Source organism: Mus caroli, unplaced genomic scaffold (assembly GCF_978045245.1).
Source record: "Mus caroli unplaced genomic scaffold, Mus_caroli_1 scaffold_12, whole genome shotgun sequence".
NCBI lineage: Eukaryota > Metazoa > Chordata > Mammalia > Rodentia > Muridae > Mus > Mus caroli.
Window position 1 is genome coordinate 982,001 of NW_028227267.1, and position 71,914 is coordinate 1,053,914.

Here is a 71,914-nt window from a genome sequence, read left to right on the forward strand (position 1 = left end):
GTGAAGTCCAGATCAGCCAAAGCTACACAATGAAACCCTGTCACAAAAGAAAAGAAAAGAAAAGAAAAGAAAAGAAAAGAAAAGAAAAGAAAGACAAAGACAAAGACAAAATCCCATATCTTTTTAATAAATTAAAAAAAAAAGACCACCACCAACAAAATGCTGTGCTATTTGAACAGTGGTAGCCGAGGAATATTCTTTCCTATATTATGTTCAGAATGTGAGCTTGATGACCCTTTTATGAAGGAATGATGTCTGTGTCTCTTCTTACCTACGTGGGCTATGGTCTCCTTGAAGTCAGCCAAGAGGTTTATCAAGAGGTTTATTCTGAAAAGGTGATTTGGCTTCTGCTCTGACCCTGGAATACTTGCCCTGGGACCCTGAATGCTCTGAAAGCAGATTGATACTTCAAGCCTGTGATATGTCAAGGAATTCTAGATAGCACAAGTCTGTCAAAGCCATGAAACTACCAGAGGTGAGAGGCAAAGGGACGGGGAAGGGGCAGAAAAGATGCCAGGCTGCTGGAGGAGTTCCAGCTGGGAGGCATGGGTCCTCCATAGGACATAATCCAATGACATTTTTTTCCTCTTTAGTGTTCTGTTTGTTTTTTATCTGTCTGTCCCAGGGATGGAACTTTGGCCTCCTCCTCATAGGTAAGTGCTCTACCACTGGGCTGCATCCCATCCTAAATGCTGCTATTGTAAACCACTAAATTATGAGATAACTTAATGTCCTGAAATGTTTCCTAAAAGGATGAAAAATGATTTAAAGCAGTTGGACTGTTTCCTCAGTTACAAATAAGAAAAATAGACTCAGCAGAACACACATCTTTAATCCTAGCACTTGGAATGCAGAGGCAGTCAGATCTCTGAGCTTGAGGCAAGTCGAATCCTATCTTGAAAAAAAACAAAACCAAGAAGGGGTAGGGGAGGAGGAGGAGGAAGATGAGGAGGAGGAGGAGGAGGGAGAGGAGGAGGAGGAGGAGGGAGAGGAGGACGAGGAGGAGGGGGAGGGGAAGAGGGAGAAATGGATTCAGGGCAACTGAAATAAATATATAAGGCAGACGTCCAAATTAAAAAAGGATGGTTGGGGGCTGGTGAGATGGCTCAGCGAATAGGAGCACTTGACCACTCTTCCGAAGGTCCTGAGTTCAAATCCCAGCAACCACATGGTGGCTCACAACCACCCATAATGAGATCTGATGCCCTCTTCTGGCACATCTGAAGACAGCTGCAGTGTACTTATGTATAATAATAAATAAATCTTAAAAAAAAAAGAAAAACCAAAAAAAAATATTAAAAAAAAAAGGATGGTTGGGAACGGACTTGTGATAGAGGTAATATTTAATCTCTTCCCTCCTTCGCCCATGTCCATATTTACCTGCCAGCTGCTGGGTTTTGCTGTTGTTCACTACAGAGCTAATGGATACTACGGTGGTTATATGCCTGTAATTCCAGGAATTGGAAGGTAGATGCAGGAGGATCTGGAGTGCAAAGTCATTTTCAGTTACATAATGATCTAGAGGCCAGCCTGGGCTACATGAGAATCTGTCTCAGAAAATAAATAAACAAAAGGAAAACAAAAAGGTCTTGTCATGTTTCTCAGGCTAGCATCGAATGCTTAAAGTTTGAGTCTCAGAAGTTGGGAGTTACATATCCACCTGCCATTTGTATCCATCTATCTATCTATCTATCTATCTATCTATCTATCTATCTATCTAATCTATTTCAGGTTTTTCCAGACAGGATTTCTTTGTGTAACAGCACTGGCTGTCTGGCTGTGCTGGAACTCACTTTGTAGATCAGGCTGGCTTTAAACTCACAAAGGTTTGATTGAGTTCTGTGATTAAAGGCATGTGCAACCATGCCTCAGTGCCACACCCACTCCAGTCAAGTCTGCCCGGCAAGCCCAAAAGCTTGGACACAGTCCTGAAGCAAAAACTTCCATGGAAACTTAATTTCCTTAGAGCCTTGGTATCCCATAGCATGAATGTTCCAAATTTGTCTCTGCGGTAGTGTGGAGGGTCTTCCATGCTTTCTTGCAGTATTTTACTGGATAGGAGCTAGAAATCTCAGCACAAGGTTAGCAAAGTAAGTTTAGAATTCTTAATATAGTTATGTATGGCAGACTACATTACTTAATAGAAGAAAGTCCTCCACAAAATCACTTAGAATAACAGTCACTCCCATATGCAAGAATTTACAATGGCCTAGGAAGAAGGAGAGTTGTGGTTTAAGGAGGAACTACAGTATTGCATTATTCATGAAAGAGTCAGAGCAGAAGAGCTCTGCAAGTCAGCAAGAGCAGAAACCCCCTGGTTCAAGCCTTCACAAGGCTCAGCGGAATAGCATAAATTGTTATTAGGGTGTGACATTCTCACCTGGCTCCCTAATGGCTGACTTTAGAAAGGGCTGCCTTTTATCTCAGTTGTAAACATTGCCTGGTTCCTGTCAGTCTTTTTTTTTTTTTTTTTTTTGGTACTTTATTCTTTGTTTTTTGTTTGTTTTTTGTTTTTTGTTTTTGTTTTTCGAGACAGGGTTTCTCTGTGTAGCTCTGGCTGTCCTGGAACTCACTCTGTAGACCAGGCTGGCCTCGAACTCAGAAATCCATCTGCCTCTACCTCCCAAGTGCTGGGATTAAAGGCATGCGCCACCACTGCTCGGGTACTTTATTCTTGTTTATTGGTAAGTCAGTTTGGATAGTGTTTTTCTCCCTGACCCTAGAGTTCTAAGAGAAAACACTGATTCTACTGACCGCAGACAGAGATGGGGACCAAATGGGCGCCAGACACCTTGGTAGTGACAGGGCAGAGGGCTTGATGGGCTGGCCTGAGTTCAGAGAGCTCAGGCTGTAGGTCACCTGGGCCTGAAGGGCACACACCGTACATCTGGCGTCCAGTTTGGCAGGACCCGGTTGCTAGGTGGTGATATCTGCATGGTAGATGTTCAAGCCTCATGCTCTCTCATGGGCTGTACCTGTTCATGGTTGAAAGTGGGAATGGGGTCTGAAGCCCAAGCTTCCCTTTGCCTTCTTTAACCCTTAATGTGTGGGGCACCTGACCTGGTCTAGTTCCAAGGGCTGCAGCTATAGCCTGGTCACCAAGGACTGCATGTGAAATGGAAAGGAAACTATCTGAAAAAGACTTAGAAGAGGGCCCAGGAGGCTACTGTCTAGGAGAAAGGCACTAGTAATGGCTCTGGAACAGCCACCTGTCACATGTCCACTGCCATGGGCAAGGGTCTCCAGCAGAGAACTGAACTGATGCAAACACTCTGCAGGTAAGTGTCAACTATGGAAGGCTGACCAGGAGACACCAGAAGCATAGAACTCCACCTGGGTGGGCCAGTCACCATCTCCATTGCTCTCTCTGTCCTCATCGGAGTCATCATCATCGCCACTGGATGTACCGCAGACAGTGCCGCCTAGGTGGGACAGCTGCTGTGGAGAGCCTCCGATCCCCTCCCTGGCCTCCTCCCTCCGCTTCTGGGAGGCCAGCTCTCGGTAGCACAGGCTGCAGACACGAAGGGGCTTGGGAGAGAGACGTGGCAACAGGAAACGCTCCTTGGAACACTCAGCACAGACCAGAACCCCGCATTTGCGGCATTTGCGGCAGTGGTGACGCTGGGTGAGTGCGGAGAAGCTGTCTGTGTGCAGCGCATGCAGATGTCCGTGGCCTTGTCCAGGGCGTTGCGTGCTCCGTGGTGGGTTGGCGGCCTGTGGCCAGCAGCTGACTCCGCACACACATGTGGCTTATCCATTCCTGGCGCTCCATGGTGGAGGTTGCCGACACCACAAAGGACTTCTTGGCTGTCTTGATCATCCATCGGTTCTTGGCCTGCAGGGTCTCGGGCAGTGATTCCAATGTTACCTCTTCTAGGGGAATAATATGCTGGCTGCGGTACTTGCGGTTGCTAAGCACAATACTGCCGTACACCAGGATGTAATTGAAAAGAAAAAAGATGCGTGGCTTGGCCTTCTTGTGGCACTCCTTGGTCAGCACCCTCCTCGCCTAGGAGCACACGGCACGGCAGGGCCAGCAGTTGCCCCGATGCCCCAAAACAGCTCTCCACTGCTGCAATCCACTGGCTGTTGATCTCCTTGTTTGCCAAGTGGTCCACCATCTTCTCAATAAGCTAAGCTCCCTTGGGAACCTCCGAGTCCGCACGGCCAGTCCCGAACTCCCTGTCAGTCTTTATGTATGCATTTCTCTGTTTTGTGTCAGATAACTTCAATATACCTTGGCTGATGTGTCACCTAACTTCTTTGTTTTCTTCTGTAATATGAGTCTGATGCTCGCTTTGAGAAATTTCATTCAGATACAGCACTCTCTCTGTGTCAGTGTCTGTTTGTCACTTTCCGCTGACTCCTTGCTCACCTGAACACCGAAACCCTGGTTCCCGTGGGTTGAGGGACCCACTGAGTCCAGTCTGAGGCACCTCGGGAGGTAACTTCTGAGGACAGCATCATTCAGCTGAGTTGTGGGTAGAAGAAAGCATGGTGAATGGAGTAAGCACACAGCTGCTGTGAGTAGTCTGAGAATTTAGAGGCTAAGCCACAGACACCACAATGTTAACAGCTGAGGTTCAGTACAAAGACAGCACAGTGGCAAAAGCAATTCCCGTTGCAGCCTGGCACTCTGGGAATAGCCTGGTATGGATGCTGTTTCTGTGGTAAGAAGTGCAATGAGATTCCAGTGGCTAGTAGTGTATAGTAACAGGCCTTGCTTAGAGTTCTCTGTCTCTGATAGTTACTACAGACCTCTGGAGGAAAGAGTCAGGCTTCTTAATTTATTTTTTATAAGTATATGGGTATTGCCCGTGTATATGTGTGTACCACAGCGTTGCAATGCATGCAGAGGCCAGAAGAGGATGGTAGACCCCCTGGAACTGAAGTCACAGATGTTGTAAAGCTACCATGTGGGTATTGGGAATCAATCCCAGGTCTTCTGGAAGAGCTGTTAGTACTGGAAATCTGCAGTCTTAAAAGCCTGGAGGCTGAGGCACAGGCTTTATTTTTTACCAATATTACTATTGATGAGTCAGGCTTATATTCTTGAAAGTATTTTCCATTTTGATTATTTTAAAAATTTAAGCATGTGTGGATATTTATTTATTTATATATTTGTTACGATCAGGGAATAAAGGGCCAGTTAACCAAAATGGCTGGATTATATTGGGAAGGGCAGCTGGGGAAAAGGGAAGCCCAGACTTTGGGCTGGAGACTATGGTAGTGGGTAGGATATGCAAGCCATACCCTGTAACAAGGAGGGACTGAAGGATGCTGGGAGAACCTGGTGACCAGGTCCATTTTCATATGTTAAATAGGCATCTCAGTTTAGAACCATTATAGCCATTTGTTCTGGGTTTGAGACTTAATGTCCTTCCTATCTATCTATCTATCTATCATCTATCTGTTTTCACAGCAAAACTGGATGGGAATTACTAAGAGTTCCTATGTACCTTCTGTTCTCCACAAAGATGTAACTTGTGCCACAGTCAACATTCTGCCCCACAGGGGCACATGGACATGTCATTACCAGCAAAGCCCTAGTTAACTCCTGATGTTAGACATCCCTGTTTTTTGACAGACACATTCACTTGTATTCTGTGCAACAGTGTTTTGCAGAATGAGCTTCCTTGTCCTCTCTGCTCAGTGTTTTCATCTCTTTTCTGATGATGCCTAGCGACTAGTGATTTTCTTCTCCACCTACTTGTAGTTTTGCTATGCCAAATGCCATGTAGTTGATATCATACACTAGACAGCCCTTTAAGAGCATGACCCACTTGTAATTTTTCTTTCTAGAACGTTTGCATTAACCTCATTTTACTTGAGGTAGATGGTAGTTGATACCTCATATGCAAAGGCAAGCTGCAATAGAAGCTGGGAAACTTGCTCTGTTATCATGTGAGGATGATTAAGCCTGGAGGCAAGGAAGTAGAGGACATCTGGGTCAGAGACCTTATGAGACTCGGGCAGAGTTCTTACACAGCTGAGCAGATTAGGGGAAGACCGTGGAGTTTTTTCAGTGTTGAGGCAGAGTCATAGGGTCTACTTACTGTTTTAAAAATAACTGCTGGGGAGAAAAGACTGTTGGGGCCAAGACTCCAGAGTTGTTGCAGCAGCCCAGGCCAGACCGGATCTAGACTCACAGCCATGGCTCCCACCCCCAGATGTGTTTGGGGGGAGAACAGCAGAGGTATTGTGAGGGTAGTCTAGCTCAGTTTGCTAAGGATGAAATAGAGTATAAAAAGCAGTGATTTCTCGCCTGTTAGAAACGTTTAAATTGCTGATTTCAGGCTGATTAGCTAACAGAAAAGATTGCTATTGGCGGGAAGTGGGGGAATGTTCACATGTAAACTTGTCTATCTTATGACATGCTCCAACATTCTATACCTAAATATTTCTGCGCAAACTGGGATGCATTTTGCAACGGTCATACCCAAAGCCTAAAATTTCATATTAACTGTCCTATCGGTGCCAATATCTGTTAGCTCATTTAAAATGTATACCTTAAAGCACATCTTCCTGGATTCACCTCAAGCACGTATCTAATTTGTTTCCATTTTCAGTTTGCTAGAAAATTTACATGCAAGGTGAAATGCACCAATCTGTACTACACGTTTGCTGAGTTCTAAAAATGCACGTACACATCCTAAATGAGAGGTCACGGGACATATCTAACCCGCTGATGGATATGGGAATCCAGAGCTGAGATTTTCGCTGGAAATGTGAATGTGAGGATCACCACAACACAGGTTTATTTAGGTAATGAGCCTGGATAAAACACCTAAGGTGATAGGAAAATGAAGGGTTGACTCCGGAAGCTAGATGTTGAGAGCGTTGGGCAGGAGACGCCAGCCAAGCTCAGAGTCCTGGAAAGCTTGGCGGCAGTAACCATGTGGGACCACGGAGGTGACCAGATTGGCTAGTGCTAGGGAGGTGGGAACAAACAACCTCTAGCAGCGGGAGATCTGCAGGCAAGGGACAAGCGGCTGCAAGACAGGCTGGGAAGGAGGGAGGGGGTGAGGTGAAGTGGGCGGGGCCGGTGCTGGGAGGAAGGCCCGGCCCCGCTTAGCAGAGGAGCGAGGCTTGAACAGTAGCAACGGGAGGGGGCGGGGCCGACGGGCCAAGTCCAGGGAGGGGCGTATCCAAACAGAGGGGGCGGAGCCGGGAGAAGGGAAAGTCCAGAGCCAGGGTGTAAGGAATGGAGGGAAAAGGAGAGGGCGTGTCTAGGGAGGAGCTGGTGGGTCCACGGATTGGAAGGAGAGGTCAGGACCGCTCCTTGGAGGCGGAGCCTGTATAGAGGAAGTGGGCGGAGCCAAGGGTAGGAGCGGGAGAGTCGAGGAGAGGAGGAGCGGGCGGCCTGAGGAGGAGGAGCGGGCGGAGTCACCGCACGGCCAGCGGCGGAGGAGGGGGGTGTGCGCGGATCACATGGTCGAGGAGCCCTCCCGGTCAGCTGCCGTGGCCGCTGCCGAGCCCTGCCACAGGAAACTGCTGCGCCGCGCTTGTGCCGTGCGGCCCGCAGGAGCCGCCCGCACCCGGTGCTCATGATGTGGGCCCGCGAGCGCCACCGCCTGCAGTCCCGGGCGGCGCGGTGAGGGCCGCACCCTGTCCAGCGCCATGGAGCTGAACGCAGGTAAGAGTAGGAGGGAGGCTCGGGGGTCAGGGATGCGTGTCTGTGCGTCCATCTCGCGTGGGGTTGCTGGGATCCCGCACTCGGGCTCCCCGCGCGCCGGACGCCCCCCTCACATGGCCGTGCCGCACTGGCCACGTGCACGGTGTGTTTACGTTCGGCGGCGCGGGCGCTGGTTGGCTCTGCGGGCGAGTGACGCAGCATTACATAATGCGCGCTGGGTGGTGGCGGGCGGAGACACGTGAGGCCGCCGGGCGACCCACATTACCCGGGGCCGGAGGGACACGTGGGGGCGGTGCCGCGGGGGGGGAGCCCATAGTCTGCGCGAGGCCCCGCCCCCGGGGCCTCCGCCGTGACGTGGCCTCGGTCCCCGGTCTCCCGCTGTTGCCCACTGCGGGGCCCGCTGCGCATGCGCACCCGCCGCAAGTTCGGCGCTTGTCCCGCCGCAGTGCGCGCGGCAGCCTGCGCGTCCCCGGGTGACCCCGGCAGGGCTGACCTTGCTAGACAGGGAGTGTGTGGATCGTTCTCGCTCAGAGTCCTGCGGGAGTCGCGCAGCACCCTCCGGATGGACAGCGTGTACATAGCAATTCGCTTCCAGGGAGACTTAGCCCAGAAGTCCTTTCAAACATGGAGGGGAGGGGCTTTTCTGCCCGCAGCTCGCTGTGATCTGAGGACTGGTGATCTAGGATTTCAGAACCTTACGTAAAACTTTTATTTACGTTAAAAACGTTTTAGCTTCGCGCCCAAGAGTTTGAGGCAGATGGCGGCAGAAAGTAGCAAGCATGGGCTACTGTGTGAGATCCTCACTCAAAATGCCCAAAGAACAAAATAACCCCTTTTGTTTTCAGGACTGACTTTGAACCCCCAAAAGACATGGTCATATAATACCACCTTCCTGGCTTCGCTTTAGTCGACCGCAGTGATGACCCTTATATCTGAAGCAAATGAAGTTTTCATCTTGAATTTTTTGAGTTCTTTGCACTTTTAAAAATCATCACAGTTCTAACATATGTTTTATGAATTTTTAGACCAGTGGTCAAATTAGTTTCATGACTATTTTGATTACCTATAGTCCTTCTTAGTCATTGCCGCATATGAAATATTCAGTCACATGGAGGCGAACCTTTTTTTTCATTCGAAATTTAGAGGTTGGTAGATTGAGCCTGTTCCAACCCTGCCCTTCACATGGATTCTTCAAGCTTTGTAACTTCATAGTGTAGTTGGGTCAGCTGGGTTAGGTTTCTCTGATTTGAGCTTTTGGAGGACATGATTATTAATGTTAGTCTTGATTTTTGGAGCTACAAAATGTGAACATTTTCTTGGGTGGCTGTTGACTGCTTCTTTCCCCTGCCCATTTTCAGTTCTTACTTGGGCCTTGCTTTGTGTTTTTCTAATCCTGTTTAACCCCTGTTGCCCTCTGGGATGGCAAAGTGAGTAGACTATTGTGGAAGTGGCTTGGCATTTCCGTGGTTTAGGTTGGTTCTTTGCTTTGGATCCTGTTGCAAATTAATCCATTCCCCCCCCCCCCCCCCGTCCGCTCCCCCTCCCCCCGCTTGCATACACACATACACACACACAACACACTTTCTCTTTGGAATATTGCTCTGTTGACTCATAGTAACCATGGAGGCAGCTAGGAACTTTTTCATGGGAAGTAATTTGAAGTTAGATTTCATCCATCATTCAGAAATTGCCTGATCTGAAACACATAAATTTGCAGTTTAGTCTTGAGTTTCCTCTTGTTCATATGACAATGAATGTCATCTGATATGTTACAGTTTCTGCAACCTACCTTTCAGGTGAAGCTGATAGCATTCCTTTTACCTTCCTTTTGAGTGTTGTAAACATTACCTTACTGCCAAATTAAGTGGTTTCAGTTGACACTTTGAACCAGAGGTCATTCATCATACTGCCTTATGATTCATGGCATGCAGTCTCTCCTTGCTTGTCTCACAGAGGAGAAATTGACTCTGCAATTTTTTTTTTTTGTTTGTTTGTTTTTTGAGAAAGGGTGTGCTGGCTAGTTTTGTGTCAACTTGACACAGGCTGGAGTTATCACAGAGAAAGCAGCTTCAGTTGGGGAAATGCCTCCATGAGATCCAGCTGTAAGGCATTTTTTCAACTAGTGATCAAGAGGGGAGGTCCCCTTGTGGGTGGGACCATCTCTGGGTTGGTAGTCTTGGTTCTATAAGGGAGCAGGCTGAGCAAGCCAGGGGAAGCAAGCCAGTAAAGAACATTCCTCCATGGCCTCTGCATCAGCTCCTGCTTCCTGACCTGCTTGAGTTCCAGTCCTGTCTTCCTCCAGTGATGAACAGCAATGTGGAAGTTTAAGCTGAATAAACCCTTTCCTCCCCAACTGCTTCTTGGTCATGATGTTTGTGCAGGAATAGAAATAAACCCTGACTAAGATACAGGGTTTCTCTGTGTAGCCCTGGGTGTCCTGGAACTCACTTTGTAGACCAGGCTGGCCTGGAACTCATAAATCCGCCTGCCTCTGCCTCCCAAGTCTGGGATTAAAGGCGTGCGCCACCACTGCCTGGCTCTTGACTGCATTTTTATCACATGATTGTGATCGTGTATACTAAATTCTCCAGAGTATTATAAAAGAGAGCTCATTGCAGCCATTTCACAATCACAGTTTTGGCTCACATTTTAAAAATTAGGTACATTTTAAAAATACTGTACAGTGTATTCTTAGGTTTCAGTTTGATGGCAAACAAAACAGAGACTGCTGTTTGTTTTTTTAAAAGATTTATTTATTTATTATATGTAAATTCACTGTAGCTGTCTTCAGACACTCCAGAAGAGGGAGTCAAATCTTGTTACAGATAGTTGTGAGTCATCATGTGGTTGCTGGGATTTGAACTCAGGACCTTGCAGTCAGAGCTCTTAACCGCCAAGCCATCTCTCCAGCTGGAGACTGCTTTCTTGAGATAAGCTGCAGAACAGTGGCACTGGTCGTGGGTGGAGTAGAAAATGTTTGAGCAATTAGTGGGGTGAATGGGCTCAGAAGATAGTTTGGAAATAATATCTGTAGAGAAAAGCCCTGGGCCTGTATTGAAGAAGGACAGCAAAAGGCTTGGAAGAGGAGAGGGGGTAGTGTCCTTTTCAGTACTCTGATAACTTTCTTCTAGCATATAAAGATGACAGAGTAGTGATCACAGTTTCTTGTTAGTAATTTCCCTGTGTCAGGTTATATTTCCTTCATGTTTTTTTTTTTTGTTTTTTTTGTTTTTGTTTTTCGAGACAGGGTTTCTCTGTGTAGCCCTGGCTGTCCTGGCACTCACTTTGTAGACCAGGCTGGCCTCGAACTCAGAAATCCACCTGCCTCTGCCTCCCGAGTGCTGGGATTAAAGGCGTGTGCCACCACGCCCGGCTCTATTTCCTTCATGTTAATTCATGAAAGAAGGTACTGTTGTCATCATCCTAAAAATGAAGGGATATATAAATTGAAGTTAAGTAACTTATGCAGTAAGAAGTTGAATCTACAAAGGCTGCTTCACTGCTTTGTTGTAAGGAATATTAGCAGTTCTCAATCTGTGGGTGTTTTTTGAATGACCCTTTTGCAGGGGTCGTATATCAGATATCCTGCATATTTATGTTACAATTCATAATAGTAGCAAAATTACAGTTACGTAGTAGCAACAAATAATGTTATGGTTGGGATCACCACAACATGAGTAACTCTATTAAAAGGTCACAGCATTGGCACGGTTGTGAACCACTGGCTTAGGGCATCTTGAAAGTATAGGGATCTGTCCTGGTGAGGTTGAAGACAATGTGCAGATCCACTAAGTAAATGAATAGGCTTGTGGCTGAGAAAAGGGTCAGGTGCCCCTGTCAGAGTCTCTGATGTCAGCATTCTGCTGGTTCTCTCTCTCTTAACACTGTTGTTAGTGAAGCTGGCTTACTTTCCAGCCCCAGATTAGTTCTTGACTTCCCTCCTCTAGTGTTTTACATAGAAAACAAAATACTGCTAGTTTAACATATTTAGACCTCCTTTTTGTAATCTTACTTAAAAATATAATCTCTCACAGGATACATCATTTAGCAGTGGATGTGTTCTTTGACCCTCTTGACCTCTGCCCTGTTCACTGCTCATGTATGACCCTCAGCCTTCTGCCTCCTGCTCACAGTTTTCCACTTCTTTAAAGCTTTTTAGGAAGGAGACCAAACTGCTCTGGAGCTCCAGATCCACAGGCACACCTGTAAGGAGGAATAACTAATAAATTAGGCATGAAACTGGAAAGTATAGTTGTGACTTGGTAGTAAGCCTCTTTCCCAGGAGGGTAAAAAATCCCAGAAGAGAAGAAAGCAGACCCCAGCCTGCAGGAGGGCATTGATGGTTTACATGAAATTGAGGCCTGGGTAAGCCCTGACTGGTAACCTGGCCCAGCTCCACTCCCTTTCCAGCTAAAAATAGAGAGGGCTGCTGCCTGAGTTAATTTTAGCTCAAGGCTCTAAGAAGTGCATTCTGCTTGTTTCTGCAAGTGTTGGGATTTGCTGGATCAGGGATTTTACATTTCTTGCTTTGTCATTAGAGACTGTGTACACACACACACAAAAAAATAACTTCTTTTATGTATACTTTTGTTTCAGTCTTGCAGTTACTGGCAGATATTCCTGTTTTATGGGTGATGACTCAGGGTTGGTGAGATGGAAAGAAACTTGCTTGTTCAGGTCTTCTCAGTAAGAGTGATCTTGTGTATTGACTCATTCATTAGATGGCTTGGTGACTTTTGTATCGGGTTCTGCTGCTTACTAGAGTTCTGCCGCCTTACACAGTGTTTTTCAACTCCAGCTTCCTCATTTGCAAATGGGCTAAAGGGAGTTGGAAGGCTGAAATGTGATCTAGAGATTGAGTAATTTTATGGTTGGTACTGCCTGAGGACTTAAGACTTTCACTCTCCTTTCTTCACAAGAGGAGCTGCTGAGTAAGCTTTACCTTCTAGGAAGTTTACTTTTAGCCTTCACTTAGCTAACCATCCCATTAGTAGATAGGTGTCTAGAAGAGAAGAGGACAAGAAAATCAATATTGAAGGTCTTACCAGTAGAAGCAGCTGATTCCGGATGTGTCCCAGTGGCTTCAAGGTGTTGAATACAAGCACTTAAACCTCCTGAAGACTGGAGATAGAGATGAGCTGGAATGGCAATGTTTTATTTTGGAGCTTTTGTAAGGAAGTTTTAAAACTTAGCATAGCCCAAGCAGTGCTTTTGGCGAGTTTTAAATAATCTGGATTAGCTCTATTTCTTACAGACACAGAGCTGTGAGATACTCCACTGGGAAAGTATTTTTCTTGGTATCCTTTTCTGAACAGAGACACTTGTAAACCTAGTAGCAATTTGTTAACCCTGGAATTTATATGAAGTGCACTTCAGATCTCTTAAACTTTCTAAAGACAGCTGATCTAGTGGTTTTTCTCTAGACAGAATAGGCTTCAAGGTTCTCATTGAATGCACATGGCATTTCAGATAATTGGGCAGTTGTGTTTATTCCAATCTTTGTAACTGGCCAGTTAATGCCCCTGCCCCTCCCCCTTCTTGTTTTGTTTTAGTTTTGAGGTAGACTTGTCATGTGTAACTCAGGATCTCTCCTTGCCTTTCCTCTTGAGAATTGGGATTTAGGGACACGCCCTACCATGCTCAACTCTCCAGTTTGTGTTTGAATTTTCTGATTGTATTCATTTTTACATTTCTATATACAAAGAGCCTGTGAAAGTGCCCATTTCTGAGGCTACTTTCTCCTGTTTGGGCATGTGTTACAAAAAGACGACAGGGTAGTTTAGTGATGAAAAGAAACTCAAAGTTGGAAAGCTTTTCTTCTTATGATACATACCTGGGTGCTTAAAAAATGTTTGTTTGTTTATATGTATGGTGTTTTGGCTGCACCATGGGCTGGAGGAAGCCAGAAGAGGGTGTCCAACTCTGTCAGTGCTGGGAATCAATCAAGTCTTAGTCCTCTTAGCAGCCAATGTTCTTAACTGATGTGCCATCTCTCTGGGCCTTCAAAGAAAATGAAGAGCATGCAAGTATGAGTGTCCACAGAGGCCAGAAGAGGACTTAGATTCCTCTGGAATTGGAGTTAAAGGCAGTTGGAAACTGCTGTTGTGGTTGCTGGGAACTGGACTCCTGTCTTCTACAAGAACAGTACATGCACTTGACCACTTAGCATTTTTTTCAGTTTCTAACTGAAGTCACTGCTTTTAAAGTCAGGAATAGCCAGAGCCAGGTTGGCCACTACCTTCAGATCAAGAGGTTGCAGTGCTCACATTAGCTTCTGTATGTTTTTGGTGCAGTAGAGCTCAGGTGGGCTTGAGAATGTGTATTACTAGCAAGTTCCCAGCCAGATGCTGATGCCGTTGGTCCAGAATGATTGGCTAGGGAACCACATTACAAGAAAACCACAAGTTGTGGGGTGCTAGCTGCCCTTTGGGCAGATGAGAGGAACACACCAAATAGCATGTGGGTAGTGGGCTTGACCTGGGAGAGCAAATTTATACCTACAGCCTTAACAGATGTCAGACATGGGTTTAAGGGTGATGGAATTGCCTACATTAATTGTGTGCTTGCATGCATTTGCAATATATAATGTATATAATTTGTTTGTTTGAGAGACCTCTCTCATGAAGCTCATCTGGCTTCAATTTGATATGTGCCTGGATGACCTTGAACTACTCATCTTAACTTTCCAAGTACTGGGAATACAAGCATGTACCATTATGCCTGGCCTAGTAAATGACTACTTTTGCTTTTAAAAGTGAAGTGTAGAGGCTGGAGAGATGGCTCAGTAGTTAAGAGCACATCCTGTTGTACTTAGAGGACCAGATTTTGTTCCCAGCACCCACATTGGGCTGTTCATAACTACCATGAACTCCAGCTGATCTTTGCCTTCTTCTGGACACTGTGGGCACTCACATTCATGAACACAAACTCAGGAACATAATTAAAAAAAAATCTTGTGAAATGTGTGCTTTTTTTTTTTTTTAATTTTTTTTTTGGTTTTTTGAGACAGGGTTTCTCTGTGTAGCCCTGGCTGTCCTGGAGCTCACTCTGTAGACCAGGCTGCCCTTGACTGCCTGCTGCTGCCTCCCTAGTGCTGGTATTAAAGGCATGTGCCACCACTGCCCAGCTGTGCAATTTTATATACTGAGAAGTGCCCTAGCCAAGGAGACGCTGTTTCCTCCCCCTAAGAGCTGTGGTTGTGCCTTATTCCTCAAGAGGTTTCCAACCTGGATATGAGTGATTGGTGCTTGAATACACATCCACTAATCGACTTCAACACAATAGACCAACGTGGTTGCAATTCTGATGCCTTTTTTTTTCTTGTCTGTAAATGAAAATATCTGGATTTAGAAGGATTGTTTGAACCTCAACTTTTGCTGTGTGGTTTGTTTTTATTATATTATTACAACTACTATTGTGTATGTATGTGCAGTGTGTGTTTCTGTATGTACATGTGTTGACATGTGCACAGGTACACATGTATGTGGAGGCTAGAGGTTCAGTATATCCCTTGATTGCTGTCTACCTTACATTGTTAAGGCAGGTGGGTCTTCTTACTGAACTGTGTCGGCTATTCTGACTCCAGGGATTTACTGTCTCCTCTCATGCACAGTGATTGCAGACAGGCTACCATGCTGCCCACCTGGCATTGGTTTTAAGATTGTGTGTGTACACTCGCACACTTACAGTATTCATCTGTCCCTGTGAAGCCCAGAAGAGAGTGCTGGATTTCCTGGAACTGGAGTTAAAGGTGATTGTGAGCAGTCTAATAGGAGTGTTGGGGACTGGAGGAAAGTGCTCTTAATGACTAAGCCTCTCTCTAGCTTTTTCTACCTGTCTTCTTATCTGGGTTTTGGGGCTCTGCACTCTGCTCCTCACACGTGGCCCAAGCCTGTGCCTAGGAAGCCTTCTTCTACCTCTTATATTTTTAAACACAGATCCCATCTTTACAAAAATTGGGCCAAAGAGCTATTATCTTTAGGACTTTTTTTTTCCTTTTTTATTAGTATTGAGGGTTGAGCCCAGGGTCTCATCCATTCTAGTGTACTATCACTGAGCCATATCTTTATCTCCTACAATTTTTATTTTCAAGTTAATGCTCCCATTGCACTTGATATTCTCCAGCTCCTTATGTTCACCATCATCTAGACTGTTGTCTGGAGCCCCCTGGCTTCCTGCTTATATTTCACAGTGCTTGGAATCTGTTAGTCAATGGGTATTTCACAAAGGCAGAAATAGATGTTAAAAGTATGTGGTGGGGGTAGGCTTCATCCCTATAAAGTGTGCTGGGAATTGCAGCATTGCCGTTTGCTTGTGGCTAGTGGAAAAATTGGTGGATGCAGGCAGATGTTAGGTGCCTATAGTGCTGGAGAAAGGTGACCATTGTCTCTTGTGTCTGCTGTTCATCGAGGAACCAGTGAGTATTTGATGATGGGGGCAGAAGCACAGCGGACCTTGGCAGAGGAGAGAACAATAACTTATTTGGTCTGGGAAATAAGAATTACTTATTTGGGAAAATTATAAGTTTGACCTTGGTGTTAGTCTTGTAGCATTTTATCTCTTTAAGGCAAGAAGCTTAAAATTATACTCTAACAACGATTTTAAACACTATTTATCATCCGGAGAAGATTACAGCTTTGCAGAGGCCAGGCCAGTTTGCATAGGGGTTGTGGAGGTTACTTCAGTTAACTTACTGTTGTGTTTTGGGCCTACCGGGAGGCGCTCTGGTAGATAGGGTTATCATCTACCTTAATGTTGTTCTTGTACAGTTGTATGTCTTCTACCACTCTTTAACGTGGCCTGTAACTATGTTAGGAGGACACATAGTGTGTCTGCCCAAAGATGGGTGCACAAGTGTTGTGATGGGTGGGTCCTAGAAGGAAGTGGGCTCTGGACTCACTGGAGAGCCCTGTCTTCAGGGAGTGTCAGAGCAGCAAGCTTGGGAAAATTTGTCTGCTGTTCCAAATGAAATCCCTGTTCTCCATTAGCATGTGTCTCAGCTCAGTGCCAGGGAAGCCAGCTCTGGAATAATGGGGAGGCTGAGGACCAGTGCAGGTTTTGTGTGTGTAGTTTGCTGGTGTGAGCCAGGAATGTACTCAAGTTAGAAAATGGAAAGCCTTAGGTCTGTGTGTGCTTATGACAGACAAGTTACTGAGGGTTTTCTCATTGTCAAATCAGTGGGATATAACATAACTTTGAACTTTGTAGAGGGAGTAATATGACACATAAAGAATCTTTTGGTATAAACAAAAGTAGTGTCAATCACTTTTTGTTTCTGAAATTAGTGACATTTCTAACAATTCAGTAAAGTAGTATATTTATCTGAGTAAAATCAGATACATGCATCATTTTATATTTGTCTGCTTGCACTATTTTCTAGGAGGTGTGATTGCCTACATCAGTTCCTCTAGCTCTGCCTCCAGCCCCGCCTCTTGTCACAGTGAGGGTTCTGAGAATAGTTTCCAGTCTTCGTCCTCGTCTGTTCCATCTTCTCCAAATAGCTCTAACTGTGATGCCAACGGCAATCCCAAGAACACTGATATCTCTAGCATCGATGGTGTTCTGAAGAGTGACCGCACAGATTGTCCTGTGAAGACAGGCAAACCCAGTACTCCTGGCATGACTAAGAGTCACAGTGGAATGACAAGTAAGTCCATTAGTATTTTATATTATTGTCACTAATGCATATGGCCTTTATGTCCCAGGCTTGTTACTAGGTGTCATACTACTATATTCTCCCTCTGGTAACCATGGTCAGTCATGAGGCAAAATATCAGTGATGCCTTTAGAAGTTTCTGTCAGGGTCTGGCTGTTACGTGGTCCTATGTTAGGGTTTTACTGCTGTGAGTAGACACCATGACCAAGGCAAGTCTTATAAAGGACAACATTTAATTGGGGTTGGCTTATAGGTTCAGAGGTTCAATTCAGTATCATCAAGGTGGGAACATGGCAGCACGCAGGCAGGCATGGTGCAAGAGGAGCTGAGAGTTCTACATCTTCATCTGAAGGCTGCTAGCAGATTACTGGCTTCCAGGCAGCTTGGACTAGGGTATTAAAGCCTATGCCCACAGTGATAACACCTATTCCAACAAGGCCACACCTCCTAATAGTGTTACTCCCTGGCCCAAGCATATTCAAAAATAGTGTTACTCCCTGGCCCAAGCATATTCAAACCATCACAGTGGCCCAACTGTGTTTCGTCTTCCCTTTACCACACACTTACAGAGGGGCCTTTCTACCGGACTCCTAGTACTGAGCATAGTCTCTGTGGTAGTGTTTGCTGGTTGTGGGATGGGTTTACTTTCATGAAGCAGGAGTTGGGAATATTTGGGATTAGGAAACCCAAGCAGGATGGCACTGATCAGTGAAGCAGCTTATCTGAGCAAGTGTGGGTAGAACAGGTTTAGTGGGGCAGGTAGAGAAGGCATGGACCTTGTCTATCTCTTGTTGATTTGAAGCAACACAGCTCAAAACCTTTGAACCATTTTTCTTTGTGATGCTGGGGATTGAGCTCAGGCCTCATGTTCATTGCGCAAGCACTCTTCAATAATTATACCTAAAGCCTTCTTTACCTTTTCTTTTCTTTTCTTTCTTTTTTTTTTAAGATTTATTTATTTATCTTATCTATATGAGTACACTGTAGCTGTCTTCAGACACTCCAGAAGAGGGCATCAGATCCTATTACAGATGGTTGTGAGCTACCATATAGTTGCGGGGAATTGAACTCAGGACCTCCAGAAGAGCAGTCAGTGTTCTTAACCGCTCAGTCATCGCTCCAGTCTCCTACATTTTCTTTTTCTTTTCTTTCTTTCTTTTTTGTTTTTGAAAAGATTTATTTACTTACTTGCTTTTTAAATTTATGTGTATGTGTGTGAGCCTGGAAGAATATATGTGAACCATGTGTGTAGGTGTTCTCGGAGACCTGATTAGGTGGGATTGAGTTCCATGCCATTGTTAGCTATCACATGGGTGCTGGGAACTAAACCCTGGTCTTCTGAAAATATTCTTAATCATTGAGCCATCTCTTCGGCCAACACCATTCCTGCATTTTCTATTGATTTCTCTGTTCGAATTCTTAATTTTTTTATCTAGATTTTTTTTTTAAAGTTCTTGTTGCATGTCTGGTATCAGGTAATTACAGATTTACAAAAATTTGCTTAAAATTGTCAAAAATGAAAAGGCTGCAGTTTGGTGCACTTGCCTAGTGTGGGCAAGGGTCTCTGTGGGGGTGGGGGGGTGGAGAAAGGAAGAGATTATTTTCTTCTGTGTGTAAGTGTATTGTTTCAAAGCACTTGCAAATTGAATGAGATAAAAGATTCAATTGGAAAAAGCACTTGCGTGATTCTTCCAGCTTTTTATTTTCTGTCTCCTTATGCCCTAGAATTTAGTGGCATGGTTCTACTGTGTAAAGTCTGTGGGGATGTGGCATCAGGATTCCACTATGGAGTTCATGCTTGTGAAGGCTGTAAGGTAAAAAAAAGCTTTTATTTCTTACTACTAATCTAATTCTAGGAGTAAAGAAAGTGGGTTAGGTTTGTGAGTGTCCACAGCTTATTTAGAAGGGGGCGGGGCAGGAATCAGCTGTTTCTCTTCAGCTTTAAGAGTCTAGTCAAAATAATTTTTCTGTTTCAGGTTAGTCATTCAGGGTATGGAGCAGTCAGTTCTAGTTCATTCACTCTCCAGTGAGGTACAGGCCTTGATGGTCAGGAAACCAGGTATGAGCCAGACAGATAGGGCAGTGCACTACCTTGTTGGAGCACTTCCTTTTTTTTTTCCTTTTGAGACAGAGTCTGAGGTAGTCTATGGCTGGCCCAGAACTTGCTGTGTATGGCAGTGGAGGATGACCTAGCATTTGTGATCCTGCTTCCTGCCAAGGGCTGGGATTACAGGCATAGGCACTGTCATGTAAACCAAGATTTGAGTTAAGTTTTTGTCTGTATGCTCAAGCTGATCATACCACAGGTGGAGATATTTGAAAGTTAATTTGCTTCAGCAGTTTGGAGACTAGGGGCTGCATCTTGGGAGGCCTTTCTGTTGGAGGATGGAAGGCATTGAATAGAAACATCATGCTCATGTGTAAGAATGTGAACATGAGTGTGTATAGAAATGAGCCCATCCATCCCACATTTTTTGTTTTGTTTTAGGCAGGGATTTTCTGTGTAGCCATGGTACTATGTAGCTGTGTAGAGCAACCAGGCTGGCCTCAAACTCAAAGAGGTCTACCTGCTTCTGCTGGGATTAAAGGCATGTACCATCATGCCTGACTCCTAATGTATTCATAACAAATTCATTTTCATATTAACATTAGCCAATTCAAGAAAGCAGACCACCTATGCAGCACTGTGTATTGGGTGTTAGTTTCTAGAACATGATCCTTGGGGAACAGAGACCACATCAGCTCTTATCCTGTTAGGACTGTGGACTGGGAATAACTGCTAAGTATTTATTTAAATGTAGTGTGCTGAGAAATAATGCTTGAGGCAAGAGGATTGTTGATGCTAAGCTAGCCTGAGCTATTTAGCAAGATCTTATCTCAAACACAAAACAAACAAAAATAACAGCAGCAAACAGTAGAATACAAATGAGTCAGATCATTAAATAGAAGACAGAGGAAAGAGTTAATTTCTAGTGATTGCAACCAGAATCTTAGGTAAGCTCTTTGAGGTGGCCCTTCCTCCTCACGTACATCCAGAATCTCTCTTAAATCTGACACAACTCTTTTTCCTGTAACCAAACAAGATCAACATGTGTTCTTGTTTTCTCACTGTAGGCTAGAGTAGGAATCTGGTTTGGCAGGATGTGGCAGGGTGAATAAGATAAGAAAGAATAAGTCTCTCCTGGGACAAATCTGAGTGAGTTGAGTCTGGGAGTTTTTAATGACTAGTAAGTGTTTTTTTCTGTAGACGTAGCTCTTTTCTATTGTCTTAGAGAATTGTGTATATATTTTAAAGAAAATGTAAAGTATTTTGAAGTTAAATTCATGCTCAGCTTGCATTTAGATAATAAAATAACAATTTGAATGAAATGTATTATATATTCTCTTTTAAAAAGTATCTTTTAAATGTGTATTACGTGAAATCCTGGTGCCCATGGAGTCTAGAAGAGGGCGTCAGATCTACTACAGCAAGAGCTACAAATGGTTGTAAGCTGCCATGTGGGTGCTGGTGTTTTCAACCACTGAGCCATCTCTCATCACTATATTGATAAATACAAATAATTGATCAATATCTCGGTAGTATTTGTTTGAGACAGGGTCTTCTGAAGTAGCCCAGGCTGGCTTAGACTCAAAATCTGCCTTAGCTTTCCAAGTTTCTGTGATTACAGGGTGTGTCACCAAATCATGCAAAATGCATAGTTTTGGGGTAGTCCTGTGCTGGGAATGAGACACAAGGTCTAACAAGGTTAGGCAAATACTTTACCTTGATCCACCTCATAGATTCTAGTACCCTCTTTTTACTTGTTTTGTTTTGTTTTCCTTGTTTGTTTATTTTTGAGTCAGGGTTTCTTTGGGTGGTGCTGGCTGTCCTGGAACTCGCTCTATAGCCCAGGCTGGCAGAACTCACAGAGATTCACCTGCCTCTGCCTCCAGAGTGCTGGGATTCAAGGCATATGCCACCACCACCAAGTCCTCAGTACCTTCTTAAAAAATGCATTTTTCTTAGCTCTTGCATAATTTAAACCAAGTATATAGTATCACAACAGTAAAATGCAAAAGTGTTATAACTGGTCAATATTTAATAAGATGTATCGTGTAGTCAGTTATAATATTAAGGGGCTATCCTGTTTGAAGTGAATTTTTAGTTGTTTTTCTTGAGTTTTGTGTTTTTTCCTAGGAACATTGAGCTTGGGGTAGATGAAGATCTGGCATAGAGCATATGCTAATGATTTATGTAGTCAAGATAGTTGTTTATAGTCATCAGTCTGGGAACCCTCTTTTCCTGGATGTGGGCATGTGCTATAACATGTGCTGCTTACATGTGGCCAGGGATGTCTGGCATGTGTGTCTAGATTTAGTTGGTGACAACAGAAATGTTCCAGAAATGACCGAGCTCAGCTATTGTAACATAAGGTTCTAGTGATAGAATCCAGCTATCAAACTGTCAGCTTTTATGTCTCAAAAGTTTTTGAAAGCTGCATATGGTGGCACATGCTTGTTATCCCAGCACTTGGGGAGGTAGGGGTATGAGGATCAGTAGTTCAAGGCTACCCTGGGCTAATTGAGATCCATCCACCCCCCCACCCCCCACCCCCTAAAAAAAAGAAAAAAAAATACAAGTTTTGAAACTTGCTTTCAAGATTGAACTTGTAGCTGCTGCTGAGGTATAGCGGCGGGAGTGCTTATAAAAAGGTACTTTGGGCCAGCACAAAGAATCTTCCACAGGAAGAGGAGTTTTGTTTGTTAAGTGTTGTATCTACTGATAGATACCAGTAAGGAGCCAGTTAACCTTTTTGTCAAGAATTTCTTTCTTTGACATAGGTCTAGCTCCACATATACTAGCTTGATATGGGAATAGTTCTTGTGAGGGACTTCACGTTTTTACATGGATAGATAAATCTTCCTTTATTTTAGGGTTTCTTTCGGAGGAGCATTCAGCAAAACATCCAGTATAAGAAGTGCCTGAAGAATGAGAACTGTTCCATCATGAGGATGAACAGAAACCGGTGCCAGCAGTGCCGCTTTAAGAAGTGTCTATCTGTGGGAATGTCACGAGATGGTACGTGCCCAGTGCAGAGTGTTGACAGAGTGTGAGGTTGGTCATTGAGCTGTCAGCAGTTACCAGGGCCTCTTTGGTTGGTATGTACAGATTCCGAAAGCACGTTGCAACCTCCTGTGGGTTTAAACTCATTATGGTGGAATGAGCACTATCATCTCAGAGGCAGCTATTGGCATGGTTGCCTTTTATGTAGCTTCATGTAAATTGACTCAGATTTTTCCTAAATGATTTTTTTTTTCGGGACAGGGTTTCTCTGTGTAGCCCTGTCTGTACTGCAACTAACTTTGTAGACTAGGCTGGCCCCCAACTTGGAGATCCACCTGCCTCTGCCTTCTGGGATTAAAAGGTGTATGCCACCATTCACACAACTTTTCCTAAATGATTTTAAGTTTCCTTTTCTGGGGATGAAGGGCAGGATTTATTTGACATAGAAAGATGGCTCAGTGATAAAAAGCATACACTGCTCTTACAGAGAATTCAGATTCAGTTCCTAGTATTTACAAAGTGACTCACAAGTGCCTGTAACTCCATACTAGGGGACCTTGATGCTTCTTCTCCATCTGTGCATCTGTGGCACAATATGTGATGTGATATATATATATACACACACATACATACACACATATACACATATGCATACACACATGCAGGCAAAACATTGATACACATAAAATAATATACATATATTTATTATGCACTATATTATTATCACCTTGGGTCAGGCTTTCTCAGCTGTCTTAGTCTTTTTAAAAAATTTTTTTTGAGGTAGGGTCTAACTGTGTAGTCCTGGTTGGCTTGGAGCTCACAGAGATTGTCCAGAGTGCTGTGTGGTTGCCTGGCTTTAGTAAGGGGCTGGTATGCTTTATATTGCAGTTCTTACATTTTTTTGTTTCTTAGATTTTTGCTTAGGAAAAAACTCAACATGTTTTTCTTACCCTTGTTTTGGAAAGTTTTCCCTTCTTTCCCATTTCCTTTACTGAATCAGCACCCAAGTTTAGAAAAACTTAGGCTGAGATATGTAGATATTCTTGACTTGTATGACAAGAGCCAGGGGTTTCAGAGCTAGTTTTGTATCATTGTTTTATGCAAGCAGAGCTTATTAGAATATAGATGCTAACTAGCTTTCTCTTCATAGCTGTTCGATTTGGCCGGATTCCTAAGCGTGAAAAACAGAGAATGCTAATTGAAATGCAAAGTGCAATGAAGACCATGATGAACACCCAGTTCAGTGGCCACCTGCAGAATGACACCTTAGCAGAACAGCATGAACAGTCAGCACTACCAGCTCAGGAACAGCTGCGGCCCAAGTCCCAGCTGGAGCAAGAAAACATCAAAAACACTCCTGATTTTGCAAAGGAGGAAGTGATTGGCATGGTGACCAGAGCCCACAAGGACACCTTTCTGTATAATCAGGAACATGGAGAAAACTCATCTGAGAGCATGCCACCTCAGAGAGGAGAACGGATTCCCAGGAACATGGAGCAGTATAATTTAAATCAAGACCATCGTGGCAGTGGGCTTCACAAGCACTTCCCCTGTAGTGAGAGGCTGCCACATCTCAGTGGACAGTACAAAGGGAGGAACATAATGCATTACCCAAACGGCCATGCTGTTTGTATTGCAAATGGACACTGTATGAACTTCTCCAGTGCTTATACTCAAAGAGTCTGTGATAGAATTCCAGTAGGTGGATGTTCTCAGACTGAGAACAGGAATAGTTACCTGTGCAACACTGGAGGGAGGATGCATCTGGTACAGTGAAATCGATTCTTTGCTCGCCTTGTATCAAGGAAAGCTTGGAAGGTTTTCTTTTGGGGGGCATGTTGAGTTGGGAGGTGGGTGAGAAAGCCCAAGAGATTTCTAGAAGCCTCTTTGTGTAGTATTTTGGTGAAATGTTAATAAGCAGTGCATGAGGAGTAACATAATTTTACATAACAGTAGGTATGAGCTTGTGCTTTAATTGCTACTGTGGGGTTAGGATTTGTATAAAATAGGATTGGCACAGAATTGATCCTATAATTCCTGGAAATATCTTTGGAAATTTAGGTGTTCTGATCAGTTAGTAGTTCATTAACGTTGGAATCCTTTTCAAAAGAGTTGATCTTTTAGCTTCTTTGATTTTTTTTTTGGAGAGAGGTTTTGTTGCTTTTGAGGGGACAGTCTTGGGATGTTGCTTTGAGCTCCTGGGTTCAAGCGATCTTGTGGATCACTGGGACTTCAGGGTGCATCACTGCCAAACAGAGGTTGGGTTTTTTTTGTTTGTTTGTTTTTTTTTTTTTTTTGTTTTTTTTTTTTTTTTTAAGACAGGGTTTCTCCGTACAGCCCTGGCTGTCCTGGAACTCACTTTGTAGACCAGGCTGGCCTGGAACTCAGAAATCTGCCTGCCTCTGCCTCACGAGTGCTGGGATTAAAGGCGTGCGCCACCACGCCCGGCTCCAAACAGAGGTTTTAAAAGCCATACTGATGTAGAAAGAGTTTTGGAGATATTTTATGGTTTGAGAATATATATATATATATATATATATTTTTTTTTTTTTCTTTTCCAAGATAGGGTTTCTTTGTATAGCTCTCTCTGTCCTGGAACTCAATCTAGATCAGGCTGGCCTTGAACTCAGAGATTTGCCTGCCTCTGCCTCCTGAGTCCTGGGAAGAAATTTAGTAGCCTGATTTCTAAGATTTTATCCTGAGATCAGTTAATATTCATATCATTCAAATTCATTTCATCAAATTCAACATTCTACACAAAAATACAGTGTTTATGGTCAGCCAGCATTTCATCAGAACAGCAGCACTCCGTATGTCATTTCCAGTTTAAACCATGAGGTCTTTTGGTGTAGCGCTTGCTTTCAGCTGCCAGGTAATTATCTTTTTTTTCTTTTTTAAATCCTAAAGATAGTTGATTCTATTACAGTCTTCATGTTCAGCTTTCCTGTTGTCTTTTGCCAGTGTCTGAGGTCTGAGGGCTGAGGGTAGTCTAGAAGATGCCTTAAACCTCGTGGCCTCCTAGTACTTCAGGTGCTAAGGTTCTTCCTCTAGGCACTTGTAGGCTTTGTAGATGCTGGTTTCATAGCTGTCTCCAGGCTTAGGAATCCTCTCATTCCTTGATTCCTATGGGTTTAATGTAAATTTAAAGGCTGTTTTTAGTAATAGACCATGCTTCATATCGTTTTAGTGGTCCTGCAGCTTCTTTGGCTTCCTTAGCTCATGTTTAGAAGGTGTACCTCATATCCACAGTCAGTTTCCTGGCTGCACAGATGGAGGTCACTGGTCTCAGCATTGTTAAGGAGCTAAAGGATCAGTGATGCTTTTCCCCCCCAATAATTTATTTATTTTCATTCACTGATCACAGCTCCACTTCCTTCTCTCTTCCCAGCTCTGCCCTTACAAATTCCTCCTTCTATCACCCTCCCCCTTTTCATAGAAGGGGAAGCCCACCCTGGGACATGTAGTCCCAGCAGTGACCCTCTTAAATTGAGGTGCCTTATACTTTTGGAACTTGCAGTGTTTTTGTTTACTGAGAATAAATAAGCCCTGAAATGGGAAGTAAAGAGATTTGTGGCCTCACTCTGTTTGGATAAGGCACTGAGTCTTTCAGAGGATCATGTACTCAACTAAGAAAAGGTAATTATGGACTAAGGTGCAGTTTTTGTAGTGGAGCTCTTGTTTTGCTTGTGCCAAAAGACTCTGGATTTCATCTACTAGCAGAGAAAAGACAAAGATTATTGATTATAATTGACCATAATAACCAGGGTGAGAAATAGATCTGTTTTCAAAAGTCATGGCCCTGCACATGTGTGTAAGGTGGCAGTTGTTGCCCATTCAAGAGGGTTCTCAAGTTCTTGTTTATGCAGTGTTTGCCTAGGTTACCTCTTACAGTAGGTCCATAGCTGTTTCAATTAACTTGTCATGAGGCTTTTAAAAGCATATTTGAGACAGGGTCTCATGTACTCATACCTGGCCTGGTACTCACAGAGATTTTTCTGTCTCTGCTTCCCTAGTACTGGGATTAAAGCTTTACAAGGTCATTTAAGTGTATAGGATATGTGTTTCTATTTTATTTTTAATTTTATTATTGTTGCTTTTTGTTTTGAGATAGGGTCTTACTACATACTTCTGTTGATCTTAAACTAAATGTGAGTACCAGTTGGTCTTGAACTCAGAGATCCTCATGCCTTTTCCTCCCTTGTGCTGAGATTAAACTCATGTGCCACCACATCTGACTATTTTAATTTTAATTATGTACATGTGTGAGTGTAGGTATGTGCACATGTGTGAAGGTGCTGAAGGAGGCCCCTGAAACTGCAGTTAATAGGCCTCTGATGAGTGTGCTGGGAACTGAACTGCAAGAGCTAAGCCATCTCCATGGTTGAATATGTGATTTGTAAAGCCTCCATTTTAAAGTATTTACCCACTTCATTGGTGAGAACTCACACATTTTCTTATGTACATTGAAGATATTGTAACTGTATTTACTGTGGTGAGAATTCCTGTTTTGAGGTAAGATGCACTCACAGAAAGTGATGGAAGGCCTTACTTGAGTTAGGAGTTACTTCATGTTGTGGTTTCTCATAATTGAGGTGACACTTTGGAATTCTTTGCCACTCTTCACAATTTAAGAGTTTTTCTATTTCTTGTAAATTAGGTGTGTCCTATGAGTAAGTCTCCATATGTGGACCCTCAGAAGTCTGGACATGAAATCTGGGAAGAATTTTCAATGAGTTTTACCCCAGCAGTAAAAGAGGTGGTGGAATTTGCAAAGAGGATTCCTGGCTTCCGAGATCTGTCTCAGCACGATCAGGTCAATCTGTTAAAAGCTGGGACTTTTGAGGTAAGTTTTATTTATCCTGATTGTTGATGCAAAGCCATGTACTTAATTCTTTTTTCTTTTCTAAATAAATGTTGATGGTTCAGAGTCTCTAACAAAACAGTAACTATCACAGAATTCCAAGAAGAGAGGGACAGGTACATTGAACTACTTGCGACTACTTGCGACTAGACTTACATTCTGTGACCCCAGCATGTAAGTTACAGGTTCTGCCAGTACTTTCAGGTGTAGATGTATTGGTTTTTGCTTAGTGTTAGACACCCAAAAGCTGAGTCTAATGTTTACTATATTGAATACAGAATAAATAAGGAGAGTGGGTTGTGTGTGGTGTGGTGGTGCATGCCTTTAGGCCTAACTTTTAGGAGGTAGAGGCAGGTGAATCTGAGTTCCAGGCAAGCCAGGGCTACATAGTGAAATCCTGTGTCTCCAAAACAAGCAAAAGTAAGTACCCCCCAAAACCCAAGAAAGGAGACTGGCAAATGGTTTTTACTTTTACAAAAATATAGAATATTCAGCGACTCAGTAGACATCTCTGTGCTGCCCTTTCTCCTTGGATCCTTGGCAGCTTGTCCTCAGTCATTGCTTTTAAGATAAGGTCTTGAGTAGTCCAGATTGCCTCAATTCCCTCTCTTAAGTTCTCTCCCAGTTGATGAGTTTGGGGTGTCCTCTTGAGTTTGGGGTGTGCCACTGTGTCATCCTTCTGCCACTGCTTTTTCGCTTTTTTCATCCCAGTTCTCTTGAAGAGATGCTTTGTGCCTGTGCTTGGACTGCCATGGCTGTCCCTTGTATAGGTGGGCTGGCCAACTGCTGCCTCTCAGTGGTGTCTTGGAGGTCACTTACACACAGCTCTGAAATTTGAGGGGACAGTAATAGGTGAACATCTCGTGGCCAGACCTTTAAACTCTGAGTAGTTTGAGAAGGAATCAAACGTGTTAGGCTCTTTCCCCCTGATGAGTCGTACAGATTTAAACTATCAGGTACTCTTGGTGTTAAGTGCTGGTCTTCATAGAATGTGCCTGGCTGGAGAAACCTCTAATCTTTGTGCATTCTTCTAGGTCTCATTTCTTCTTTCCTTACCCAATTTTCACATGTGCCACAGAAGCCTCTGCTACCTGGACTATCTGAACTAGAACAGAGAAGTACTATTTTAGTAATAAACCAGCCCTAGAATAATTGAGCAACAGCTGGGCCTTTCAGTTTAAAGGAATACAATGAAACTTAGCTTTTCATGTCTGAGGGTTCAAGTCAGTGGCTGATGCAGTCCACCTGTTTTGGGAGAGGTAATTCTTGCCCAGAGGTGACTTGTATGTTATGTCTAGGATGTTCTTTCCACCCTGTGATTGTGCTTCAAAGGAATTTGCACCATTATCAGAGGAGATTCACTTCCTTTTGGGTTGTCTGGGCAGGCCACTTTTGTTTGAGGCATTGTAGAAGACTGTGTTGCCCAGTGCAGTTTCAGATGTAAAAGAGGCATCCAGACAGCATTGATGTCACAGATAGAGTGTGGATGCATGCTGTAGTCCTGTGATACGATCAGTCAAAACTGATGTGGACTGAGCAGCAGTCTTGTGCTGTGATGCGATACAATCTTGGATGTGGCCTCAGCAACAGTCTGGGTTGTGATGACTGAAATAGAACTTGTCTTACACCATAGACACCAAACATGCTTTAGACCCCAGACAATTTCATGAATGTCTTTGGCTAGACCCATTTTTTCCCCCAATAATATTTTTGTTATTCTTTTTATATCCCGATCACAGCACATTGCCCTCTTCCCAGTCCCTCCCTAACAAATCAGTCTCCACATTGTCCCGAAGGGGAATCACCCTTGCATATTACTCCTTCCTGACCCCCCACCCACAACAGCTAGTTCCAGCAGGACTGGGCACACATCCTCTCCTAGTGGGCCCAACCAGGCAGTTCAGGTAGGTGGAAGGGAATCCAGTGGCAGGGAACAGAGACCAAGACAACCCCTACTCCACTTGTTAGGGAACTCACATGAAGACCAAGCTGCACATTTGCTACAAATGTGTAGAGGGTCTAGGTTCAGCTCCTGCATGCTCCCTTGGTTGATGGCCCAGGATTTGTGAGGCCCCACGATCCCAGGTTAATTAATTTTGTGGGTCTCTCTGTGGTGTCCTTGACCCCTCTGACTTGCTCAGTTCTTTCTCTTACTCTTCCACAGGACACCCAGAACTTTGCCTTATGTTTGACTGTGGGTCTCTGCATTTGTCTTTCTCTGCTGCTGGAGGAAGCCTCTCAGGAGACAGTTATGCTAGGTTCCTCTCTGTAAGCATAGCAAAGTATCATGAATAGTGTCAGGTTGGCTCTCTTACATGGGATGGGTCTCGAGTTGGGGTAGTTAACTATTTAAGTTAACTGTTCCTTCAGTCTCTGCTCCATTTTTATCTCTGTACATTTTAAATGGAAGATAAATTTGGGGTTGAAGGTTTTATGGGTAGATTGATGTCCCCTTCCCTCCTTTGGAAGGTCTTGCCTGGCTACAGGAGGTGGTTATTTCAGTCTCTATATTCCCCTCTGGTAGGAGTCTCAGCTAGGGTCACCCCCATTGGTTCCCTATACCTCCCCTTCTCATCCAGGCATTCAGCTAGTCACCAGAGATGCCTCCCCCCTACTGATTGCCATTCTTACTCCCAGCCCTCTCCTGCCCCTTGTCTCCCCACACCCTGATTGCCATCCCTGTTCCCCTCCTTAACCCCTCTCCTACCCTGTTCCCTCTCTCCATCCACCTCTGTTGATTATTTAGTTTCCCCTTCTGAGTTATTCTCCCTTGGGCCTTACTTGTCCTTTCAGCAAAATCTTGCTAGTGTGTGCAATGGTGTCAGCATTTGGAGACTGATTAAGGGATGGATCCCCAGGTATGGCAGTCTCAAGATGGTCCATCCTTTAGTCTCAGCTCCAAACATTGTCTCTGTAACTGCTTCCATGGATGTTTTGCTCCCAATTCTAAGAAGGGGCAAAGTGTCCACACTTTGGTCTTCGTTCTTCTTGAGTTTCATGTGTTTTGAAAATTGTATCTTATATCTTGGGTATTCTAAGTTTCTGGGCTAATAACCACTTATCAGTAAATATATACCATATGAGTTCTTTTGTGATTGTGTTACCTCATTCAGGATGATGCCCTCCAGGTCCATCCATTTGCCTAGGAATTTCATAAATTCATTCCTTTTAATAGCTGAGTAGTACTCCATTGTGTAAATGTACCACATTTTCTGTATCCATTCCTCTGTTGAGGGGCATCTGGGTTCTTTCCAGCTTCTGGCTGTTATAAATAAGGCTGCTATGAACATAGTGGAGCATGTGTCCTTTTTACCGGTTGGGACATCTTCTGGATATATGCCCAGGAGAGGTATTGCTGGATCCTCCGGTAGTACTATGTCCAATTTTCTGAGGAACCGCCAGACTGATTTCCAGACTGTTTGTACAAGCTTGCAATCCCACCAACAATGGAGGAGGAGTGTTCCTCTTTCTCCACATCCTCGCCAGCATCTGCTGTCACCTGAATTTTTGATCTTAGCCATTCTGACTGGAATGAAGTGGAATCTCAGGGTTGTTTTGATTTGCATTTCCCTGATGATTAAGGATGTTGAACATTTTTTCAGGTGCTTCTCAGCCATTCGGTATTCCTCAGGTGAGAATTCTTTGTTCAGCTCTGAGCCCCATTTTTTAATGGGGTTATTTGATTTTCTGGAGTCTACCTTCTTGAGTTCTTTATATATATTGGATATTAGTCCCCTATCCGATTTGGGATAGGTACACTTTAAATTTTTTTAAAAATTATTTATTTATTTATTTTTTATTAGATATTTTCTTTACATACATTTCAAATGCTATCCCGAAAGTTCCCTATACCCTCCCTCCGCCCTGCTCCCCTACCCACCCACTCCCGCTTCTTGGCCCTGGCATTCCCCTGTACTGGGGCATATAAAGTTTGCAATACCAAGGGGCCTCTCTTCCCAGTGATGGCCAACTAGGCCATCTTCTGATACATATGCAGCTAGAGATATGAGCTCTGGGGGTACTGGTTAGTTCATATTGTTGTTCCACCTATAGGGTTGCAGATCTCTAGCTTCTCCATTGGGGGCCCTGCGTTCCATCTTATAGATGACTGTGAGCATCCACTTCTGTATTTGCCAAACACTGGCACAGCCTCATATGAGACAGCTATAACAGGGTCCCTTCAGCAAAATCTTCCTGGCATATGCAATAGTGTCTGGGTGCTCACTTTAATTTTATACTTTCATTTCTGAATCTTTGTTTATAGAATTTAAGATTCGTTAACATCTTGCCATTTCAAACTGGACTGCTGTTTGATGTTGGGATATTTATTGCTTTCATGGAGAATTTGCCTTAAAGTGTTCTAGATCTAAATTTAGTTTTCTTTTCCATAAAATTTCTTTTATATATAGGATGTTTCTTAACTGACTTCAATAGTTACATCTTAGTTTTCTCAATGAACTTTTTCAAATAAATTTGAATTTTCTGCCTTTCAGGTTTTAATGGTACGATTTGCTTCATTATTTGATGCAAAGGAACGGACTGTCACCTTTCTAAGTGGTAAGAAGTACAGTGTGGATGATCTGCACTCAATGGGAGCAGGGGATCTGCTCAGCTCTATGTTTGAGTTCAGTGAGAAGCTGAATGCCCTCCAGCTCAGTGATGAGGAAATGAGCTTGTTCACAGCAGTTGTTCTGGTATCTGCAGGTAAGCAAGCAGGCTGCTGCAAAATCTGGTTATGCTGACTGATTATTTCATCCTTCTGTTCTTCAGATTCCACATTCTGTTAGAGAAAAGGGTTGCCCATGTAAACCTAGTATGGGGTTACTTGCTCTTTGGATGAGTGACCAGGGTATTTCAGTCCATACATGGTGTTTCCTCACGAGTCACAGTGTTGGTCCCAGTTTCTTGTATTTAGGTTGTAGCAACTTACTCTGGAGGTATGTCATTCAGATAGAAGCCATTATGGTGCAGATTTCTATTCTCAATTGTCAAATTTTATTCATTAGATAGAAGTCAGTCTAGCCCTTTTAAGAGGAGGGGGCACAAGGTATGAATACTAGGATAGGGAATCTACTGTGCATGGGAGTGGAAATGTAGTTTGTATGTGGTAAAGATATCATTTCTGCATTACATTATTTTATCTTGCCAATTAGAAGCAGTTGAAGTTAGCATCAAATTTAAAGAAATAAGAAACTCTGGATTGGAAAGATGGCTCAGCAGTTAAGAGTAATGGCTGATTTTCCAGAGAACTAGGGTTTGATTCCTAGCACCAGTTCCAGAGAATCCCACTTGGTATCAGGCATCCAAGTGGTGCATGGACATACTTGTAAGTAAAACACCCAAACATGTTGGAAGAAAAGAAACCCCAGGTTAGCCATGAACTCTGAGATCTTCCTGCTTCTGTCTCCCAAGATCAAAGTCATGTTCTCCATGCCTAGCTGAGAATCCCCCCCCCCCAAAAAAAAAAAAAAGCAGGGATTTTCTTTGTAGCCTTGGCAGCCATGGAACTTGCTCTGTAGACCAGGCTTGTCTCAAGAGATCCACCTGCCCCTGCCTCCTGAAGGCTGGGATTAAAGGCATGCACTACCGTCCCTGGCTCATTTGTTGTGTTATTGATGTTACTTTAGCTGAGAATTTTTACAGCTTGTATATATTGCTCTATTTCAAATTTGGTAGTGGTCAGTGAGTAAGTAATCATTTATTGCTAATATGTCTTCCCTTCATATTTCTTCTCTGCTTTCATTAGATCGATCTGGAATTGAAAATGTCAACTCAGTGGAGGCTTTGCAGGAAACACTCATCCGTGCACTAAGGACCTTAATAATGAAAAACCATCCAAATGAGGCCTCCATTTTTACAAAATTACTTCTAAAGTTGCCAGATCTTCGATCTTTAAACAACATGCACTCTGAGGAACTCTTGGCCTTTAAAGTTCATCCTTAAGGCCTTTGAACATGAACTGATGCTAATGTACATTTTATGCTGAGATGTTTATTTATATGTGTATACTATATTGTGGAAATAGAAAAGAACTTAGCACCAGGTCCTGGGCTGTCTCTGTAGTCAGTCACCAGTAGCTGTTGGGATAAGAACTCGTTGTCTTGTTAGACATTGGCCCACCCTCCCCTGTAGACCAATCAGCTGTGTTGCACTTAGACTGGAGAAGTTACACTGAATTATAATCACACTGAATGTTAGACTTTTTCATCTGCCAAAGCCAAAATACCATTTGATCTCCCCATGGTATAAATCTAGCGCACATTGCCGATAGAGGAGGACTTAGACATTAACTCTTTGTGCTGGGAATTCTGTTGTACCACAAGACTGAAATGTGGTAAGGGAGACTGAGAGCCAAGAGGTCTTTATGTACTTGGATTTTGCTCTGCCACTGTCAAAGTACGTGGAGGTGGCAGTCTCTGAGTTTTGGAAAATGATAATTGATAGTGTCCCCAATGTTCTGCCTCAAATACTGAAAAATATCCATAAAGCATCTTTACCTCTTGGGAGATAGGCACTATGTAAATAAGGTGAAGTTTTTATTATAATTGCTCATAATAGTATTCTTGTCTTATTTCTAAGCATTTCTGGGAAACTTTGACAGTCCACACCAATTTATTCAGGGTTCCTGCTCAAGTAGGGTACCCTACTGATAAACACATATTCCAGGTTTATGGACACCTCAAATAGTATGTGTACATAGTATGTATGTGAATATAATTATATATAAAAATCTTACTTCACAATATTTTAAACTGTGAAGAACTTTATCATACAATAAAACTTAAACAAGAGGTGTCAAGGACCCAAATTAGGTGCATTTTACCTGTTGCTGCTGATGTATAACCATTGCTTTACAATGTTTAGATGGTAGAATACTGAAGTTAATGCTCTTATTTTTGTTTAAGCAACATTTAATGTAAAAGTGTGAAGAGCAGTCAAATCCGGATTTTAGAAAAAAATGTATTTTAGGATGCATCTTTGATACAATCTGCAGTTGAAGGTAATAGATGTTTCAGTGTTTCAGCTTTCTACCTTGTGCTATTAGTAGAGGTGGTATTGCTGCCTCTTACCTGCTTCAGGTGGATGGCAGATTTGGATTCTGTATGGAGGATGTTTTGTTTAGGAAAACTTTGTGACCTGTTGGCATGTTTGTGCCAAGTCCACTTTTCTTTCTTTCCCTAAATAATACTACAGGGATTTTGTCAATTTAGATTTAATATAATTTGAGAAACCTTTTAGTAAGTGACCTACCTACAGGCTTAGAGATCATGGTAGGAAAGATAGCCAAAGTTAAAGATTCATGAATAATACCCCTGTGCCCCCCAAAGTAGCAATTCATTGTATTTTGGGGGTAAAATTACTTTCTGTGTAATGCTAGATTATGTGAAATTGTAACAACATTAAGAGCCTGCTTTACTACTTAAAGCCTGTTACTTTTATGACATTTAATCAGAATGCCTTATTTTGTAGTTTTAACTTGTTGCTACAGGATTTGAACTTCTGTGGTACAGTTAGGAGAGCTTGAGAAAGATAAACTCCTGTTGTCAAAGAGGAAAGTGATGGTGTGTCTGTCATTCAGTAGGGACCATAACTGCTGCTTATGTTCAGTGGGTATGGCTTTCATGGGCTATACAGCTAGGTTTTGTGAATTCTTTACATGATAGCATTATTCTTTTATTTTTTTTCCTAGGATAAAAAAATGCATAGTTTTCTTCTATGAGGGATAGAGAACTTTTTTGAAGTAATACTATGCTGATTCTTTATTTTTGCCTTTTACATAAGTGTCTTTATAACATGTATCTTTAGAGCAGTTAAGTCTTTGGAAATATGTAACCAGAACTGTTAGTATTGCTTGTGATGCTTTAGTTAGGGTTAGTATATACGTGTATACACCGAAATACAAGCATGTAGATTTGCATTTTGTCTCGTAAAATTTTATTTCAATAAATTCTTCCTGAAGCAATGGGAAACAAAATCCATAGTTCATATGCCACATGTAGTATTTCTGTATTTGAAAGTAGCCCAAAGATGAGCATTCTAATTCTAAAATGAAACCAGCAGCCTCATATAAGCACATTCTTTGGTTGAGTCATGGTCTAACAGTTAATAAATGACATCAGCCAGATAGAGAACTTCTGAGTCAGTGGGATACTGTTGATAATTAACAATGTACTGTATGAATTAAGTGACATGTTAACCCTGACTTTATGCTTCAAGGTTAAAATATGGGCATTATCTCATCAGACTTATGGGCATTATGTTAACAAGATGAACCATTTTTTCCTGTGCTTTTAGTATGAAATGAGAGAATTCCAGCTTCTAGAGAGTGAACACTGAGGGAAAGGAGAGACATCGTAGGATAAAGTTTGTTCTCCTGGTAATGGTTAATTGCAGATAAAAAAATTTGAAGGGTGTTTCAGTAGATTAGTATATAGATTTCATATCTACATTGTAAGAAATTACCATTGTGATTGGGTCAGAATTGATGTGTGTTATGTAAACATTGCAAAGCAAAGCTGTGAGAGGAGCTCTGATAGATGTATCTTTTTGCAATATAAAGTTTGCTCAATGTATGAGTTTATTGTTTTGTTCTCTGTTCCCCTAGTAGACTGAATCCCTACCGAATCCCTCAGGGCCGCCCCTAACACTGCAACAGAACATTCCCTTCTAGCCTCCCTTCTCTGAATTGTCACTGTGTCCCAGCCCTCAGCTTGGGTGGACACCCCCTACTCGACTACAGGCCACACCTGCTAGAAGACCAGGTATTCTGCTCTTAGACCTTCTCTGCTCTCTGTGTTTCCCTAGCAAACTCAGTCCCTCAGGCTCATCCCAACCCAACTACAGCCTCCCTTCCCTGTTCACACCTCCTGTGGATCTCAAAGAACATCCCCTTCTGACCTCTCTAAAATTAAAATTCAACCTGTCCGTGTAAAAACAGTAACAGCCAGGACAAAATGTTTCCAGAGTCCAGCTATCTTACCACAGCAGAACCTTGCTGAAGTGCAAGAAAAAAACCTTAAAACCACGGCATGAAGATAATAGAGGTCCTTAAAGAGGAATAAATCTCTTAAATCTAGGAAAGCACAGTTGGATGACGTGAATAAGTTCCTTAAAGCCAGGAGAAAACAACAGTTGAAGGAAATAAAACTGTTCAAGATCCGTAAATGGAAACAGAATAAAGAACAGAATTCTGGAAATGGAAAAATTCAGAATTCGAACAGGAACTACAAAGGCAAGCTTCAACTGAATACAAAAGATGGAAGAGAATCTTGGGCATTGAAAATGTAATAGAAAAAAAGTTGATACTTCAAAGAAAATGTTAAATCTAAAGATTTCCTGACATGTTACATCCAGGGAGTCTGGGACACTGAAAAGACCAAATCTATGAGTAATAGTAATAGAATGAGAATTCCAGCTCAAAGGCCCAGAAAATATTTTCAATAAAATCATAGAAATTTCCCTAGACAGAAGAAAATGCCCTCCAAGGTACAAGAAACATACAGAACACCAAATAGGTTGGACAAGAAAAGACCATATAATAAAACACTAAATGTACAGGACCAAGAATATTAAAAGCTGTAAGAGAGAAAGATCAAATAACATACAAAGGAACACCTATTAGAAGTAAACCCGACTCATCAACAGAGACTAAAAACCAGAAGGATCTGGACAGGTGTGCTGAAGACTCTTATGAGACCATAGATGTCAGACCAGACTGCTATGCCCAACAAAACTAATAGGTCACTACAGATGGAAAAAGTAAGATTTCATAGTTAAACCAAATTTAATATCTTCAAATCCAGCACTACAGAGGGTGCTGGAAGGAGAACTCCAAGGAGGTTAATTATGCTCATGAAAATACAGGAAATAATTTCACACCAGCAAAACCAAAAGAATGGAAGCATACACACACCACCACCACCACCAAAACATGTCATTGGTTATTGATGGACTAACAGAATGGATGTGAAGACAGGATTTATTCTGCTGCATCTAAGAAACATACCTCAACATCAAGCATAAACGTTACCTCAGGGTAAAGGGTTGGGAAAAGATTTTCCAAACAAGCTGGTTTAGCCACTTTAATATCTAACAAAATAGACTTCAAACCAAAACTAGTCAGAAGAGATGGGGGAAAGATTACATATTCATTAGAGGAAAAATCCACCAGATATTTAAGTTTTTTTTTTTTAAACCTTTTATATGTTCTTTGTGAGTTTCCCATCATGTGCCCCAATTCCACTCATCTTCCTGTCCCTCATCTCTTGTAGCCTTTCCCAAAAGAAAGAAACAGTGAAAACCAACCCCCACCCCCAATCTAGCTATTGGTGTCACACAGTATACCCTTTTGCTCAAACAGCTTTACTTGAAAATGCTCATTGCATTGAGCCATTGGTTGGTTCAAAGCCTCTAGCTTCTACTACACTATCAATACTGGATCCTCACTGAGATTCAACTTCTATATCCTATTATTGCCCTGTGTCATGGAGATCTCCAGGAGCAGATCTTTCATGAGCTCCAGTAGTTGATAGATGAAGTAGATGTTGGAGTGGGCCTATCAAAGCTCTGGATTTGGTGCTGTGTGGTAGATGAGTTAGCCTGTCAGCTCTCCACTTATGCTCCCAGGGCCAACTCTCCAGTTCTGCCCTGGCAGTCAGTGGGACTAGCTCACCCTAATGCCATAGCCAGTGAGGAGAGGGCCAGATTGGTGAAGGCAGGGATAGTTCTTCAGGGCTGGCTCACTTCACCCTGCCCCTCAACCAGGGCCTGCACTAATGCACTGTCCAGGCATCACGTGGGTCTGAGTGTTGTAGTGAGGGATGGGGCTAGCTCTCCAACACTGCTCAGATGAGGGGTGAGGCCAGCACTCCCACCTGCCACAGGTGGGAGGGGCAGGGGGCATCTCTCTTGTGCCCACACTACCATACAGCCAATGAGGGGCACAGCCAGCTATCCTGTGCTCATGCCCTCTGGGGCAACTCAGCTGGATCCTCCCCCCAACCCCCAAACACACCAGGACCAACTCTACTGTGCTGACTGTGCTCTACTATACATGACTCACTCTCTCCAATATTAAATATCTCAGTCCTTGGACATCAACATGGCCCTAGGTGGCAGCCTAGACCAGGGACGTCTGCTTGGCCTCTAGAGGTAACATGGGTCATGGATGTGGACATAGGCCTCCCACTGCTGCAGGGCTATAGACCTCCATGGCAGCATGGACCATGACCTCACCATGGCCTCAGGTGGCAGGGTTCTGTTATACCCTTGCTTGTGTCTTCTTTCTTCATTGTGCATACAACATTCTGATTCTCTTTTTCTCTTATCTCTTCACCACTTACTTTCTCATCTTAGTGTTTCTAGGACCTCTGGGTATTTTCTACCCTGCCCATGCTGAGTAGCAGTGGATGGGGGTAGTCTGAGCAAGCTGTGTGTGGGTCTAACATTTCAGTTCTTAACATCTATGCTTCAAACATAAGGGCACACACTTTTGTAAAGGAAACATTACTACAGCTTAAATCACACATTGACCCTCCTCTATTTCAATATCCCACTGTCACCAATGGACAGGTCATCCTGACAAAAACTAAACAGAAATACTAGAGCTAACATGTTACAAATCAAATGGACTTAACATATTTACATAACATTCCACTATGGACAAAAATGAATATACCTTCTCCGCACCTCATGGAGCTTTCTCCTAAATTGGCAACATACTAGGACACAAAGCAAGTTTCAGCAGGTACAAGAAAATTGAAATAATATTCTGCAATCTATCAGACTACCACAGGTTAAAGCTGGATATCATCAGCAACAAAAACAAAAGGCTTACAAACTCATGGAAACTGAATAACTTCTTCTTGAGTGAAAAATGGGGCAAGACAAAAATAACGAATTAGAATTCAGAAATAGAATTTAGTGAAAAGGAGCAAACAGCATACCAAAACTTATAGGGCACAATGAAATTGGTGCTAAGCATCAAGTTCATAGCACTAAGTGCCTACATAAAAAAAAAAAAAAAAAAAAAAAGAGATCTCATACTAGCTACTTAGTAGCACAGCTTAAAAGCTGTAGAACAAAAGAAGTGCACTCAAGAGGAGTAGACCACAAGAAATAAACTGAGGGCTGAGATAAATAGAAACAGAACTACACAAAGAATCAATGAAACAAAGAACTAAAATAGAAACAGAGAACTACACAAAGAATCAATGAAACAAAGAACTAATTCGTTGAGAAAATCAACAAGATAGATAAACCCCTATCTAAGCTAAAAGAGGGGGAGAGAATATCCAATTAACAGAATCAGAAAAGAAAAAGGGGGGCAAAACAACAGACAATGAGGAAATTCAGAGAATTGCAAGAGCATACTTTAAAATTTTGTGCTTCACAAAATTGGAAAGTCTAAAAGAAATGGAACATTTTCTTGTTAGATACCACTTACAAAAATTAAATCAAGGTCAGACAAAGATTTTAAATAGACCTGTAATCCCTAGTGAAACAGAAGCAGTCATTAGATGTCTCACAACAACAACAACAACAACAACAACAACAACAACAACAACACCCCAAAAAGCCTAGGGCTAGATAGTTTTAGCACAGAATTCTTCTAGACTTTTAAAGAAGAGTTAATGCCAATACTCTTCAAATTATTTCAGAAAATGGAAACAAAGGGAACATTGCCCATTTTATTTTATAAGGCTACAGTCAACCTGATACCCAAACCACATAAAGAATCAACAAAGACAAATAATTACAGACCAATTTTCCTTATGAACCTAGATGCAAGAATACTCAATAAAATACTTACAAAATGAATCTAAGAACACATCAAAAACATTATCCTCCATGATCAGGTAGACCTCATCCCAGAGATACAGGGGTGGTTCAATATCTGAAAATCAGTAGATGTAATATACCATATAAACAAACAGAAAGAAAACATATAACTCATTAAATGCAGAAAAGGCCTTTGACAAAATATGTCACACCATCATAAAAGTCCTGGAGAGATTAGGGACACAAGGAACATACATCCAAGTAATGAAGACAGTATACAGCAAGCTCACAATGAACATCAACTTAAGTGGAGAGAAACTCAAAGCAATTCCACTAAAATCAGGATCAAGACAAGGTTGTCCACTCTCATACCTACTCAAAACAGTACTTTAAGGCTTAGTTGGAGCAATACAACAACTGAAGGAGATCAAGGGGATACACATTGGAAAGGAAGAAGTCAAAGTAACTTTTTGCAGATGCTATGTGTTATGGTTTGTATATGCTCAGCTCAGGGAATGGCACTATTAGAAGGTGTAGCCCTGTTGGAATAAGTGCGGCCTTGTTGGAGTAGGTGTGTCACTGTGGGTGTGGGCTTTAAAACCCTCATCCTAGCTGCCTGGAAGCCAGTATCCTGCTGGCAGCCTTCAGATGAAGATGTAGAACTCTCATCTGCTCCATGTCTACCTGGATGCTGCCATGTTCCCGCCTTGATTATAAACTGAACCTCTGAACCTGTAAGCCAGCCCCAATTAAATGTTGTCCTTATAAGAGTTGCCTTGGTCATGGTCTGTTCACAGAAGTAAAACCCTAACTAAGACAATATGTTAGTATACTTAAGTGAACCTAAAAGTGCCACTGGGAAACTCCTACAGCCAATAAACATTTTCAGTAAAGTGGATGAATACAAGATTAACTCAAAAAATTCTTAGCTCTCCTATATACAAGTGACAAAAATGGACTGAGAAGAAATAAGGGAAACAAACACCTTTCTCAATAGCCTCAAATAATATATTTTGGGATAACTTTAACTATGCAAGTGAAAGACTTGTATAACAAAAACAATTTCTTTGGAGAAAGGAATTGAAGATGCCAGAAAATAGAAAGACCTCTCATGATCATGGACTGGTAGAATTAAGAATAAAACTGTCCATCCTACTTGCAACTTTCAGACTCAATGCAATCAACATCAAAATTATATCACAATTTTTTAGAGTCCTTGAAAGGACAATTATAAACTTTATATGGAAAAACAAAAAACTCAGGATAGCTAAAACAATCCTAAACAGAGCTACGATAATAAAAACAGGTATATTGATTAATAAAGAAGATAAATCGACAAATGGAATTGAATTGAAGACCCAGACATAAGCCCACACACCTATGGGCACTTGATTTTTTTTTTTTTTTTTTATAAAGAAGCCGGAAATACACACTGGAAAAGATAGCATCTTCAACAAAAAGTGCTGGTCAAATTGGATGTCTGCATGTAGAACACTGCAAATAGATCCATACTTAACACCCTACACAAAACTCAAGTACAAATGGATCAAAGGCCTCAGTGTAAAACCAGATTCTTTGAATTTGCTAGAAGAGAAATTAGGGAATATTCTTGAACTCACTGTATATGATACTACTCTCTTATCAGAACATCAGTAGTGCAGACACTAAGATCAACAACTAATAAATGGGACCTCATGAAACTGAGAAGTCATGAAGTGACAGCCTACAGAATGTGAAGAGATTTTTACTGACTCTGCAACTGATAGAGGACTAATATCCAAAACATATAAAGAACTCAAGAGATTAGATACTACGCCCCCCCCCAAGTCACCACAAAACACAAAACAACAACAACAACAAAACCCAAAAGCCAAAAATCTGGGGTATAAACAGAGAATTCTTAAAAGAGGGATCTCAAATAGCTGCGTTATACTTAAAGAAATGTTCAACATCCCTAGCCACCAGGGAAATGCAAATCCAAAACTTCTAGATTCTATCTTACACCTATTAGAATGACTAAGAGACAGTTCACACAGGTGAGGTTGTGGAGTAGGGGGACATTCTTCCATTGCTGGTGGGAGTGCAAACTTGTTCAGCCACTATGGAAATCAATATGGTGGTTCCTCAGAAAATTGGGAAGACCCAGCTATACAACTCTTGGGCCTATACCCAAATGATGCTCAACCCTACCATAACAACACTTGCTCAACTATGCAAATTGAAGCTTTACTCATAATAGCTCACAGGGTCTGTTGGATCTCCAAACAGCTCAGGATAATGCTAGGACAGAGAGTTAATTTCCACGAGGACAGCATGGTGGGAGGAGTAGGTGGTTTTTGCTGAGGAACATCCAAACAGTTAATTGAACATGAAAAGGTGGAGCCGGTGCCTGCATGGAACCTTCATCCTTATGTTCTAGTCTCTTTGTTGTGGGAAGGTACTTTGTAGGCTATGGAAAGAGAAACGTGGACACCAACCCAGCCATAAAAATCTTTGACGTATAATCTGTCCAGGCTATAGGGTGTGCTGGGGCAATGGTGGTGCAGAACTTGCCAAAGTGGCCAACCAATGTCTTATTTAACTCCAGAAGAGGAAGCCCATGCTGGATACTGCTTAGATGGCCAAGAAATGGAGACTGGATAGCCCAGAGACTTGGGGGTAGAACTAAATTCAACTGGTCAAACACCAAACCAAACCAAACCAATCCCCTCAAACCCAATGAAATGATTGTTAATGATATTTGTGGTCTTGTTCAGTTGTCATCAGAGAGACTTCCCCCAGCAGCAGATGGGAACAGAATTGCAGACACACAACCAGACATTACATGTAGAGAGTATAATGGCAGTCTCCATCAGGTACCTCCTCTCTGAGTTTAGGGAACCCTGAAGAAGTGAAGGCAGAAAGATTGTAGAAAAGATGGAGCACATGGATAAAATCCTTATGTTCCTGAGAACTGATGTGCACATGGGAGGGGAGGGTTAATCAATATTATGTCTGACCAACAATGGGGTTTGATGTCTCCTTATATATGATGTTTTTGTAAGCCATTTCAATTTATTTATTTATTTATTTATTTATTTATTTATTTATTTATTTATTTATTTAGAACAGTATCTCACCCCATCCTGGCCTTAAAATATGTTATAGATCTGAGGCTACCCTTCCACTGCTGATTGTCTTATTCTGGGATTACAAGTGTGTGCTACCATGTCTGGCCATAACATCTATGTCATAGATCCTTCTGTCCCTGAACATCCCTGGATCACCTATTTTAACCTCTGAGTTGGCTTCTTTCTTTGAAGGAAGACTTTGCTATTTAAGGGATTTCTCTAAGTACTGTTGCTAGTTTCATCATGTTAAATCAGTAGTCATCACTTGGTCTGCAAAGATTGTCCTAGGAGGCAGTGAGAGAGGAAGGTGAAGTGCTTCAGCAAGACTTCTCCCTAAAGCGGGTGAGTGATGTGGCCTTTGCAGCTATGACAACATCTCTCTTTCTTTCTCTCTCTCTTCTTTCTCTCTCTCTTCTTTCTTTCTTTCTTTCTTTCTTTCTTTCTTTCTTTCTTTCTTTCTTTCTTTCTTTCTTTCTTTCTTTCTTTCTTTCTTCCTTCCTTCCTTCCTTCCTTCCTTCCTTCCTTCCTTCCTTCCTTCCTTCCTTCCTTCCTTCCTTCTTTCTTTCCTTCCTTCCTTCCTTCCTTCCTTCCTTCCTTCCTTCCTTCCTTCCTTCCTTCCTTCCTTCCTTCCTTCCTTCCTTCCTTCCTTCCTTCCTTCCTTCCTTCCTTCCTTCCTTTCTTTCTTTCTTTCTTTCTTTCTTTCTTTCTTTCTTTCTTTCTTTCTTTCTTTCTTTCTTTCTCTCCCTCTCTCCCTCCCTCCCTCCCTCTCCCTCTCTCTCTCTCCCTCCCTCTCCCTTCCTCTCTCTCTCTCTCCCCCCCACCCATTTATATGAGTACACTGCAGCTGTCTTCAGACACACCAGAAAAGGGCATCAGATCTCATTACAGATGGTTATGAGCCACAATGTGATTGCTGGGAATTAACTTAGGACCTCTGGAAGAGCAATCAGTACTCTTAACTGCTGAGCCATCTCTCCAGCCCCTCTAGTAGTTTTAAAGAGAATTTGCTTATTTATTATACACACAGTATTTTGCCCGAATGCATGCCAGAAGAGGGCATCAGATCTCACTATAGATGGTTGTGACCCACCATGTGGTTGCTGGGAATTGAACTCAGGATCTCTGCAAGTGAAGCCAGTGCTCTTGACCTCTGGGCCATCTCCCTAGCCTGCATTATGAGTCTTTTAAGGAAGGGATCAATAGGTTGCATGTCCTCTAAACTTTACTATTAACCACCTTTAACCTTATACTAGGTATGTTGTTCTAGATGTTGATCATATTCTGAACATTACTGGCCTTCAAGGGCACATACATGTAGGCATACACATAAAGAAACAATAAAAATTTCTTTTATTGTTGAGAATAGTTTTCGCTATCCTGGGTTTTTGTTATTCCAAATGAATTTGCAAATTGCTCTAACTCTATGAAAAATTGAGATGGAATTTTGATGGTGACTGCATTGAATCTGTAGACTGCTTTTGGCAAGATGGCCATTTTTACTATATTAATCTTGCCAATCCACAAGCATGGGAGATTTTTTCCATCTTTTGAGATCTTCTTTGATTTCTTTTTTTAGAGACTTGAAGTTCTTGTCATACATATCTTTCACTTGCTTGATTAGAGTCACACCAAGGTATTTTATATTATTTGTGACCATTGTGAAGGGTTTCATTTCCCTAATTTCTTTCTTAGCCTGTTTATCCTTTGAGTAGAGAAAAGATACTGATTTGTTTGAGCTAATTTTATATTCTGCCACTTTGCAGAAGTTGTTTATCAGATTTAGGAGTTCTCTGGTGAAATATTTAGGGTCTCTTAAGTATACTATCACATCATCTGCAAATAGTGATATTTGACTTCTTTTCCAATTTATATCCCTTTGATCTCCTTTTGTTGTCTAACTGTTCTGTCCAGGACTTCAAGTACTATATTGAATAGGTAGTTGCTACATCCACTCCAGTAGTGACAAGCGTGACAGGCCCCGAAAACCTGGGCGCTGTCCTGAGGCAAAAAGTTCATGGAAACTTAGTCTCCTGGAATTGTGGCATCCTGTATAAAGAATGCTCCAATGTCCTTGCTTTAGTTGGTAAACGGATTTGTGTGCTTTCCCTTAATATTGCTTTATTACAAATGCTCCTAAGGATTGATATTTTGACATATAGCTAAGCTAGATTCTAGGCAGTCCTTGGTCTGACCCTGAGCATGGATAGATAAGTCACTGCCCTAAACAGAAATTTACCATTATCTAGGAAGAAGGAAGTTTGTGACCTAAAGAGGAACCAGAGTAGATACTTAGAACTATAGGTAGCTGAGTTACACCCATACACAAACAAGAATTTACTGTGGACTATACAATAGCCTAGATTAGGAACTATGGCAAGGGCACGAAGCCCCTGTCCCTGGCTTCTAAGATTAAGTGAACCTTAGGTGGAGCTGTTTTTGATCCCAGTTGTTAACATTGAGTTTTACCCCAGTTGGTTCCTGCCATTTCTTCCATATTTGTATTCCTTTGTTTTGTGTAAGAATCCAGTAACCTCTTTGTACCTTGCCGATGTTGCCACGGCACTCCGGTCAAGTCAGTTTGTCAGGCAGGGATGCCTAAAAGCTGCTCGTGAGGCAAAAAGAGTTTCAAGGAAGCTCTCCTCCTGGAGTCTGGCGTTTTCTTAATTCTCCATTCCCGCGTTAGTCTAGTGTATGGATCCACGTGCTCTCTTTCAGTATCATCCTATTATAAATGCCTTTTAAGATTGAATTCTGACATAGCTAAAGCCACCAGTGTTCCAACAGTCCTAAAACGTCCTTGAACTAGACAGTGACATTCAGAATAGCCTCTGATATTACACTATCAATAAAAGCCAAGTTGCTCCCATATACAGGAATTTACAATGGTTTAGGAAGTAGATCGGGCTGTGGTTTTAGAGTATTGCATTATTCATGAGATGGTTAGCTAGAATGGAACTCCCTAGTTAGAACCATGACTTGGGTGTGAAGGCCCTTGCCCTAGGAGTGAAAAGTTCTCACACCTGGCTTCTAAGACTATAGCTGACCTTAGATAGGGCTGACTTTGTCTCAGTTATTTTATTGCCCAGTTCCTGCCAGTCTTTGCCTTTTCATTACTCTGTTCTGTGTAAGAGTCATTAAGCATCCGGTTACCTCATTTTATACCTTGCGGGTATGTCACCATTATTATTATTATTATTATTATTATTATTATTATTATTATTATTATGTCATCCTTATTGTCTTCTATATAAAAAGTCTGATGCTCGAGTTGTAAAGATACATTCAGATTCTACACACAACCTCTCCTGTGTGCATCTGTCTGTCACTCATCCTACACTTTGCCCACCCGAGACGAGAGACCCGTTCCACGCAGACAAAGGGGCCCAGAGGGTCTGCGGCAGACTTCCCTATTTTCTTCTGTATAAAAAGTTTGATGCTCGATTTGACAAATTACGTTCAGATCCACACTCCCTTGTGTTGGGTCTATCTGTCAATTCCTGCTGACTCTATGCCCATCTGTCTGAACCTCTGATTCCCACGGGTTGAGGAGGAAGTCTTGTCTAGTCCCTGATTTTAGTGGGATTGCTTCAAGTTTCTCTCCATTTAGTTTGATGTTGGCTATTCGTTTGCTGTATATTGCTTTTACTGTGTTTAGGTATGGGCCTTGAATTCCTGATCTTTCCAAGACTTTTATCATGAAGGGGTGTTGAATGTTGTCAAATGCTTTCTCAGCATCTAATGAGATGATCATGTGGTTTTTGTTTCCTTTGAGTTTGTTTATATAGTGGATTACATTGATGGATTTCTATATATTGTACCATCCCTGCAGCCCAGGGATGAAGCCAACCTGATCATGATGGATGATCGTTTTGATGTGTTCTTGAATTCGGTTTGCAAGAATTTTGAGTATTTTTGCTTCGATATTTATAAGAGAAATTGGTCTGAAGTTCTCTTTCTTTGTTGGATCTTTGTGTGGTTTAGGTATCAGAGTAATTGTGGCTTCATGGAATGAATTGGGTAGTGTTACTTCTGTTTCTATTTTGTGGAGTAGTTTGAGGAGTATTGTTATCAGGTCTTCTTTGAAGGTCTGATAGAACTCTGCACAAAAACCATGTGGTCCTGGGCTTTTTTTTTTTTTGGTTGGGAGACTTTTAATGACTGCTGTTATTTCTTTAGGGGATATGGGACTGTTTAGATCATTAACCTGATCTTTATTTAACTTTGGTACCTGTTATCTGTATAGATAAGTGAGCATTTCATCCAGGTTTTCCAATTTTGTTGAGTATAGGCTTTTGTAGTAGGATTTGATGATTTTTTTGGATTTCCTGTTTCTGTTTTATGTCTCCCTTTTCATTTCTGATTTTGTTAATTTGGACACTGTCTCTGTGCCCTCTGGTTAGCCTGGCTAAGGGTTTATCTATCTTGTTGATTTTCTCAAAGAACAAGCTCCTGGTTTGGTTGATTCTTTGTATAGTTCTTTTTTTTTTCCTATTTGGTTGATTTTAGCCCTGAGTTTGATTATTTCCTGCCGTCTACTCCTCTTGGATGTATTGCTTCTTTTTCTTCTAGAGTTTTCAGATGTGCTGTCAAGCTGCTAGTGTATACTCTCTCTAGTTTCTTTTTGGAGGAACTCAGAGCTATGAGCTTTCCTCTTAGCACTGCTCTCATTGTATTCGGTAAGTTTGTGTATGTTGTGGCTTCATTTCATTAAAGTTTAAAAAGTCTTTAATTTCCTCCTTGACCAAGTTGTCATTGAGTAGAGTGTTGTTCAGCTTTCATGTGTATGTGGGCTTTCTATTGTTTATGTTGTTATTGAAGATCAGCTTTAGTCCATAATGATCTGAAAAGATGCATGGGATTATTTCAGTCTTCTTGTAGCTGTTGAGGCCTGTTTTTTGACCAATTATATGTTCAGTTTTGGCGAAGGTACTGTGAGGTGCTGAGAAAAAGGTATATTCTTTTGTTTTAGGATAGAATGTTCTATAGATATCTGTTAAATCCATTTGGTTCATAACTTCTGTTAGTTTCACTGTGTCTCTGTTTAATTTTCTTTTTTTTTAATATTTTTATTACATATTTTCCTCAATTACATTTCCAATGCTATCCCAGAAGTCCCCCATAGCGCCCCCCACTTCCCTACCCACCCATTCCCATTCTTTTGGCCCTGGCATTCCCCTATATTGGGGTATATAAAGTTTGCAAGTCCAATGGGCCTCTCTTTCCATTGATGGCCAACTAGGCCATCTTTCGATACATATGCAGCTAGAGACAAGAGCTCCGGGGTTCTGGTTAGTACATCATGTTGTTCCAACAATAGGGTTGCAGATCCCTTTAGCTCCTTGGGTACTTTCTCTAGCTTCTCCATTGGGAGCCCTGTGATACATCCAATAGCTGACTGTGAACATCCACTCCTGTGTTTGCTAGGCCCCGGCATCGTCTCACAAGAGACAGCTATATTTGGGTCCTTTCAGCAAAATCTTGCTAGTGTATGCAATGGTGTCAGCGTTTAGAAGCTGATTATGGGATGGATCCCTGGATACGGCAGTCTCTAAATGGTCCATCCTTTCATCTCAGCTACGAACTTTGTCTCTGTAACTCCTTCCCTGGGTGTTTTGTTCCCAATTCTAAGAAGGTGCACAGTGTCCACACTTTGGTCTTCATTCTTCTTGAGTTTCATGCGTTTAGCAAATTGTATCTTATATCTTGGGTATCCTAAGTTTTGGGCTAATATCCACTTATCAATGAATACATATTGTGTGAGTTCTTTTGTGATTGTGTTACTTCACTCAAGATGATGCCCTCCAGGTCCATCCATTTGGCTAGGAATTTCATAAATTCATTCTTTTTAATAGCTGAGTAGTACTCCATTGTGTAAATGTACCATAATTTCTGTATCCATTCCTCTGTTGAGGGACATCTGGGTTCTTTCCAGCTTCTGGCTATTATAAATAGGGCTGCTATGAACATAGTGGAGCATGTGTCCTTTTTACCGGTTGGGACATCTTCTGGATATATGCCCAGGAGAGGTATTGCTGGATCCTCCGGTAGTACTATGTCCAATTTTCTGAGGAACCGCCAGACTGATTTCCAGAGTGGTTGTACAAGCTTGCAATCCCACCAACAATGGAGGAGTGTTCCTCTTTCTCCACATCCTCGCCAGCATCTGCTGTCACCTGAATTTTTGATCTTAGCCATTCTGACTGGTGTGAGGTGGAATCTCAGGGTTGTTTTGATTTGCATTTCCCTGATGATTAAGGATGTTGAACATTTTTTCAGGTGTTTCTCTGCTATTCGGTATTCCTCAGGTGAGAATTCTTTGTTCAGTTCTGAGCCCCATTTTTTAATGGGGTTATTTGACTTTCTGGAGTCCACCTTCTTGAGTTCTTTATATATATTGGATATTAGTCCCTTATCTGATTTAGAATAGGTGAAGATCCTTTCCCAGTCTGTTGGTGGTTTTTTTGTCTTATTGATGGTGTCTTTAGCCTTGCAGAAGCTTTGTAGTTTCATGAGGTCCCACTTGTCAATTCTCGATCTTACATCACAAGCCATTACTGTTCTATTCAGGAATTTTTCCCCTGTGCCCATATCTTCAAGGCTTTTCCCCACTTTCTCCTCTATAAGTTTCAGTGTCTCTGGTTTTATGTGAAGTTCCTTGATCCACTTAGACTTGACCTTAGTACAAGGAGATAGGAATGGATCGATTCGCATTCTTCTACATGTTAACAACCAGTTGTGCCAGCACCATTTGTTGAAAATGCTGTCTTTCTTCCACTGGATGTTTTTAGCTCCCTTGTCGAAGATCAAGTGACCATAGGTGTGTGGGTTCATTTCTGGGTCTTCAATTCTATTCCATTGGTCTATTTGTCTGTCACTATACCAGTACCATGCAGTTTTTATCACAATTGCTCTGTAGTAGAGCTTTAGGTCCGGCATGGTGATTCCACCAGAGGTTCTTTTATCCTTGAGAAGAGTTTTTGCTATCCTAGGTTTTTTGTTATTCCAGATGAATTTGCAGATTGCACTTTCTAATTCGTTGAAGAATTGATTTGGAATTTTGATGGGGATTGCATTGAATCTGTAGATTGCTTTTGGCAAGATAGCCAATTTTACAATGTTGATCCTGCCAATCCATGAGCATGGGAGATCTTTCCATCTTCTGAGATCTTCTAGAATTTCTTTCTTCAGAGACTTGAAGTTTTTATTATACAGATCTTTCACTTCCTTAGTTAGAGACACGCCAAGATATTTTATATTATTTGTGACTATTGAGAAGGGTGTTGTTTCCCTAATTTCTTTCTCAGCCTGTTTATTCTTTGTGTAGAGAAAGGCCATTGATTTGTTTGAGTTAATTTTATATCCAGCTACTTCACCGAAGCTGTTTATCAGGCTTAGGAGTTCTCTGGTGGAATTTTTAGGGTCACTTAAATATACTATCATATCATCTGCAAAAAGTGATATTTTGACTTCATCTTTTCCAATTTGTATCCCTTTAATCTCCTTTTGTGGTCGAATTGCTCTGGCTAGGACTTTAAGTACTATGTTGAATAGGTATGGAGAAAGTGGACAGCCTTGTCTAGTCCCTGATTTTAGAGGGATTGCTTCAAGCTTCTCACCATTTACTTTGATGTTGGCTACTGGTTTGCTGTAGATTGCTTTTATCATGTTTAGGTATGGGCCTTGAATTCCTGATCTTTCCAAGACTTTTATCATGAATGGGTGTTGGATCTTGTCAAATGCTTTTTCCGCATCTAACGAGATGACCATGTGGTTTTTGTCTTTGAGTTTGTTTATATACTGGATTACGTTGATGGATTTCCGTATATTGAACCATCCCTGCATCCCTGGGATGAAACCTACTTGGTCAGGATGGATGATTGTTTTGATGTGTTCTTGGATTCGGTTAGCAAGAACTTTATTGAGGATTTTTGCATCAATATTCATAAGGGATATTGGTCTGAAGTTTTCTATCTTTGTTGCGTCTTTTTGTGGTTTAGGTATCAGAGTAATTGTGGCTTCATAGAATGAGTTGGGTAGAGTACCTTCTGTTTCTATTTTGTGGAATAGTTTGTGAAGAACTGGGATTAGATCTTCTTTGAAGGTCTGATAGAACTCTGCACTAAACCCATCTGGTCCTGGGCTTTTTTTAGTTGGGAGACTATTAATGACTGCTTCTATTTCTTTGGGGGATATAGGGCTGTTTAGATCATTAACCTGATCTTGATTCAACTTTGGTACCTGGTATCTGTCTAGGAACTTCTCCATTTCATCCAGGTTCTCCAGTTTTGTTGAGTATAGCCTTTGGTAGAAGGATCTGATGGTGTTTTGGATGTCTTCAGGATCTGTTGTTATGTCTCCTTTTTCATTTCTGATTTTGTTAATTAGGATGCTTTCTCTGTGCCCTCTAGTGAGTCTGGCTAAGGGTTTATCTATCTTGTTGATTTTCTCAAAGAACCAGCTCCTTGATTGGTTGATTCTTTGAATAGTTTTTCTTGTTTCCACTTGGTTGATTTCACCCCTGAGTTTGATTATTTCCTGCCGTCTACTCCTCTTGGGTGAATTTGCTTCCTTTTGTTCTAGTGCTTTTAGGTGTGTTGTCAAGCTGCTAATGTGTGCTCTCTCTAGTTTCCTTTTGGAGGCACTCAGAGCTATGAGTTTTCCTCTTAGAAATGCTTTCATTGCGTCCCATAAGTTTGGGTATGTTGTGGCTTCATTTTCATTGAACTCTAAAAAGTCCTTAATTTCTTTCTTTATTCCTTCCTTGACCAAGTTATCATTGAGAAGAGTGTTGTTCAGTTTCCACGTGAAGGTTGGCTTTCTATTATTTATTTTGTTATTGAAGATCAGCCTTAGTCCATGGTGATCTGATAGGATGCATGGGACAATTTCAATATTTTTGTATCTGTTGAGGCCTGCTTTGTGACCAATTATGTGGTCAATTTTGGAGAAGGTACCATGAGGTGCTGAGAAGAAGGTATATCCTTTTGTTTTAGGATAGAATGTTCTGTAGATATCTGCCAGATCCATTTGATTCATAATTTCTGTTAGTTTCACTGTGTCCCTGTTTAGTTTCTGTTTCCATGATCTGTCCATTGGTGAAAGTGGTGTGTTGAAGTCTCCCACTATTATTGTATGAGGTGCAATGTGTGCTTTGAGATTTACTAAAGTTTCTTTAATGAATGTGGCTGCCTTTGTATTTGGAGCATAGATATTCAGGATTGATAGTTCCTCTTGGAGGATTTTACCTTTGATGAGTATGAAGTGTCCCTCCCTGTCTTTTTTAATGACTTTGGGTTGGAAGTCAATCTTATCAGATATTAGAATGGCTACTCCAGCTTGTTTCTTCATGCCATTTGCTTGGAAAATTGTTTTCCAGCCTTTCATTCTGAGGTAGTGTCTATCCTTTTCTCTGAGATGAGTTTCCTGTAAGCAGCAAAATGTTGGGTCTTGTTTGTGTAGCCAGTTTGTTAGTCTATGTCTTTTTATCGGGGAGTTGAGTCCATTGATATTAAGAGATATTAAGGAAAAGTAATTGTTGTTTCCTGTTATTTTTGTTGTTAAAGTTGGCATTTTGTTCTTGTGGCTGTCTTCTTTTAGGTTTGTTGAGGGATTACCTTCTTGTTGTTTCTAGGGCGTGGTTCCTGTCCTTGTATTGGTTTTTTTCTGTTATTATCCTTTGAAGGGCTGGATTCGTGGAGAGATAATGTGTGAATTTGGTTTTGTCGTGGAATACTTTGGTTTCTCCATCTATGTTAATTGAGAGTTTGGCTGGGTATAGTAGCCTGGGCTGGAATTTGTGTTCTTTTAGTGTCTGTATAACATCCGTCCAGGATCTTCTGGCTTTCATAGTCTCTGGTGAAAAATCTGGTGTAATTCTGATAGGCTTGCCTTTATATGTTACTTGGCCTTTTTCTCTTACTGCTTTTAGTATTCTATCTTTATTTAGAGCATTTGTTGTTCTGATTATTATGTGTCGGGAGGTGTTTCTTTTCTGGTCCAGTCTATTTGGAGTTCTGTAGGCTTCTTGTATGTTCATGGGCATCTCTTTCTTTAGATTTGGGAAGTTTTCTTCTATAATTTTGTTGAAGATGTTTGCTGGTCCTTTGAGTTGAAAATCTTCATTCTCATCTACTCCTATTATCCGTAGGTTTGGTCTTCTCATTGTGTCCTGTATTTCTTGGATGTTTTGAGTTAGGATCTTTTTGCATTTTACATTTTCCTTGATTGTTGTGCCGATGTTCTCTATGGAATCTTCTGCACCTGAGATTCTCTCTTCCATCTCTTGTATTCTGTTGCTGATGCTCGTATCTATGGTTCCAGATTTCTTTCCTAGGGTTTCTATCTCCAGTGTTGCCTCATTTTGGGTTTTCTTTATTGTGTCTACTTCCCTTTTTAGGTCTAGTATGGTTTTGTTCATTTCCATCATCTGTTTGGATGTGTTTTCCTGTTTTTCTGTAAGGACTTCTACCTGTTTGATTATGTTATCCTGTTTTTCTTTAAGGATTTGTAACTCTTTAGCAGTGTTCTCCTGCAATTCTTTAAGGGATTTTTGTGCTTCCTCTTTAGTGTCTTCTGCCTGTTTAGCAGTGTTCTCCTGTATTTCTTTAAGTGTGTTATTAAAGTCCTTCTTGAAGTCCTCTACCATCATCAGGAGATATGCTTTTAAATCCGTGTCTAGCTTTTCCGGTGTGTTGGGGTGCCCTGGACTGGGCGAAGTGGGGGTGCTGGGTTCTGATGATGGTGAGTGGTCTTGGTTTCTGTTAGTAAGATTATTACGTTTACCTTTCGCCATCTGGTAATCTCTGGGGTTAGTTGTTATCGTTGTCACTGTTTAAAGATTGGAGCAGAAGCTGTGTTCCACTCACCAGCAGTCCCAAAATCCTGCGGCGGGGGTCGTGGGTAGCTGACGGTACCCCGGTGCTGGTCCAGCTGGAAGAGGCCTGTGGTCCTACTCAGGCCGGTTTTCTGCTTCCCTAACTAATGCAGTCTCTGGTCCCGCGTGCAATTGGATTGGAGCAGAAGCTGTGTTCCACTCTCCAGAAGTCTTAAGATCCTGTGGCGGGTGTTGTGGGTAGCTGGCGGGTGTCAGGCAACCCTGCGTTCCCGCTACCCTGGTGCTGATCCGGCTGGATGAGGCCTGTGGCCCTACTCAGGCCGGTTTCTGCTTCCCTAACTAATGCAGTCTCAGGTCCCGCGCAATTGGATTGGAGCAGAAGCTGTGCTCCACTCACCAGAAGTCTTAAGATCCTGTGGCGGGTGTTGTGGGTAGCTGGCGAGTGTCAGTCGACCCTGCGCCCCAGCTGCCCCGGTGCTTTTCTGACCGGAAGAGGGTTGTGTCTCTGTTTAATTTTCATTTCCATGATCTGTCCATTGATGAGAGTGGGGTGTTGAAGTCTCCCACAATTATTGTGTGACGTGCAATGTGTGCTTTGAGTTTTAGTAAAGTTTCTTTTATGAATGTGGGTGCCGTTGCATTAGGGGCACAGATATCCAGAATTGACAAGTTCTTCTTGGTAGATGTTTTCTTTGATGATATGAAGTGTTCTTCCTTATCTTTTTTGATAAGACAGGTTGAAAGTCGATTGTATTCGAAATTAGAATGGCTACTCCAGCTTGTTTTGGGGGACCATTTGCTTGGAAAATTGCTTTTCAGTCTTTTACTCTGAGATAGTGTCTGTCTTTAACACTGAGGTGCACTTCCTATATGCAGCAAAATGTTGTGTACTGTTTATGTATCCAGTCTGTTAGTCTATCTCTTTTTATTGGGGAATTGAGTCCATTGATACTAAGAGATTTTAAGGAAACGTGATTGATGCTTCCTGTTTTTTTTTTTTTTTTTTTGTTGTTGTTGTTAGAGTTGGAGTTATGTTCATGTGGCTATCTTCTTTTTGGTTTGTTAAAAGAAGATTATTGTCTTGCTTTTTCTAGGGTCTAATTTTCCTCTTTGTGTTGGAGTTTTCCCTTTATTATCGTTGAAGGGTTGGATTTGAGGAAAGATATTGTATAAATTTGGTTTCTTCATGGAATATCTTGGTTTCTCCATCTATGGTAATTGAGAGTTTTGCTGGGTATAGTAATCTGGGCTGTCATTTGTGTTCTCTTAGGGTCTGTATGACATCTGTCTAGGATCTTCTGGCTTTCATAATCTCTGATGAGAAGTCTGATCTAATTCTAATAGTTCTGCCTTTATATGTTACTTAACCCTTTTCCCTTACTGATTTTAATATACTTTCTTTGATTTGTGCATTTGGTGTTTTGATTATTAAGTGATAGGAGGAGCCGGGCGTGGTGGCACACGCCTTTAATCCCAGCACTCGGGAGGCAGAGGCAGGCGGATTTCTGAGTTCGAGGCCAGCCTGGTCTACAAAGTGAGTTCCAGGACAGCCAGGGCTACACAGAAAAACCCTGTCTTGTAAAACCAAAAAAAAAAAAAAAAAAAAAAGTGATGGGAGGAATTACTTTTTTGGTCGAGTATATTTGAAGTTCTGTAGGCTTCTTGCATGTTCATGGGCATCTCTTTCTTTAAGTTAGGGAAGTTTTATTCTATAATTTTGTTGAAGATATTTACTGACCCTTCAAATTGAAAATCTTCATTCTCATCTATACCTTAAGTTTGGTCTTCTCATTGTGTTCTGGATTTCCTGGATGTTTTGAGTTAAGATCTTTTTGCATTTTGCATTTTCTCTGATTGTCGTGTCAATGTTTTCTATGGAAACTTCTGCATCTGAGATTCTCTCTTCTATTTCTTGTATTCTGTTCGTGATGCTTGCATCTATGGCTCTTGATTTCTTTCCTAGGTTTTCTATCTCCAGAGTTGTCTCTCTTTGTGATTTCTTTATTGTTTCTACTTCCATTTTCATATCCTGGATGGTTTTGTTCAATTCCTTTACCTGTTTGGTTGTGTTTTCTTTCTTTCTTTTTTTTTAAATATTTTTTTATTACATATTTTCCTCAATTACATTTCCAATGCTATCCCAAAAGTCCCCCATACTCCCCCTCCTTCCCTACCCACCCATTCCCATTCTTTTGGCCCTGGCATTCCCCTGTATTGGGGCATATAAAGTTTGCAAGTCCAATGGGCCTCTCTTTCCAGTGATGGCCGACTAGGCCATCTTGGTTGTGTTTTCTTTAAGTGATTTTGTGTTTCCTCTTTAAGGGATTCTACCTGTTTAGCTGTGTTCTTCTGTATTTCTTTAAGGGAGTTATTAATGTCCTTCAAATCTTGTACCAGCATCATGAGATATGATTTTAAATCTGAATCTTGCTTTTCTGTTGTATTGGAGGTATCTGGGGCTTGCAGTGGTTAGAGTTATGGGTTCTGATTATGCCAAATAGTTTTTTGGTTTCTGTTGGTAAGATTCTTGCATTTGCCTTTTGCCATCTGGTATTCTCTGGTGTTAGATGTTCTTCCTGTCTCTGGCTGGTGCTTATTTCTCCTGTGAATCTGTAAGCCTGTGGAGCACTCCTGGGAGACCAGCTCTCTCCTGGCAAAACCAGTGCACAAAGGGTTGCAGAACAGCCCCACCTACTCAGTGTAGATGTAGTCCCAATGGACCCTGTCCCAGCTGCTCTGCTGCTTCTTCATCCTGTTTGCTCCTGAGTGGACCCTCCTTAGAGAAAATGGTGATCTCCACTGAGTTCTGGAATCAGAGCCTTAGAAGTAAATTTAACTATTCCATCGAAACTGTTTTTTGAGGGTCTTAATCTTATTCCATTGGTTAAATGTTCAGATGGTACCACAAATTCCTCACCTTTACCATCACAGTCATCTATGGAGGGCATGAGGCATACCTTTGGTTACTTGCTGATAGCCTTCATACAAACACCTTTGGTTACTTGCTGATAGCCTTCATACAAACATTATTACAGTGTAGATAAGAGAAAGAGGAGGCTTCAGAATTCACTGGCCCAGAGCTCCATCAATATGACTGCTGTTTGGAATCCAAATATCTTCCTTGCCCACAGCATAAACAGTAAAGAAGCCAGTGCAGCAATGATGAGGACTTGTAAAATTTCTAAATAATAAAATTTTCAGAATGTTCTTTCTTAGCTATAGAGTCTTCATGGTTGCAACATACTTAAAAAAATCCAGCAGTACAGGCTTGAGTCAAGGAGAGTCAGGCTCCATCCCATGACTCTCATCATCCCTTCAGTGAATACACAATAAAACTGTCCCAATATAACCACCTGTGCATGTCTGTTCCTAAAGGAAGTGTCACAGTGTCACAATCCTAACAGAAAAGCTGATGTCCTCTTAAAGGCCAGTCTGATCCAGAGATATCCATGAGGCACCACCATAGTAAGAAAAAAAACATTCAAATTCTCACTGGTATCTGTTCCTTTCCATTATAACAGAAATAATGAAGATTTGAAGTCTTTAGGAATGGCATCAAGACTGTTCTGCCATGGCTGAGGGGATGGATCACTTTAAGAGCACTGGCTATTCTTCCAGAAGACAGAATCTAGAATCCACATGGCAGCTCATGATAACCCATAACTCCAGTGGTAATGTAAAGGCACTGTATACACATATATGGTACACATATAAACATACAGGCAAAACACTCATACAACAAGCATAATTCTAAAAAAATTAAATGAAAAAGAAGTGTTATACTAGGGTTGGGAAGATGGATCAGTGGTTAAAGCACTTACCATGCAAGCAAGAGGACTGTGGTTCAGATCCCCAGAACCCACGGAAGGCAAAGACAGGGGATTACCCCACAGCAAGCTTGTTAGCAAGACACTAGGTGAGCTCTGGGTTTGTTGGAACGACCCTGCCTCAAATGATAAGGTAGAGGAGAGATCAAAAACAACCCTGAAGCCGGGCATGGTGGCGAATGCCTTTAATCCCAGCACTTGGGAGGCAGAGGCAGGCGGATTTCTGAGTTCGAGGCCTGCCTGGTCTACAGAGTGAGTTCCAGGACAGCCAGGGCTACACAGTGAAACCCTGTGTCGGAAAAAAAAAAAGAAAGAAAAGAAAAAAAGAAAGAAAGAAAAAAAGAAAACAAACCTGATATTTCACCTTGGCTTCTGCATGCAGACAAGCGCACTCACATACATTTGCCCCACACACATGCACACTAATCCTAGCACCAGGGAGGAAAGGCTATCCTGGGACACATAACAAGACTTTTCTCAAAACAAAACCAAACAGTACACCTGCCAGAAATGGTCGGACATGCCTGTAATGCAGCACTCGGGAGGCTGAAGCAAGAGATCATCAAGATCTGGGCTATTTATTTATAATAGCCAGAAGCTGGAAAGAACCCAGATGTCCCTCAACAGAGGAATGGATACAGAAAATGTGGTACATTTACACAATGAAGTACTACTCAGCAATTAAAAACAATGAATTCATGAAATTCTTAGGCAAATGGATGCACCTGAAGGATATCATCCTAAGTGAGGTAACCCAATCACAAAAGATCACACATTATATGCACTCACTGATAAGTGGATATTAACACAGAAACGTAGACTACCCAAGATACAATTTGCAAAGCACATGAAACTCAAGATGAAGGAAGACCAAAGTGTGGATACTTCACTCCTTCTTAGAATGGGGAACAAAATACTCATAAAAGGAGTTACAGAGACAAAGTTCAGAGCTGAGACTGAAGGAAGGACCATCTAGAGAATGCCCCACCTGGGGATCTGTCCCATATACAACCACCAAACCCAGACACTATTGCAGATGCCAACAAGAGCTTGCTGACAGGACCCTGATATAGCTCTCCCTTGTGAGGCTATGCCAGTGCCTGGCAAATACAGAAGTGGATGCTCACAGTAATCTATTGGATGGAATACAGGGCCTCTAATGAAGGAGCTAGAGTACCCAAGGAGCTAAATGGAGTCTGCAACACTATAGGTGGAACAACAATATGAACTAACCAGTACCCCACGCCCCCCCAGAGCTGTGTCTCTAGTTGCATATGTAGCAGAGGATGGCCTAGTCGGCCATCAATGGGAGGAGAGGCCCTTGGTCTTGTGAAAATCATATGCCCCAGTACAGGGGAATGCCAGGGCCTGGAAGTGGGAGTGGGTGGGTTGGGGAGCAGGGCCGGGGGAGGGTATATGGGGCTTTGGGGATAGAATTTGAAATGTAAATGAAGAAAATATCTAATAATAATAATAAAAAAGATCTGGGCTACATCAGGAGATCCTGTATCAAGGAGTCAAAGGCAGTGTTACCTGCTAATTCTCAGTTTACCATAAGGGGGCGCTCTAGCACCAGGGATTTCATCGCAAGTTACAATTCAGAAAAAACGAGGCTCGTTTTTTTGGTTATGTTTGTTTTTTCAGGCTAAAAAGGAAAACTGTTAAAAAAATAAGCAGTTTATCAGACATTGCGACAAAGACGTCGAGGGGAAAGACGAACTGTTGCTTCAAGGACAGCAAGAAAAAAAAAAGTTCCTGCGCAAGTAAAAGCTGAGCCGCCTGTAAGCATAGTTTAAAAACAAAACAAAACAAAACAAAACAACAACAACAACAAAACTTCAGAGGAGGAGAAAATCAAAAGGTTGAAAATCAGAGGGAACCAGAGGACCATGAAGACCATCCACAGGCCTTGGTGGAGCTGCGGATCAGCGGGTGGGAATGAGGAGATTGACCTTGCTGGACACTTAGGTTGCTGGTCAGTCCCAAGTGCTGCTCAAGCCACACGTAGGTCTAACCTGGGCTGGCTTTGAACTCGAGATCCTGGCAATTGCCCCAGCATTGCCTGCAAGTGAAGTGAGAATGAGACAGATGAATTGGGATTTTAGTTAAAGAGGTTGGGGCTGTTTTGACAGCCCAATTAAGTTTTGTTTTTTTTTTTGGTTTTTTGAGACAGGGTTTCTCTGTGTAGCCCTGGCTGTCCTGGCACTCACTTTGTAGACCAGGCTGGCCTCGAACTCAGAAATCCGCCTGCCTCTGCCTCCCGAGTGCTGGGATTAAAGGCGTGCGCCACCATGCCCGGCCCAATTAAGTTATTTACAGCAGAAATGGTTGTATTTAGAGAGTGTCATTTGTGTTAGCTTACTGAGGGTTATAGCGATGTACCAAAGGCAAGACTTTACTCTTGCACTTGATTGTAAAAACAGCTTTTCTTCAGAACTTTTTTTTTATTAAAAATGATTTATTTTTAATTATGTGTGTGTGTGTGTGTGTGTCTGTGTGTTGTGAATGTACAGGTGAGTGCAGAGGTCAAAAGGTGGAGATGGACTTAAAAGTTCTTGTGAGCCTGAAGTTGGTTCTAGGAACCCGTCTTGGGTCCTTGGAACAAGAGCAGCCTGTGCTACTGACCAGATAAAAATAGATAAATGTGGGAAAGTTCTGGAGAGGGGGCTGGAGAGATGGCCCAGCAAACTGCAGAGTGCTGGGTCATAGGTCTTTTATATTCAGGATTCTTGGTGTGTGTGTGTGTGTGTGTGTTGTGCGCACTATGTGTGCTGTTCCATGGGGGTTGTTTACATTATTCATCTTCTCACTTACACCTTTTCTATGACCATGTCAACTGTGATGATTGGTAATGTACAGGAGAGTCTAGCAGGGGCATGCAGTTACTGGCACACCCTTGACGGAAAGTTGGTCCTCCTCAGGTTGGGGAAGGGAGCAAACAGCTTTAGGAGGAACACACATGGAGCAGTGAGGGAAGAGAGGCCTAACCAGACAGATCAGCTGAAGCAAAAGCTGAGTGATGGATGTCTTGGAATAGCTGTTGAAACCCCAGGTAGAGAACAGGTAGCTAGCTACTCTTCTGTCTCCATTCTTTATCACACTGAGGTTATAGAGCTAGTCCAACCATGCTGGCTTTTTTGCTTAGTGCTGGGTTTGAACTCAGCTCCTTATGATTCCACAGCAAGAGCTCTTACTCACTGAGGCATTTCCCTAATCTCCCAATTAATAAGCTTTTAATTTAAAAATTTTCAAACTCACAGAGAGGGAATTCTCATGTTACCAGCCCACTCCTATTTTTCCCATTCCTCTCTTCTTTCCTTCCCTCTTTTCCTTCCTTTCTTCTTTCTTTTTTTTCTTTCTGTCTGTCATAGTAACTCTCTTTTTTTATTATAAATATATAAAGACACTTCATTTTATTCTATGACAATACAGAATCTCTCAATGATGTTGTTTAGTAAGTAAAAGCTTACAAACTGAATATTTTCCAGTTTGCCAGACTTTTGATTTTATGGACCCTCATGTTAGTGCTTTTTGACCAAGTTTCTTCTTTGTCTTGTTCTGATTCTTTTTTTCGATGATGTTTGTAGAACATGATTTTAATATTTTCAACTCTTAATAGTCAATAGACAGAATAATTATTTTAAGATATATTTTGTTGTTATGTCTCCATTTTCATTTCTGATTTTATTAGTTTGGATACTGTCCCTGTGCCCTTTAGTTAGTCTGGCTAAGGGTTTATCTATTCTGTTGATTTTCTCAAAGAACTAGCTCCTGGCTTTGTCCATTCTTTGATAGTTCTTTTTGTTTCTATTTGGCTGATTTCAGCCTTGAGTTTGATAATTTCCTGCTGTCTACTCCTCTTGGGTGAATTTGCTTCTTTTTGTTCTAGAGCTTCCAGGTGTGCTGTCAAGCTGCTCACGTATGCTCTATCCAGTTTCTTTTTGGAGGCACACAGAGTTGAGTTTTCCTTTAGCATTGCTTTCATTGTGTTCCATAATTTTTGGTATGTAGTGTCTTCAGTTTCATTAAATTCTAAAAATTGTTTTCTTTATTTCTTCCTTGACCAAGTTATCACTGAGTAGAGTGTTATTTATGTTGGTATTTAAGACCAACCAGTCTGTGGTGATCTGATAGGATGCATGGGATTATTTCAGTCTTCTTGTAGATGTTGAGGCCTTTTTTGTGACCAATTACATGGTCAATTTTGGAGAAGATACTGTGAGGTGCTGAGAAAAAGGTATATTCTTTTGTGTTAGGATAAAATGTTCTATAGATGTCTGTTAGATTCATTTAAATTCTGTTGGTTTCACTGTGTCTCTGTTTAGTTTCTGTTTCCATGATCTGTTCATTACTGAGAGTGGGGTGTTGAAGTCTCCCATTATTATTGTGTGGGGTGAGATGTGTTCTTTCAGCTTTAGCAAAGTTTCATTTTTGAATGTTGGTGCCATTTCATTTGGAGCATAGAAGTTCAGAATTGAGAGTTCATCTTGATGGCTTTTTACTTTGACCAGTATGAAGTGTCTTTCCTTATCTTTTTTGATAACACAGGTTGAAAGTCGATTTTATTTGATATTAGATATAGCAGTAGTAGAATGACTACTCAAGGTTTTTTCTTTGGACCATTTGCTTGGAAAATTGTTTTCCAGACTTTCACTCTGAGGTAGTTTCTGTGTTTGTTACTGAGGTGCATTTCCTGTATGCAGCAAAATGTTGGGTCCTGTTTACATACCCAGTCTGTTAGTCTATGTCTTTTATTTATATTGGTATTTAAGACCAACCAGTCTGTGGTGATCTGATAGGGTGCATGGGATTATTTCAGTCTTCTTGTAGCTGTTGAGGCCTTTATTCCCCTTATTGGGAAATTGAGTCTATTGATGTTAAGAGATATTAAGGAAGAGAGATTGTTTCTTCCTGTTATTTTTGTTGTTAGAGTTCGAATTCTGTTCATGAGGCTATCTTCTTTTAGGTTTGTTGAAAGACTACTTTCTTGCTTTTTTTCCCCTCTTTGTGATGGTGTTTTTCATCTATTATCCTTTGAAGGGCTGGATTTGAGGAAAGATATTGTGTAAATTTGGTTTTGTCATGGAATGTCTTATTTTCTCCTTCTATGGTAATTGAGAGTTTTGTTGGGTATAGTAATCTGGGCTGGCATTTATTTTCTCTTAGGGTCTGTATGATATCTGCCCAGGATCTTCTGGCTTTCATAGTCTCTAGTGAGAAGTCTGGTGTAATTCTGATAGGCATACCTTTATATGTTACTTGAACTTTTTCCCTTACTTCTTTTGACATTCTTTCTTTATTTAATGTATTTGGTGTTTTGATTATTATATGACAGGAGGAATTTTTTTTCTGGTCTATTTGGAGTTCTGTAGGCTTCTTGTATGTTCATGGGCATCTCTTTCTTTAGGTTAGGGAAATTTTCTTCTATAATTTTGTGGAAGAAATTTACTGGCCCTCTAAGTTGAGAATCTTTGCTCTTTTCTATACATATTATCCTTAGGTTTGGTCTGCTCATTGTATCCTGGATTTTCTGGATGCTTTGGGCTAGGAGCTTTTTGCGTTTTGCATTTTCTTTGATTGTTGTGTCAATGTTTTCTATGGAATCTTCTGCACCTGAGATTCTCTCTTCTATCTCTTGTATTCTGTTGGTGATGCTTGCATCTATGGCTCCTGATCTCTTTCCTAGGTTTTCTTTCTTTAGTGATGTCTCCCTTTGTGAGTTCTTTATCGTTTCTACTTCCATTTTTATGTCTTTGATGGTTTTGTTCATTTCCTTTGCTTGTTTGATTGTGTTTTCTTGTAATTCTTTAAGGAATTTTTGTGTTTCCTCTTTAAGGGCTTCTAGCTGTTTAGCTGTGTTCTCCTGTATTTCTTTAAGGGAGTTATTTATGACTGTCTTAAAGTCCTCTATCAGCATCATGAGATGTGATTTTAAATCCAAATCTTGCTTTTCCAATGTGTTGGGATAACCAGGACTTGCTGTGGTGGGAGAACTGGGTTCTTATGATGCCAAGTAACCTTGGTTTCTGCTGCTTATGTTCTTACACTTGCCTCCTACCATCTGATTATCTCTAGTGTTACCTGCCCTCACTATATCTGACTGTAGCCTGTCCTTCCTGTGATCCAGGTTGTGTCAGAACTACTTAGAGTTCAGCTGTCTCTGTGATCCTGAGATTTTGGGTATGTCAGAGCTCCTGGAAGTCAAGTTGCCTTTGGGACCCTGAGATCCTGGTGTGACCAAGCTCCTGTGATCCTTTGATCCTGGTCCTGTTAGAGAACCTGGGAGTGGAACTTCCTCTAGGTGTTGTAGGACTGGCTCCAGAGTTTGTACCCAAGGCTGAGCCCAAGGGCACCAGCCCAGACCAGAAGGAAACTGTGCCACTCTACAGCAACTCTTATAAAGAAAACCATTTAATTGAGGCAGGCTTATAGTTTAAAGGTTTAGTCTATTATCATCATGGCAGGAACATAGCAGTATCCAGACAGTCATGTTGCTGAAGAAGGAGCTGAGAGATCTATATTTGGATCCACAGGCATCAGGGAGAGAGTAAGAGACTAAGCCAAGATCTCAAAGCTTGCTCCCTGGGACACATGTCCTCCAGCAGAGCCATACCTCCTGATAGTGTCCCTATGAGCCTATGGGGTCATTTTTATTTCTTTTCTTTTCTTTTCTTTTCTTTTCTTTTCTTTTCTTTTCTTTTCTTTTTCTTTTTTTTTTCAAAAACAATGGTAAGTGAATCGATGGTTGCAACAACTAGAATCCCTAATCTTGTAAACCATCTTAAATCTAAATCCTCTGGTGGCGGGTCCACCATTGAAACTGGGAGACGCTAGTAGCTATATCTTGTCCTGTTGCTATCCTCATCCAAAAGCCCCTAACTCTTCAGCTTCCTCTCCTCCTCCATCCAACCTGGAAGTCCCTCCTACTTGCTCAGTGATTGGTCTCTTTATTCATTTGGGAGAAGGTTCACAAGAAGTCACTTGAGTATTCCTCATTCCAGACAACCCTCCTGGGAAAGTGAAATTAACATCAAAATACAACAGCACCAGACCCATCCACAACACTTCCCCCTTTCTGTTCTAAGAAGAAACAAAACTTTTCTCTCAAATATAAATTGAGCACAACTATTACCATTTTGTAATTTATAAAGTTTAAGATAGACCTAACACCCAATCCATCATTTTTGTCAATAAAATAGAACACTGCCTAATGTTAAAAATAACTTATAAATCTACACCTGACTTATGTCCTGGCTTTAGATTGTATGCCATTTGAAAACCATTCTCTCAAATATCTGTCCTCTCAATGTAAATAGCCTGGGTTGGCTATGAGACTATAATTAGTCTTTCAACCCCATCAGAAATTTGAGAATGACCAGCATTATCTGAAGATAGAGGAAGCCTAACACCACTTCCTGAGACTAATTGTAAATTGTAGAACAGCTGCCTACCTATACAGCCCCAATAAGTCAGGAAGTTGGAGCATAAATCTTCAGCCTTCTGGCCCAGGATCATCTGACAGACTTTTAAAATACAGGAATTATTAAGGACTAGCCTATTCTGTCTCAGCAGAACTAAGCTGTCCTAACCTGTGACTTGTATCCACTCAAGGATGGTACAAGTCTGCAGGAGAGATGGGCAATTTCTGCTCAGTGGTCACTTAGCTACAATGTATCACCTCACCTGGAGGTGATATATTGCTTCACCTGGAGGTGATCTGTTGCTTCTTTGACTCCCGGAACAGGATAATATTTGCTGAATATGCAAATTGTTTTTTAATCCATTTGTCTTTGAGTACTTAGAATGACTCCATATCTTTTTGAAATTTGTGTTTTATTTTTAAAAAGTTATTTTTATTTTTGCTCCCCTCCCTCCCTCCCTCTCCCTCTCTTTCTCCCTCTCCCTCCCACACCTCTTCCTCCTCCTCTGTCTCTTTCTCTCTCTCTGTCTCTCTCTGTGTCTGTGTCTGTCTCTGTCTGTCTGTCTCTCTCTGTATAATATGTGCCCTGCCAGGATGGATGCAACCTCTGGGGGCTATTCTTGGTGAACTGAAGGCCTGAAAGATCTGAGATATGAGGGGTGCTGAGCAGGGCTTTGGAAGGGGAAGTCTGTCTACTAACTCCAGCCAGCATCCACCTGCTTTGAGTCAGGGCACTGGCCTTCTGTCTCTCACATTACTGCTCCCTGTTCATGAGTGACTTTTGGCCTGAAGGTGGAGCACAGAAGAGATGCCAGCTCATAGACCCATTCTAGCCCATTTGCTAGCTTTTGGTCAGAATGTGATCTGATGCAATTGCCTTCAACTTGAGGCTTTCTTGGGAGTGTCTTCTAGATGGTTTTTAGGGTGGAATTACATTTCTTCTTTTGTTTTTTAGTTGACAAGTTTTATATCAACTTGACACAAGCTAAAGTCATCTGAGAGGAGGAAACCTAAACTGAGAAAATGCCTCCATAAGATTCAGCTAAAGGTGGACCTGTAGGGCATTTTCTTGATTAGAGATTGATAGGAGAGGGCCTAGATCATTGTGGTTGGTTCCAATGTTGGTCTGCTGGTCCTTGGTTCTATGAGAGAGCAGACTGAACAATGCATGTAGAGAGCAAGACAGTAAGCAGCATTCCTTCATGGTATCAGGATCAGCTCCTGACTCCAGGTTTCTGCTTTATTTAAGTTCATGTCCTGATTGCCTTCAATGATGAGCAGTGATGTGGAAATGTAAGCCAGATAAACATTTCCTCCCAACTTGCTTTTGGTTTTGGTTCATCATAGCCATAGTAACCCTAAGACAGCTGGTATACAAAATAGTGTTTTATCACAACATTTTATACGTATATGTCATTGCTCTTTGTTCCTGTTCCCTTATACTTTCCACTGTGAATACTCCCTCTCACTGGGTTCTCTGTAGATGGTGCCCTAGACATACATAAATACATATAAACATACCCACACCCAGAGCCACAGCCACACTCACACACCCCTAATAAAAGGGAAGAGTCATTAACTGGTTTGAGAATAAACCTTAAGGAACCACTTGAATGCATGAGTATGCCAAATCTCTAGTGTTGATCTTAAAGGCCTGCCTCTGACTCTCAAGTGCTGGGATTAAAGGTGTTCACTACCATGCCCAGCGACCACTCCCATTCTTTAAGTGCCTGCTTACCTTACCCCCAATTGCCTCTTCCCTCCTCCATGCAATGTTCCAGACTCCAACCCTGGTGGGAAGCTCCCTGCTCCACCAGAGGCCACTCTGGCCAGAGGATCATCAAAGAAACAGAAACCAAGGGATGAAACACCCATCCAACAAAGACAAACTCAAAATTTGCCACCTAGACCTCTAATCACCCCAAACCCAGATGTCTAGACTGTAGTATAAGAACACAATCAATAATAGCCAAGGCCACTATCAGACCTCAGCTATTTTATGACAGCTGAAACCCAAGGAAACAACCTTATAAAGACGATAGAGGTTCTTGAAGAAGAAGTGAATCAAGAAAGCCAAGAAAAACAACAAACAGCGGAAGGAAGTGAATAAATCCATTTAAGACCTGAAAATGAAAATAGAAGCAATAAAAAAAGAAAGCTGAAGGATTTCTGGAAATGAAAAATGTAGGTACATGAACCAAAACCACAGACACAAGTATCACCAACAGAATACAAGAAATGGAAGAGAGACTCTCAAGCTTAGAAGAGCAGATAGAAGAAACTGATAAATCAGTCAAAGAAGATGTTAAATCTGAAAAAAAAAAAAAGAAAAAGACTGATAAATCTGAGACACTATGAAAAGATCAACCTAAGAAGATAGGAACTTAAAGAAGAAGAATCCCAGCTCAAAACACAGGAAACATTCTCCACAAGATCACAGAAGAAAATTAAAGGGGATACCTATAAACATACAAGTAGCTTACAGAACACCATAAAGACTGGACTAGAAAAGAAAATCTCTAGGCTACATACTAATCAAAACACTGAACATACAGAACAAAGAAGAAACATTTAAAAGTTGAAAGGGAAAAGGCCAGTAATATAGAAAGACTTATTATAATTGCACCTGATTTCTCAATGGAGACTCTAAAAATCAGAAGGGCCTGGAAAGATGTGCTGCTGACTCCAAGATACAACCAGCCCAGACTACTTACCCAGCAAACTTTATCACCACTGAGGGAAGGGAAAAAAGTTATTTCTTTGATAAAGTCAATTTTAAACAATATTTATCTACAAGTCCAGCTCTACAGAAGGACCTAGCAGGAAAACTCCAACCCAAGAAGTTTAACTACACCTATAAAATCACCAGAATTAAATAATCTAATACCAGCAAAACCAAAAGAAAGGAAACACACACACACACACACACACACACACACACACACACACACACACACACACTACCACCCGGGTCTACCACCAACAAAATAACAGGAATTAGCAATCATTGGTCACTGATATCTCTCTATATCAATCAACTCAATTCCCCAGTAAAAAGACACAGGTAAACAATGAATGTGAAAAGAGGATCTATCCTTCTGCTGCATACAAGAAACATGACTCAATATCACAGAGAGACATTACCTCAGAGTAAAGGGTTGTAAAATGTTTTTAAGCAAATGGTTCTAAAAATCAATCTGGTGTAGCCATTATAATATCTAACAAAATAGACTTCAAAGAAAAATTAATCAAAAGCAATGGGGAAGGACACTTCATACTCATCAAAGGGAAGATTCACCCAAGGCGATTGTTAAGTTCTTAACATCTATGCCTCAGACACAATAGCACCCATGTTTGTAAAGGAAGCACCACTACAACTTAAGTCACACATTGACCCTTAGACACTGGCAGTGGGAGACTTTAATACCCTACTCTCAACAGTGGACAGGTCATCCAGACAAAAGCTAAACAGAGAAATACGGGAGGTAACAGATGTTACAACCCAAATGGACCTAAGAGATATTTATAGAACATTTCACCCAAACACAAAGATTACACTTTCTTCTCAGCACCTCACAGAACCGACCACGCACTCAGTCACAAAGCAAGTCTCAACACATACAAGAAAATGGAAATAACTCCTTAAATCCTATCAGACCATCACAGATTAAAGCTGAATTTCAACAACAACAGAAACAACAGAAAGCCTCATGGAAACTGAACAACGACTCTCTGCTGAATGACTGCTGGGTCCAGGCAGACATAAAGAAAGAAATTAAAAACTTCCTAGAATTCAATGAAAATGAATGCACAACATACACAAATGTATGGAACACAATAACATTTATGCCAGAAATACACTGGAAGAGAGACAACATATTTAGCAATCAGTGCTGGTCAGCTGGATGTCCGCATGTAGAAGAATGCAAATATATCTAAATAGAGAATTTTCAAAAGAGAAATCTCAAATGGCTTAGAAATACCTAACAAAATGTTCCACATTCTTAGCCATCAGGGAAATGAAAATCAAAACTACTTTGAGATTCTATCTTACACCCATCAGAATGTTTAAGATAAAAAAATCACAAGTGACAGCTAATACTGGTGAAGATCTGGAGGAAGGAGAACACTCCGCCACCGCTGGTGGGAGTGCAAACTTGTACAGCCACTATAGAAGTCAATATGGTAGTTCCTCAGAAAATTGGGAATCTAACCTCAAGACCCAACTATACCACTATTGTATATATATACCCGAAGAATGCTCCATCCTCCCATAATGACACTTGCTCAACTATGTTCATAGCAGCTTTACTCATAATAGTTAGGAACTGGAAACAACCTAGATGTTCCTCAAATGAACAATGGATAAAGAAAATGGGTCAGTCCCTGCAGCCCGGGGGCCCTCAGCCAGCAGCTCGGCGCCACCTCTGGTCAGCTCGGGGTCTGAGGCCTGCTCGATGAGGCGGCTGATGGATGGGTCTGCTGCGGGCGAGCAGGAGGGCGGGCGTTCCTGGGGGTTTGGTGGAGGATCTCCATGTGCCACTGTGCTGTGAGTGTTTCCACTGCTCCAAGGAGACAGCATTCAGAGTTCTTGGATAAATTGGCCTTGTGAAGAGCTGGCAATAATGTAATTCCATCTCTAGGTTTTCTACAGGCACATCCAGTGCCATGAGCAGCTTTACTAAGGAAGAGTTTGGCTGTCATATCCTCAGTGAAGGCTGCTAAGGACATTCTGGACCAAAAAATCAGTGAAGTCTTCCTCTGACGATAAGGATGCGTTCTATGTTGCGGACCTCGGAGACATTCTAAAGAAGCATCTGAGGTGGCTAAAAGCTCTTCCCTATGTTGCTCCCTTTTATGCAGTCAATTGTAACGATAGCAGAGCCATAGTGAGCACCCTAGCTGCCACTGGGACAGGATTTGACTGTGCAAGCAAGACTGAAATACAGTTGATACAGGGGCTTGGGGTGCCTCCAGAGAGGATTATCTATGCAAATCCTTGTAAACAAGTCTCTCAAATCAAGTATTCTGCCAGTAACGGAGTCCAGATGATGACTTTTGACAGTGAAATTGAATTGATGAAAGTCGCCAGAGCACATCCAAAGGCAAAGTTGGTTCTGTGGATTGCCACTGATGATTCCAAAGCAGTGTGCTGTCTCAGTGTTAAGTTTGGTGCCACACTCAAAACCAGCAGGCTTCTCTTGGAAAGGGCAAAAGAGCTAAATATTGATGTCATTGGTGTGAGCTTCCATGTGGGCAGTGGATGTACTGACCCCGAGACCTTCGTGCAGGCAGTGTCAGATGCCCGCTGTGTGTTTGACATGGGGACAGAAGTCGGTTTCAGTATGTATCTGCTTGATATTGGTGGTGGCTTTCCTGGATCTGAAGATACAAAGCTTAAATTTGAAGAGATCACCAGTGTAGTCAAAACAGCTCTGGACAAGTACTTCCCATCAGACTCTGGAGTGAGAACCATAGCTGAGCCAGTTGGATAATATGTCGTGTCAGCTTTCACTATTGCAGTCAACGTCATTGCCAAAAAACAAAAAAACAAAAAGGAAACAAACAAACAAACAAAAAAAAACCCCCAAAACGTGTGGAAGAAGCAGTCCGGCTCTGACGATGAAGATGAGTCAAATGAGCAAACCTTCATTCATGTATTATGGAAGTGATGGAGTATATTGATCATTTAACTGGGTTCTTTATGATCGTGCCCATGTGAAGGCCCTGCTGCAGAAGAGACCCAAGCCAGATGAGAAGTATTACTCATCCAGCATCTGGGGACCAACATGTGATGGCCTTGATCGGATCGTGGAGCGCTGTAACCTGCCTGAAATGCATGAGGGTGATTGGATGCTGTTTGAGAACATGGGTGCATACACCGTTGCGGCTGCTTCTACTTTCAATGGGTTCCAGAGGCCAAATGTCTACTATGTAATGTCATGGCCAATGTGACAACTCATGAAGCAGATCCAGAGTCATGACTTCTTGCAGGATGTGGAGGAGCAGGATGGTAGCACTTAGTCCATGCCTTGTGCCCAGAAGAATGGGATGAACGGTCACCCTGAAACCTGTGCTTCTGATAGGATCAATGTGTAGATGCCATTCTTGTTGCTCTTGCCTGAAAGTTTAGCTTGAATTAAGGCATTTGGGGGGACCATTTAACTTAATTACTGGTAGTTTGGGATGTCTTTGTAAGAGTAGGGTTGACACCAATGCAGTATGGAAGGCTAGGAGGAACAATTGCTGTGTTCCTATGGAAACTTGGAATATTTGTTTTATATGGATTTTTATTCACTTTTCAGACATGATTTAATGTGTGCCCCCAGCTGCTGAGAAAGCACTTGTCGCTTGTACATTGGCAGAATGGGCCAGAAGCTTATGTTGTGACCCATTGTGAAAATAAAGTATCTTGAAATAAGAAAAAAAAAAAAGAAAGAAAATGTGGTACATTTACACAATGAAGTATTACTCAGGTGTTAAAAATAATGACATCATGAAATTTGCAAGCAAATGGATGAAAGTAGAAAAGGTCATCTGAGTGAGGTAACCCAGACTCAGAGAGGCAAACATGGTGTGTACTCATGTATAAGTGGACATTAGCTATTAGTAAAGAACAAACATGTTACAACCCACAGACCAGAGAAGCTAAGTAACAAGGATGGCACTAAGGGGAGTGCATAGATCTCCCTGGGAAAGGAAAATAGAATAGATTTTGTGGTTGGACTGGGGGTGAATGGGGATGGG

At 41.8% G+C, this 71,914-nt stretch overlaps 1 protein-coding gene and 2 pseudogenes across 3 annotated transcripts; 2 read left to right on the forward strand and 1 right to left on the reverse strand.

Moving 5' to 3' along the window:
- Nucleotides 1-3,285: 3,285 nt before the first annotated feature.
- On the reverse strand, nucleotides 3,286-4,121 carry LOC110308858 (pleckstrin homology domain-containing family F member 1-like; annotated as a pseudogene).
- A 3,216-nt stretch (nucleotides 4,122-7,337) lies between these two features.
- Nucleotides 7,338-35,769, forward strand: Nr1d2 (nuclear receptor subfamily 1 group D member 2). Of its 3 annotated transcripts, XM_085828335.1 has the most exons (9): nucleotides 7,353-7,636; nucleotides 15,249-15,386; nucleotides 17,016-17,282; nucleotides 19,017-19,105; nucleotides 22,206-22,350; nucleotides 23,486-24,102; nucleotides 26,993-27,178; nucleotides 31,690-31,900; nucleotides 32,943-35,769. In XM_085828335.1, exons 3-9 carry the CDS (start codon nucleotides 17,255-17,257, stop codon nucleotides 33,137-33,139), a joined length of 1,473 nt encoding a protein of 490 aa, XP_085684461.1. In that variant the 5' UTR covers nucleotides 7,353-7,636; nucleotides 15,249-15,386; nucleotides 17,016-17,254; the 3' UTR covers nucleotides 33,140-35,769. The 3 variants fall into 3 exon arrangements, with proteins under 3 accessions (XP_021037486.1, XP_085684461.1, XP_085684462.1); XM_021181827.3 differs by lacking the exon at nucleotides 15,249-15,386 and having other exon boundaries at nucleotides 7,338-7,636; XM_085828336.1 differs by lacking the exon at nucleotides 19,017-19,105.
- Nucleotides 35,770-69,835: 34,066 nt separating this feature from the next.
- On the forward strand, nucleotides 69,836-71,266 carry LOC110309864 (ornithine decarboxylase pseudogene; annotated as a pseudogene).
- Nucleotides 71,267-71,914: the final 648 nt, after the last annotated feature.

Coding starts and splice junctions, on each gene's coding strand:
- Nr1d2 (XM_021181827.3), top strand. Junction 17,283..19,016: donor GAGTCACAGTGGAATGACAA/GTAAGTCCATTA, acceptor CTTATGCCCTAG/AATTTAGTGGCATGGTTCTA. Junction 24,103..26,992: donor CTGGAGGGAGGATGCATCTG/GTACAGTGAAAT, acceptor CTTGTAAATTAG/GTGTGTCCTATGAGTAAGTC.